Here is a 72,089-nt window from a genome sequence, read left to right on the forward strand (position 1 = left end):
ACCTTACCCTCCACAGTGGATTTGTGAACACATGGATCAGTCATTCCATGTAAAGTGAGTAGTCAGAGGAGATACTGTGATTCTTGAGTTTCTCCCGGCGCATTTGATAATCAAAATATCCACGGGTGCACTGCCGATCTACAGTGTCCAACGGGCACAATATTTCGGCGAGCATACATTTCGCCATCGTCAGGTGAACTGACGGGCAGAGCTCCTGTGAACGTGCCGGTACGGAGATCCGTACGCTATGACTGCTCAGGGGGAACTGGGTTCGGTCGCGGCGGCGGCCGATTTAAATACCCTCCGCCCGCGGCGCGCTCACTCCGCCGTCCGCGCCCCGCGCCGCGGTCGCGCGGTGGAACAGATTGCGACGGCGTCTGAGATGACGTCGGTGTGATGACTCTGTCCGCCGTGGTCGTCACAACTATACGTTTGCTCGATTTACTCTTCATTAACCCAATCGCTCGTTCCCAAAACTTGCTAAGATTATAGCCACAGTCACGGTTTATGAGGTCGTCATTGGTGCGAATTTCGATGGCCTCTCTAACAACGCTGTCCCTGTATCTCGACGTCTGTACCAGAATCCTCGTGCGTTCATACTCCACAGCGTGATTTTCCGACAAACAATGTTCAGCGACCGCCGACTTGCTCGGATACATCAGTCGAGTGTGCCTCTAGTGTTCACGGCATCGATCCTCGACGGTACGCATCGTCTGACCAATATACGACTTGCCACATTGGCATGGAATCTGGTACACGCCGGCCTTCCTCAAACCGAGGTCATTTTTGGCGCTCCCCACCAGTGCACGAGTTTTATTCGGAGGACAAAACACAGTTCCGACCCGGTGTTTCTTCAAAATGCGGGCGATATTCCCCGAGAGTGCGCCTTTATATGGAATAAACGCAGTGCCTTCCTCCTCCCTCGTGATTTTATCCATCTCCACAGGTTGTGCTGTAGTGGTTGGGCGGAAAGCACGTTGAATCTGCCACTCTGAGTACCCATATTTTTTCGAAATACTGTTCTCAGACGTTCCAATTCCTGGGGTAGACTCTCTGCGTCAGAGATAGTGCGCGCCCTATGTACTAGAGTTTTAAGTACCCCATTCCTCTGTAAAGGGTGGTGGCAGCTGTCTGCGTGCAAATAGAGATCAGTGTACGTTGTCTTCCGATACACCCCATGACCTAGGGTGCCGTCAGCCCTTCTCTTGACCAAGACGTAAAGGAAAGGTAATTTACCCTCCGTTTCAGTCTCCGTAGTGAATCTGATGTTGGGGTGTATGGAGTTTAGATGTGTAAGGAAGTCAAGGAGTTTATCCATACCATGTGGCCAGATGACGAACGTGTCGTCCACGTAACGGGAAAAGCAAGCAGTTTTTCATTCGGATGACGACAGGGATTCCTCCTCGAAGTTCTCCATGTACAAATTTGCTACCACCGGTGAGAGTGGGCTACCCATGGCGACTCCCTCCGTTTGTTCGTAGTATTCTCCATGGAGAATGCACACTGTTTGCGACACTGTTTAAACAACACAAGGGATACGGGAATGACAGAGCTTCGTTTGACGATGCCATTACTGCATAGAAACTTGGAGACGTCATTCTGAACACCTGTTGCAGATGTAGCAACTTGTGAAACTTGTGCAGCTAAATGGAATTCATTAGTACTGTACCACATACTTAGGATTCTCAGTCTCCCTGACATCAATTTAAGTAAGCTGTTACTAGTCTATCAACAGAGAAAATTTTCTGAGGGTGTTGGGGAGCTGTCAGCGGGGATACTGTACGTCATGATTAGCATTCGAAAGTTGGGGCTCCTAGTCTGAGTGCTGCGCGAGACTAAATCGGAACTTGAGTCGATTTTCCCCTGTTACTTTCATCTTGGCCGTTTCTGTAGTAGATCCCTAATCTCAAATTGAGACATTTACCCTTCCCCACCATCCACGAAAGTTTGTAACATCGTCACGGAATCTTACTGCACGTGTGGCGTAATATTAAAGAAACGGGGGACAAACTATGGGAGATGAAAGATGTACGGATTGGATAAAATTGTGGAAACAACCCAAGAAATGCATGTTTGAACTTAAATGCAGATGATGGCCAAGTCTTCAGGTGTCGCTGTTGTATCTGACCATGAAAGGCACCCGCGAAATGTATTCAGTAGTTTGAAAGTATCATTAGTGGCCAGAACGATGCTGCGTGTAGTTGTGTGGCAGCTAAGCGAGTTAGAAATTGGGTAAATTGTTGGCTCTCGTATTTTGAGTGCTTCCATCACCAACGGAAATGAAGTATTTGGTGTTTCAAGAGGCACCGTATCGAATATTTGAACCGTATATAGGGAAAGCGGAAAAATATCCGTTAACTCAGAACGCGGGCGAATATGTGCGTTCTGCGGTAGCGGCAGACGGTCATTGGAGGTGATTGTGATGAAAAATAAGAAGACAACAGCTGTGAATACTTTCTTCAATAAGCATTCAAGTCGCATATGGGCTTGGACGGGTCCTAATTTTAAAGTGAAAAATGAAATAGACTTCATCCTTAGCAACAGGCCTCAAAACGTTAACGACGTCTCCATGCTGAACAGGTTCGGTACGAACAGGGATCATCAATTAATAAGAGCAAGATTTGAATTAAATGTAAAAGATGGAAGACTGAAACTAATTACAGAAAAATGAAAAAAATTAAGTTTAAAAATTCTCGAATAAGGAATTTCGGGATGGAATTAAGAGAATATGAAAAGAATGTGAAGCAGAAGCAGTAACGAAGATACTGATCACAACAGCTGAAGAAGTGGGTGGCTTGTGAAAACCTGAAAACCAACCAAAGGAGCTGCAAATGTAACGATACGTTTGATGGACATGAGAATAAAAGTGAATGTAGAAACACACAAAGATAAGACAGAATATGCAGAACTGCGCAGTGCTCCGAGAAAGAGCACGAAAGATGACATCTAGAAGAATGAAGATACGTTAAAAGCCAACTTTGAAAATAAATCTAGTTTGAAGATACCCAAGAGGCAGCTTATGACTGAGATGAATCAGCTAATTCCGTTAGACACATACCAAGGTCGAACTACAGATAAGAAAGAAATACTCGAATATACTGAAAATTTTTATAGTAACCTATGCAGTAATGTCAATGATGATAAGACGACGTGGATGCCTCTGTTTCCCAAATACCAGAAATATTCCCCTCAGATGTCAAACATGCTACAGGCAAGATGAAAAAAGGAACAGCTCGTGGTAGTGATGAGCTCTCAGTCGATATTTTGAAGCTATGGATTGCGGTGGGGCGGCTTATGTACACTTTTTCGTTCTTCGTACTGCTCAACATTGAACGTCCACCTACCTCAGTACGGCGTCCGCTCTCTGCCCTTTTCTCTGCTTGTGTCGATACTAGACGACGAAAAAGTACCGTTGAAGAAAGACGTCGCCTAATATCTATCCTGAAAAGTCTGCGTAAGCTCTTGTAGTATTTCAGGTCCTGCAATCTCTCTTTCATCGGTATTTCGTGTGGTAATATGGTGCATTTGACTGAAATGAACGTCCTACAATTTTCAGGCTAGTAAAGTTTATTGCTGAATAACAAGAGTTTATGCGTTACCAAGTTCGCATTTAGTGAAAAAATGTCCTTTCATGTTTAATGCTCAGTCAAACAACAAACTTCACACGCAAAGCATCCAGAATTTTACACAAGTCTGGCCCGACTGAAGATGCGATCTCAGTCACAGATCCGCTACTATAAATGAGGTTCACTTTCGGTCCTTTCCAGTGGGTTTCTTTAAAAGAAATTGCTCGCCAAATACTCCATAAGTGATTACGGAATACGCCACGCGGAATGTTCACAAAGGCCGAAAGTTCACACGATCGTAACTTTCCAACAAAACAATCGAAAAACTCCAAAATTTCATCGAACTGTCCGTAATTGCAACAGCTTTCATTGCGACTCGTTTTAATTGCGCGGCTCTCGATAATTCTTCATCTTACGCTTAATAAACACTGAGACATTTAACATGACCTTTGCGCGTCAGAAGCAGGCGTGCGACTGTTTCGAGACTCTCTCACTCACCGCATAACTAAGTAGTTGTTCCCGGGAATTACTTAATTCTGATTGGCTGATCGGTCTGACGGACCGATCAGAATGATCTTTTGAGCTCATTCTCGTGGCAAAACTGGCCTAAGCCAATTACTATTCGGAAACGCATTTCCGTCTTCCAAAATGCAAATACTAACACAATGTTTAATATAACAAAACGAAAATAAAATTATTCTTGCAAATAATTTAGAAAACGATTGCACTTTAAACTGATATTCAGGCTGCCTTCTTACAAAAGCAATCACCCCTAGACATACGTCATCAGCAAAGTGAGTAAATTACATTTTTTTCCCACGTTCCAATTACGTAATGTTGTACATAACATAATATTGAATTTTTTGGTATGTCCCACATACACACTCTCACTCATTCTCATTTATTCACGCAACAACATAATAAACAGATACTATTTTTTTCTGTATTTTTATACCACAAAATGAAGAATAATTCTAGTTTGGAAAATAAAAATCCAAACTAATTGATTTGATACACTGAGAACTCTCTGAATGATTTCAAATGCTAACAAAAGACAAATTGTAATCGTTCCCTGAGTGCCGGTTTGGTTGGTTTTAGAAAATCTTCTGAATCTCCGAGACAGTTACATGTACAGCTTTGAAATTTGTAGGAGGTCTTCTTCTCAATGAGAAAAAATTGTGTATGAAGTTTGAAAATAATCGGTATCAATATATGTTCGTTCTAAGTGACACAAGGGTGTTCTCTCGCTGGCTAGTAGCGACAGACGTGCTTAAGAGTCACGGCTATGAGACGAGTTTGCAGTCTCCTGTACGTTCATCGGGCTCCACGTCAAGGTATCTTACTGCAATAAATGTTATCCCTTAATAACTTGCGACGTCACAGGATGACGAATCTTTAAAGCATTTTGCTAAAATGTTTTCAAATTTTTCGCACAGTGAAAAATTACAGAGGGACTGGAATAAGCCAAAATTCGCAAGAAACGTAGTATAAAATACACAAAGAACTATCGCCCTATCTGGCTCCTTTCCATAATGTACAAAGTTTTTATTAGAATTTCGACTACCAGATTGAGAACGAGACTTGACGCGACCCAACCGATTGAGCAAGGTGGATTCCGCGCAGGATTTAGTACAACTGTTCATATATTCATTTCACGTGAAAAAGTTATCAAAAAGAATGAGTATCATCTACCTATTTGTCTGGCCTTCATAGATTTCGAAAAGGCGTTCGATTCAATCAGTCACCCAGCTGTGTTTGAGGCTGTAACAGACCGAGAAAGCGAAGAGCCTATATTTGACTCTTATGCAACGTATACGAAACCTCCACAGCGTTTGCAAATGTAGTTGAAAATAGACAATGAATTTTCCATCGGAAAGGGCGTAAAAAAAGATAACTCCGTAACTCCAGAACTTTTCTCAGCAGTACTCGAAAAGGCCATGTCTAAATTGAAAGTTGAACGTTAATACTTCCTTCCAAAGCGGACCAATGATTCCGCTTTGGTGTACACACACAGAGTAAGAATCTGAGATATTTTTATCGCGAGTAGTAGCGAGCGGACATCTGTTGAGAGAAGTCGACAGTGATCCGACGTAGCCTGCGATGGGGAAAAGCCGCGCGATACGACAGCCTTCCGTGATCGTGCTAGTAGGGCTGGAGGAGACTTTGGTATTAATTAAGGGTTTTTTGTTAATTTGCCTTTCTGCTGCACGTACACTCCTGGCCATTAAAATTGCTACACCACGAAGATGACGTGCTACAGACGCGAAATTTAACCGACAGGAAGAAGATGCTGTGATATGGAATTGATTAGCTTTTCAGAACATTCACACAAGGTTGGCACCGGTGGTGACACCTACAACGTGCTGACATGAGGAAAGTATCCAACCGATTTCTCATACACAAGCAGCAGTTGACCGGCGTTGCCTGGTGAAACGTTGTTGTGATGCCTCGTGTAAGGAGGAGAAATGCGTACCATCATGTTTCCGACTTTGATAAAGGTCGGATTGTAGCCTATCGCGATTGAGGTTTATCGTATCGCGACATTGCTGCTCGCGTTGGTCGAGGTCCAATGACTGTTAGTAGAATATGGAATCGGTGGGTTCAGGAGGGTAATACGGGACGCCGTGCTGGATCCCAACGGCCTCGTATCACTAGCAGTGGAGATGACAGGCATCTTATCCGCATGGCTGTAACGGATCGTGCAGCCACGTCTCGATCCCTGAGTCAATACATGGGGACGTTTGCAAGACAACCACCATCTGCACGAACAATTCGACGCCGTTTGCAGCAGCATGGACTATCAGTTCGGAGACCATGGCTGCGGTTACCCTTGACGCTGTATCACACACAGGAGCGTTTGCTTTGGTGTACTCAACGACGAAGCTGGGTGCACGAATGGCAAAACGTCATTTTTTCGGATGAATCCAGGTTCTGTTTACAGCATCATGATGGTCGCATCCGTGTTTGGCGACATCGCGGTGAACGCACATTGGAAGGGTGTATTCGTCATCGTCATAATGGGGTATCACCCGGCGTGATTGTATGGGGTGCCATTGGTTACACGTCTCGGTCACCTCTTGTTCGCATTGACGGCACTTCCAACAGTGGACGTTACATTTCAGATGTCTTACGACCCGTGGCTCTACTCTTCATTCGATCCCTGCGAAACCCTACCTTTAAGCAGCATAATCCACGACCGCATGTTGTAGGTCCTGTACGGGCCTTTCTGGATACAGAAAATGTTCGACTGCTGCCCAGATCTTTCACCAATTGAAAACATCTGGTCAATGGTGGCCGAGCAACTGGCTCGTCACAATACGCCAGTCACTACCCTTGATGAACGGTGGTATCGTGTTGAAGCTGCATGGGCAGCTGTACCTGTACACGCCATCCAAGCTCTGTTTCACTCAATGCCCAGGCGTATCAAGGCCGTTTTACGGCCAGAGGTGGTTGTTCTAGGTACTGATTTCTCAGGATCTATGCACCCAAATTGCATGAAAATGTAATCACATGTCAGTTCTAGCATAATAATTTGTCCAGTGAATACCGGTTTATCATCTGAATTTCTTCTTGGTGTAGCAATTTTAATGGCCAGTAGTGTAGTTGTTGCTAGTTTGCGCACTGGAGTGATTTTGCCAGATTTGTGTACTTATATATTGAAAGTAACATTCTTATCTTTGTTGTGATCAGATACACGTTTATTGAGTATGGGTCATTGTGGAATGACCATCCACTGCGCTCTGCATGGATCGCAATATTGCCTTTGAAATATTTTTGACATGTTGCTGATCACGCATTTGCAGCGGCAAGACGACGTAAGCTATCCGCTGCGTACATGAGCACTGCAGAACAGTTTTCAGGAGTTGTTAGCGAATATTTTAAAACTCACAGTCAGATACTTGAGGACTGATTTCTTTACGATTTGTAGGAGCAGTAGGTAACGTATATTTCGTTTTGTTCTCAATCTGAAATGACCTATTACCAAAGATGCAAAATCATTTATATCCGGACGTCTTTCAGCAGAACAAACAAATATTAGAAACGTATACTTGTTTGAAAACAATCATGAACCCGTCTCAAAACTGGGTTGGAAAACAAAGGGAATCCAAATTCTGAGAAATAGATTAAACAACCTGAGATTCGCCAATTATTTTGTTACTTTCAAACACAACAGAAGAACTTCAAATACTGCTTAGCCTAAACTTACGTCCATTTACTCTGATGTGGCCTGAAAATTAGCTATGATAAAACTGACATCACGATAAATGAATGGACACCGGACTGAAATAATATCTGTTGTAAGTATTCGACTTCAAAGGATCACAAATCATATCTACCTGGATCAACTGGTAAATATGAAAGAAGACCTAAAACTAGAAATATTTCAACGGATTAAATTAGGCAGTTAAGCTTACGGAGACACTTCTCAGTTTTGAAGTCCAAGATGTCGGCCGTGCTGAAGAAAACAGACTTTGAGCAATGTATCCTGCAAGTAATAGCATATGGCTGTGAGTCATGGTCATTGAATGAGTTCATTGTCAGAAAACTAATTATAGTCCAAAAAGAAATGTAAAGATCGGTTTGGGCTGCACAGAGAAAGACAGAATGAAAGCTGCTGGTATCAAAGGTCGGAAGTCGGTCAAAACAGATACTAGATTGGAGCCCAGTTTACCAAAAAAGACCGAGACGAAGTAGGGACAGAGAAAGATGGAATAGAGACAGCACGATTCAATTGAAAAGCGGGAATCGCAAGGTAAGCACAAATGGAGGGACCTCCTGGGATCCTATATTGCTCGCCGACGAAACGATGCCAGATCACCAACTGACTGAATTTCCTGTTTATATGTGTGTGTTTGTTGTACAGAATTTCTTTTTCATCAGGACATTGATTTCCATACATGTCATCGATATATATATGGATCAAATGTGAAAAGGAAATCAAAGTCCTGATGAAAAAGAAACTCTCGACAACACGATATGCAATACCGTTCGTTCAGCTTCCGAGTATAAAGAATAAAGCGAATCGACTTCGATGCCAATGGAATTAATAAAAATAATACTGTATGAATCCTGATTATTCAGTCTACAGTATTACAGCATTTAGCGAATGTTTGCAAAAGAAGCTAATACAGGATTAACAACGTAATTATTCGCAACAGAAAGGACTTAAAAACTATAAAAACTAGACGCTTTTTAGCCACCTCTGCGTAATGTAGAACATATTCACTGATCGCATCACAAACCGAAAAGAGAAACGTTCGGATTTTGGGATTAATTGACGCAAAAGAATTAGTAGGCTCTAAAAGTGGACCGCTTTTGTGTCGCGGACTGAATTGAAAGTGCAGAGCATTGGGTGTGAATTACCACTCGGTCTGGGAATATTATATCCTGAGGCAGGTTTTAACTGGGCTCTAACATTGTCAGTACTAAGAAACAGGGCATCACTCTAACATACGTTAGTATTCTGATAACAACGTGTATGCAACATACTGCTGTCGTTTGACTTCATCAAGATTCCGAGAAAGTCAGAACTGAAAGAGGAGCCAGGCAAGCATATTCAGTATCTGCAAAATTATACTCAGAAGTGGCAAATCAGGTTTTCTGATGCTCTAACCGGAATACGAGGGGAGAGATATATGTGAATCCCCTCTGTTCTGCTATTTATAGTGAATTGTTTGCTTCAAGGGCGGACGAAGTTGAATAAGGAATGGATTTGCCTGATAAGGCAAGATGAATCAACACTAAAGCAATGTAAGATCAATTTATCGAAAAAAAGTGCTGGAAAGTAGCTGTAAAGTTCAAATAGAGTAATAAAAAAGTCCAGCAGCGCTCTTGGTAATTTGAATAACGTTCCATAATTAAAGAGTCAGATCTATCAAAAAGATGAAGTTGGTATTTATTGTTAGTTTTGACTTATGTCAATGACACATCATCATTCAGAACTGAAGCCATTTAATGTGGAAAGTTGCTGTATGTAGAAAGGTCCTTGTATGATTTCTGAGAAGCGCCGAGAAAACAAATAAATAGCTAGGGGAACAAACAGTAGCGGAGTACGTAATTATGACCGTCGTAAAAATGAATAATCTGTATAGGACAAGTAGGCAGACGAATGTACGTTAGCCGTCCGCGGTGGTCGTGCGGTTCTGGCGTTGCAGTCCGGAACCGCGGGACCGCTACGGTCGCAGGTTCGAATCCTGCCTCGGGCATGGGTGTGTGTGATGTCCTTAGGTTGGTTAGGTTTAAGTAGTTCTAAGTTCTAGGGGACTTATGACCTAAGATGTTGAGTCCCATAGTGCTCAGAGCCATTTTTTGAATGTACGTTAATCGAAGGAAAGAAGTTCTTTTTCTAAAGTCGAAGAGATAATAGAATGTCTAGAGGAAAACTTGATAAAAGGTGAGTAGCGACACTGAGAAACATGGAAGACCATCACGGAAGTCCATCACGGATATGTACAGCTGATTCAAAATACGAAGAAATTTCTACCGTTCCTTCTTGCCAGTAGCGGATGGCAGATGGCTCAGCACGAATTTTTAATTGAAATAATGCCCTGCAAAAGTGCATTGAAAGTAAACAGTTACGCTAGCATGTCAGTAATGAGCACTCTGTAGCCTTTGCTAGTACATATTCATTTTCCTTATGGAAAAAAAAGTCTCAACTATCAGTGATGTTTTGGTTAAGTTTTCAGACTCTACACATGTTCCTTTATCCCACCAGTGATAAAACACCTTCCGTCTGGTCAGTGTTATTTAATAGCACACCTTCCCAAGTCGTCTCATTACATGTCCATGATGGCGTTGTAGCACTCAGAGTTTGCTCAAAATATGCATACAGAGAGACAATATCCTCATCTGCGCTGCGTTCGGATACAAAATGTATATGTACATTAGCATGAGTCATTTGCGAAACACATACAACATTTGGACTTGCGTTAATTACATAGCGCCCTTGGGATAGGACGCCACGATGGGTCCTCAGGTCAAGGTCAGGACAGGGACGCCAATTGACTACGCAAGAGCCGTCGGCGCGACACCTCAGAGAGCAGATGGCTATCTCGCACGCCGAGACGTTATTGAAAGAGTTTTACAATTTTTTTTTTCATCAGTCTACTGACTGGTTTGATGCGGCCCGTCACGAATTCCTTTCCTGTGCTAACCTCTTCATCTCAGAGTAGAACTTGCAACCTACGTCCTCCATTATTTGCTTGACGTATTCCAATCTCTGTCTTCCTCTACAGTTTTTGCCCTCTACATCCCCCTTTAGTACCATGGAAGTCATTCCCTCATGTCTTAGCAGATGTCCTATCATCCTGTCCCTTCTCCTTATCAGTGTTTTCCACATTCTTTCCTCTCCGATTCTGCGTAGAACCTCCTCATTCCTTACCTTATCAGTCCACCTAGCACCACATCTCAAATGCTTCGATTCTCTTCTGTTCAGGTTTTCCCACAGTCCATGTTTCACTACCATACAATGCTGTACTCCAGACGTACATCCTCAGAAATTTCTTCCTCAAATTAAGGCCGGTATTTGATATTAGTAGACTTCTCTTGGCCAGAAATGCCTTTTTTGCCATAGCGAGTCTGCTTTTGATGTCCTCCTTGCTCCGTCCGTCATTGGTTATTTTACTGCCTAGGTAGCAGAATTCCTTAACTTCATTGACTTCGTGACCATCAATCCTGATGTTAAGTTTCTCGGTGTTCTCATTTCTACTACTTCTCATTACCTTCGTCTTTCTCCGGTTTACTCTCAAACCATACCGTGTACTCGTTAGACTTCATTCCATTCAGCAGATCATTTAATTCTTATTCACTTTCACTCAGGATAGCAATGTCATCAGCGAATCGTATCATTGATATCCATTCACCTTGTATTTTAATTCCACTCCTGAACCTTTCTTTTATTTCCATCATTGCTTCCTCGGTGCACAGATTGAAGAGTAGTGGCGAAAGGCTACAGCCTTGTCTTACACCCCTCTTAATACGAGCAGTTCGTTCTTGATCGTCCACTCTTATTATTCCCTCTTGGTTGTTCCACATATTGTATATGACCCGTCTCTCCCTATAGCTTACCCCTACTTTTTTCAATATTACAATATTAAATATTCACTGTGCACTAATTACAACAGTCGATGCTTCGACTTTCAGGCATACAACATAGACAGTAATGGAGTTATTGTAAAGCCATGGATTGTGCTGGTCAGCACTCGGCACGTAGTCAGTGTCTTACTGGAGTACGTAACAGATTGAGCGAGGTCCGTCACCCCGCCTGCGATAGTGCTCAAGCACGTCCGCACAAAGTGCAGCTGCACACAGGTTCTGGAAGACGATCAGGTGGGCTGTCATAGCCCCGTCATAGACTTCACACGGTGAAGGCCTCTTCTACCAGCTCTCCTCAGAGTATATGGCCTGCAGAGAAGTGGCATAGCGTCCCGTCAGGAGAGAGCAATTGGCACCATCGAGGTCCGCCGCAGGAACACAGGCAAGCTGGAGCAATGGCTCGACAAACAAAGGCTGATGACGATCTGCTCCCATGACCTGCTGCTTGGTCTCCAGAAGGACTGCTAGGCGGTGATGGGCGTAGCTCTCCATCAGTATTGACTCAGTGTGTGGCGCTGCAGCTTACAGCGAATAACTCCTTCCATACTGGAGTTGCTGCTCCACGGATGATTTAAGGTGACTGCATAAGCAAAGGCTCGACTGACATATGCTTCACCTCTCGACAGGACAGCTTCTAACTGAACAGAACTCCACTAGAACAGAATTAGTGTTTATGAAGAGCAAACTTGTGTGCACTCCTATGGAAGGGCAGCAATGACACATTCATCCTGGTTTTCACGTCTGGTCAGTTGTCTTGGTCGCTTCACGATTTGACAACTTAACCTTTCAGACGCTCTTTTCTGCCACGTTAGCAAAATGAAACTTTACTCTTGAGTCTGACTTAAGATTACTAGCAACACTCTACACAGTCACCATTATGACGATTTCCTTCCATCGTCATTGTTTCATTTTTCTGCGTTACTGGATCAGTCGCTTAGCTCGTTCAGGATATTTCGAAAATTATTTTTCTGTGTTTGTTGCTGAACCACTGGCGAAACTCTGCCTGTGGTATTGGCATTTCAGAGATTTGAAACTTTTTTGGCTCCACCAAGTACACTAATCAGCTGTGCAACAATTGTGTCATTTTTTGTATGCCTTGGAGTCATAAATACACAAGTAAAAGTTTTCCAGGAGTTTCTATCACACGTCTATGTATCTTACTTCTGTTGAATGTTTCATTGCAATAAACACTCAAGACATCATAAAACGGACCTGAGGCTACAGAAAGGGTCTCTCTCCACATATTTAGTACATGTGTGCTATATTAGCGTGGTATTCTTGCGTAATTCTGGAATGCAAAGGTGACTGTAGGGAAATGGTGCAAACGTGATACTGATTTGTGAATCGCGCCTAGCGACTACGTTTCGGGGTAACTATACCGCATCTACTGGTATGCTGCATATGCCACTTACACAGATACCACTTACACATACAATGATAAGCAAAAATATTATAACTACTGTCTGCCGCGACGTCAGATGCCGCCTTGTGGCGTTTCGGATACGTGACGCTGTAACGAAAGTATGTCAGCGGAGCACACACGGATGGGGGATCACCCAGCAGAGATTTGGGCTGCAAATGTGGAAATCCACTGAGATAAGTGATTATTATTACTCAGAGCTTGTGAACGAGTATCTAGAAAACGGTGAAGCTGGAAGAATCGTTCCCGTGCTACTGTCGTGAGCAACTACGAAAAAGAGGTAGAAGGACTCTGGTACCGCGCCGCGGAATTTGATTCCGCGCCAGACGTCATGGACATCGAAGACACCTAGAGGTCTCTGCATCATCGCGCCGTAAGCTGTGGCGGCGCGCGCTTCCTGTCACGCTTTTAGTGTGAGGGCGCCACAGTGAAACATGTGGTTCCAGCGGTCAATAGCGGCACCCCCGGTAGCGTACTTAAGCGCCTGCCTCTCAGTCAGCTGGTCAGTCTAATCTCGCGTACGTCTGTTGACACATCGCCTGGCGTTAGACGGCTTACTTTCTTGTTCTGTGTACGAGTGGACGTGTTTGTTAGGTTCCCTTGTGACTCCGCTGTTCGATCTTGTTGTTGCTCGTTCTGTCCTTTGTTGGTCATGTCCGTCCTCTCCCGTTGGGTTGTTGTTCGCAGGCCTCTCCGCGGGTCCCGCCGCGCTTTCCGTCATTTCAACCCGCGACCGTCCCGATCGTAGTTACAACAAGGACAGTGAAACTACTACTAGGCGCTAAGGGGCGGGAGCCGAAAACCCTTCACAGAACGTGGAGTTCGGAGGCTTGTCTGCTCTATAAAGTAGCATAGACGGTGTTCTTTGGCATCTCAGACGAAAGAGCACAATGGGGTTCACGCACATCGTTCGTAGTGCACTGTTGAACACGGAGTTTCGCAGCAGACCACCCTACGTGTTCACATGATGATCCAACGACATCGTCAATTACGACTACAGTGGACGCTGGACCATCGGGATTCGAGTGCCGATCAATGGAAAGGTGTCGGCTCATCCAGTGAATCACATTTGTGCTGTACTAACAAGGGGAGGCCGCCAATTGTGAAATTCAGATTCGATTCATACTGCGCATAATAACAGCTCATGGCGAGAGGTGTAATGTGGCAAAGCACCAAGATGCACTTCTCAGCCGTTGTCGAGAAAATAGACAGTTAAAAGATAAAAGAAACCGTTGCGGTGAAATACTCTCTACGATTAACAGTTTCCTACGACGTTGTGGCGCAACTGTAAGCGCTCGGGTTCGTAATCCGAAGGTCGCCGGATCGAATCTCGCGCCATCCAACTTTTTTTTATTGTTTGTTTTTTGTAATACAAATGTATACACACACACACACACACACACACACACACACACAGAGAGAGAGAGAGAGAGAGAGAGAGAGAGAGAGAAAGAGAGAGAGAGAGAAAGGCTGTCCTGGTAGCCCGACACGACATGAACAAGGTGACGCATTCGTATACGGCACAATATTCAATCACGATGTCTGGACGAGGCTTGCCACTTGTTTTCGTATGCCTCCAAGAGTCCACAGGTACGTTTGGACCCAGAGTACAGAAGACAGTCGACGAGTACGCCAAGAAGTATACCAACGTTGTTATTATATCCTCCAAATCCGGTAAACTAACAACGGGTTTGTTCATGGACTTCTTGCGTAATGCTTTGCAACCATACGTACAAAAGATAGAATTTCTCCTTCTGATCGACTCTTGGGGTGGGCAAACGAACCCCGCATTATACGATGAGATGTTCCAGGACGTTAAGAAATTACCAACGTGCACTATAAAACTCATTCCTCCAAAGTGCACTCCTCTCGTCCAACCGTGTGACGTGTATTTTCTACCGGCAGGTAAAAAATTCGATCAAGCGCCTTCAAAATTGTGCTTTTTTAATCGAGCGAAACCGTGACATCGACTCAAGAGACGATTGTATAAAAATCGAATCCATCGTCCACCACCAATTGTCTTCTCCAATTTTTGCCGATATGATACGATACGCGTGGTATGCATCAAACCTGACGAACGATGGAACAATTTTTCAGAATGTCAATCAGGTGTGTTTCCCAACAGATAATTTAAAAAACAATTGTTCTTGTAAAAACGCATCGTTTATCAGATGTGCTGGATGTCGTGCTGTTTTCTGCTTTCCATGTCTCTATGATAACTATCACTCTGGTTCGTGCGATACTCCAGCTACTTCTGGTCACTAATTGTTAATTATGTGCGAGTGTATACCGAACTTTTCAATAAATTGTATCCACTTGAATATTATTTGTGATATTGTGTTTTATTTCAAGTATTATTTTTCCACGACAAACGACTTTCAACAATTTATTATATGCATAATTGTTGCAACTGATTGCCGGGAATTATATATATATATATATATATATATATATATATATATATATATATATATATATACTCCTGGAAATGGAAAAAAGAACACATTGACACCGGTGTGTCAGACCCACCATACTTGCTCCGGACACTGCTAGAGGGCTGTACAAGCAATGATCACACGCACGGCACAGCAGACACACCAGGAACCGCGGTGTTGGCCGTCGAATGGCGCTAGCTGCGCAGCATTTGTGACCGCCGCCGTCAGTGTCAGCCAGTTTGCCGTGGCATACGGAGCTCCATCGCAGTCTTTAACACTGGTAGCATGCCGCGACAGCGTGGACGTGAACCGTATGTGCAGTTGACGGACTTTGAGCGAGGGCGTATAGTGGGCATGCGGGAGGCCGGGTGGACGTACCGCCGAATTGCTCAACACGTGGGGCGTGAGGTCTCCACAGTACATCGATGTTGTCGCCAGTGGTCGGCGGAAGGTGCACGTGCCCGTCGACCTGGGACCGGACCGCAGCGACGCACGGATGCACGCCAAGACCGTAGGATCCTACGCAGTGCCGTAGGGGACCGCACCGCCACTTCCCAGCAAATTAGGGACACTGTTGCTCCTGGGGTATCGGCGAGGACCATTCGCAACCGTCTCCATGAAGCTGGGCTACGGTCCCGCACACCGTTAGGCCGTCTTCCGCTCACGCCCCAACATCGGGCAGCCCGCCTCCAGTGGTATCGCGACAGACGTGAATGGAGGGACGAATGGAGACGTGTCGTCTTCAGCGATGAGAGCCGCTTCTGACTTGTTGCCAATGATGGTCGTATGCGTGTTTGGCGCCGTGCAGGTGAGCGCCACAATCAGGACTGCATACGACCGAGGCACACAGGGCCAACACCCGGCCACATGGTGTGGGGAGCGATCTCCTACACTGGCCGTACACCACTGGTGATCGTCGAGGGGTCACTGAATAGTGCACGGTACATCCAAACCGTCATCGAACCCATCGTTCTACCATTCCTAGACCGGCACGGGAACTTGCTGTTCCAACAGGACAATGCACGTCCGCATGTATCCCGTGCCACCCAACGTGCTCTACAAGGTGTAAGTCAACTACCCTGGCCAGCAAGATCTCCGGATCTGTCCCCCATGGAGCATGTTTGGGACTGGATGAAGCGTCGTCTCACGCGGTCTGCACGTCCAGCACGAACGCTGGTCCAACTGAGGCGCCAGGTGGAAATGGCATGGCAAGCCGTTCCATAGGACTACATCCAGCATCTCTACGATCGTCTCCATGGGAGAATAGCAGCCAGCATTGCTGCGAAAGGTGGATATACACTGTACTAGTGCCGACATTGTGCATGCTCTGTTGCCTGTGTCTATGTGCCTGTGGTTCTGTCAGTGTGATCATGTGATGTATCTGACCCCAGGAATGTGTCAATAAAGTTTCCCCTTCCTGGGACAATGAATTCACGGTGTTCTTATTTCAATTTCCAGGAGTGTAGTTCCATAGGTTTATGAGAAGATGTGTAACGTTCAGACATACAGATATGTCTAGATCCTTTTTTATAAGATGTATGGATTCCTTGAACATTACAAGTATGGTTTTAAATTCTAGTTATTTTCTGATTGTGGTAGTCTCGACCATATCAGCTACTTTTGTTAAAAACTACATTCATTAAACTTGTATTCTTCATCGATTTCCAGGTGTTATATTACATGCCTTACTGTGCTGTTGCCCACGTTTTGTATAACTTTATTAAAGTTCATGACCTCGTCTTTTTGTTTTGTGATTATTATATGGTCCCAGTAATATAAATGGAATTATCAATTTTTTGCAGTACGTCTGTGTACAGGAGAGATGGCATTTCCCCAGAGTTCCATTCATTCTTATGTTGATATTTGCCCCGTCATGCCCGCGAGTGTGCAACTTAATAATACCAATTTTATCATGCAATACACATTTCTAGCTCATTTTTTGAAAGGCAACATCACTCTCCTGAAATGTATATATGAATATGTAGATGAGCAGGATTACTGAGCTGACTCCTGCCTACTTTGTTCGCAATTGAAAAAGTTTTGATTTGTGTCACATCTGTGACGACAAACGGCACTCTCTGTTATCTATGACTTCATCATCAAGACGTCAGAAGACACATTTTTTCAGTGATGTCACGTTGGCGGACAATTTAAACTAATCTTAGATGCCTGTGGTAGAAAAAAATTTCATTACATTGGAAAAACCTATCACAGCGCAGCAGATATTTCTGCCAAAGGCCATTTTCAAAAGTATTCAATTATAAATCAATCTTTCCACAAATTTCTTTGGGCATCACGTTGAAAAGTATTAAACTATCTATCAATAAATTTCATAAGGGCAGTGTCACACTCACATAACCCACGCGCACACACACTCAAATTTTTTTGTCAAACACAGTTGCCACATCGGTAAATTTCTAAGTTTTCATGCTTAATTCTCTGAGACCGTTAAGTGTATGTGGTACATTTTTACACAGGTTAGCTCAAGTGTTTCAGGGCTAATGATTTCTTATTAATATAATAATGGTTCATGCAGTATTCAACCTAAGGAAGTTACCGAGTAAATAAGTAAAACTGATTTGTTATGTTGTAAGCGGTCCATGTCTAAGGAATTTATTGCTAGCACACTCGAGCAGATGTAATTTCGATGGATTGCTCACGCGCTGCCTGCGATATATAAGCTATAATAGAATCGCAGACCAGAGAGCAGTGTCGGCTGCAGTAGGAGCTGTGTGGTCAGTACTGGTGGTAGCTTGCAGTTGGGCCAGTCGTGCCTGAGCGATGTAGTATAAGGTAAAAGCAGCCACGCGCTTGTCTAATTTGTTACAACTCAATTTGCACTATTGTCATACCAAGTCCCATGTAAATGGTTTTAAAAAATCTTTTAATAATAATCTCTCTTATAAAATTAACCTTTGGCAATCATTCATCTGAATTTAAGGAATACACTGATTTCTCCAGTCCATAGTCATCTCGTTTATCGCAAAGAAAAATCATTTGTTTCGTTTTATACATGACAAATCTAGCGGCCAGCATTGCACTGGGCTGTGCCAGAAAAATTTCTTATAGGAGCAGATATATACGCGTTATCCGGCGACTTATTTAAGATAAGAAGTTTCAATTTATTCAGAATGATCTATCAGTGCCATGACGCAGCACTGCTGACGTCCAAATTTACCAGTTTGTATTCACATCAGTTAATTATTGAAAGGTTATATATGACTCACATTTTTTACTGGGAGGTTAGTCACGTTTTTATTGCGAGGTTATGGAATAATAAACTGTTGGTAGGTTGCACTAAATGTGAATATTATAAGTATTATATATAAATTTTTACTGTTGTATATATATATATATATATATATATATATATATATATATATATTCACATTTAGTGTAACCTCCTACTTCCAGTAAAGTATGCACATTCCATACTTAGTCTCAAATATTTCAAATTAGTACTCATAAAATCAAACTCCCTACAAAATTGAGTAACGCTCAATTCACAATTGTCAGAAACATTTCGAAGCCTCAGCTTTTATGGAATATATCTCAATATTTCACAACCTTGCAGACATGTAGAATGCTTCCAAATCCTCAGACCTGCTCGTTGCACATTTCAATCCCTGACACTTGCAATCTTCAATGTCAGCATACTTTACTAGCAAAAGACTTCCTGCCCAACCACCCTTATAATTGTCCATGGTAGAAGGAGTTATGTTCTGATAACTGCAAAGTATCGATACACATTCAATAGTGTAGTACTCCAGTAAACCTGCAGTACTACTTCTATGAGTACTCCAGAAGTCTTGATACCTATTCATATCGATGCTTTTTTCATCTTCCTGTGCAAATGAAGAAATCATGAGTACTTACGATATCTTTCAACGTTGGTTACCTTAAACAGTCAAATAACCCATTAAAAATTTCTATTTCTTAATTAATGATAATCCTCACAAAAAAGTAACATTTAGGAAATTTTGCCAAAAAGAACAATTGCTGTGAATATTGAGGGGACAACTTACTTCTATTTTGATCCAATTTTGCACCACTTTTGAACATAAACTTTCACTAGGCACCATTTCCTCCCTTTCTGTAAATGAGCTGCTTTTTAAAGACATTACAGAATAGGACAAGTGGCTTTGCACTAGTTGTTAACGATTTTTTCGTAAAGTCGTGTTGCTGTTTTATGGTAGATGGAGCAGCATCTACCTCCGATTCACCTGGTCTGCTTTTTTCCTCATAAACCATACTTCTGAACATGGCTTGTTCACATGCTGCTGGATCTTGAAAGTGATCCATTACATTATCGACTCGAGCATGGTCATTGAATACAGTCAACAAATATCTTTTCTTCATCTTTCTTAATAAAACGTCCTTGCATTCTTTGACAACTGGTTGAGACTAGCGTGGTAATGCTAAGATCCACTGATAAACAATTAATCATTGGTCTAATTTAGGATTTTATAACATACTTTTCTGGTGTTTCTCTAGTGACTTATTCGAAGGGCATTAATAAAATCGTAAGTCATTTTCTTTCTACCTCTCTAGTACTTGGCACCTTAAGCGCTGAAACTCTATCAATTACATTTGAAACATCACTTTTTTTCCAAATATAAGAAGCGCTGCAAATTGTAGAGGTCCCAATTCCACTATGCCTTGACATCAGCAACAAGTTAGAAAAGCGTGGTTCACACTTAAATTATTTTTTTCAATATTTCTGACTGCACAACACTCCATTTATTCCAAGACATTATTTACTGAAATTTAGATATAGTTGTTTTAATGCTAATTAATATCAAATCCTCTTCAACAACAATATTTATTATAGGGGCAAAACGTTACGTATGTTTTCCTTTACCTATAGATATTCTTATGGGTGCTAACTTAGAAATGGCATTACCTGCCACCATGGCATGAGTTTTACTTTGATATGTATTCCAAATATCAAAAACATCCAGAAGTGATTTTCATATACATTCAGATGTATAATACTCATTTAGCGCATTAGCAGCTACGCGTAACCAAAGAATTTCGCAAGTTTGTAGAAAATGGTCTGTCGCACCTAAAAACTTCATTCATTCACTGTTTCAGTCCATATACCCAGGATGAGACGAATATTATCTATTTGTGACAGTCAAGATCTAGCTGTAGCCAAACAAGTATCAATTTATCGTATTGACTTTTTTGAATATTTTGCCCCAGGCACTTTAAAATGAGGCTCCAGCTCCTTCATAACACATAAAAAGGCGTCTCCTTTATAATGTTAAAAGAGTGCATACCCTTGGAGATAAAAAGATTACAAGTGCCTTAACTATTTTGTAATAATTTGTAACTCCCCCTGATATGAATACGAACATAAATGATAAAGAACTAAAAATACTTTGCTTACACTTATTGGACGACCCACACGAATGAACCTAATTTAAAGTATTCTGCAGTGTCGCATTTGTCCAGTCTGCACTATATTTGACATTGTAGTCAATACAAGATATTTTTCCGATTTCAGATAGTTATCCGTGGATGCCTGTGACAGGGCGAAACAACTTAGACGTCGTTTCTAGTCATTTTTGATTAATTTCATTACAATGCAGTGTTTTTACTCTGTAACTGACAAACACTCGAACACAATAAACGGAATAAACAGCCAGTGTTTCGTGCAGGTCTCTCTGCTTAACCACCAAGTGGCATGCTCTCTAATTTGGTTAAAGATTGTAAAAACATTAATGTGCAGGCTGGGCTGGGTGTTGCGTAACGTAACAAGTTGCTTGCCGATGACAGGTTACTCGCCGGACATAGCCAACCATTTCCTGATTGCGGTCGAACAGATTGTTTGAAGTCATTGCTTGAATTAAAAACTTTGAGTCTCGATATTCCTGCTGCATACACAGAAACTAAAGCAAAAGGACGAGACATCTAACTGGCTTATACAATGAGGAAAATGCAATAGAACGAAAGCAGTACAACAAGATATATGTCAAGTAAGAACGTGCAGTTAAGAGAAACATCGTCAGGAAGAAACGTAAATTCAGGAACGTGCAGTTAAGAGAAACATCGTCAGGAAGAAACGTAAATTGAGGAACGTCGTAGCACTGTTCTTAGGCGTTTTATGTAGTTATTACGAATTTGTGTCGTAAAATCGGAACTAATAATAATAGTAGTTTATTTGTCGCAGATGCGCTTCCATGAACTATACGCCTTCATTTTATTTTCAACATTTTTTTTCAAAGCGCCTTGTAACTTCTAAGTTCATAATTATAGTTACTCTTAAGTATACAGCAACGCCACCATGTTGAATAATGCTTTTCGTGCAGCCAAAGGACGTCGTGTTACGACTCTGACTACGCGCAATAGGCTGTGTGATACGCAACTTCACTCCAGACGCCCATGACGAAGTTTATCTTTCCAAACACTACACAATGCAGCGCGGTACAGTTGGGCTCAACAACATGCCGAACGGACCGCACAGGATTGGCACCACGTTATCTTCATCGATGAGTGTCGCATACGTCTTCAACCAGACAACGGTCGGAGACGTATTTGGAGGCCACTCGGTCAGGCTGAATGCCTTAGACACAGTGTCCAGCGAGTGTAGCAAGGTGGAGGTTCACTGCCGTTTTGGGGTGGCATTAAGTGGGGCTGACGTACACCACTGGTGGTTATGGAAGCCACCGTAACGGCTGTACGATACATGAATGTTATCATCCGACCGATAGTGCAACCATACCGGCAGCATATTGGCGAGGCATTCGTCTTCATGGATGACAATCTTGTGAATGGCTTCCTACAGGGTAACGGCATCGCTCGACGAGAATGGCCTGCATGTTCTCCAGATATGAACTCTGTCGAACATGCCTGGGTTAGATAGAAGAGGGCTGTTTATGGACGACGTGACCCACCAACTACTATGAGGGATCTACGCCGAATCGCCGTTGAGAAGTGGGACAATCTGGACCAACAGTGCCTTGATGAACTTGTGGATAGTATGCCACGACGATTACAGGCATGCATCAATGCAAGGGGACGTGCTACTGGGTTTTAGAGGTACTGGTGTGTACAGCAGTCTGGACCACCACCTCTGAAGGTCTCAGTGTACAATATCCAATGTGTGGTTTTCACGAGCGATAAAAAGGGAGGAAATGAAGTTTGTGATGATCTCTATTCCAATTTTCTATACATGTTCCGGAACTCTCGGAACCTAGATGATGCAAAACTTTTTTTGATATGTGTAAGTTGTGTTATTGCTCAATCTATATAATGCTCTTTGTAAATTATCTTCTATTTGCTGTATGATTGTCTGGTCATCAGCATGGAGCTATTTAAATTTGACGCTAGAGCCTATTTTAATTCTCAAGTGTATTTCATATTTTCCATTCATAACTAGGTTGTCAATACATAAATTAAATAAAGTATGTGACAGAGTGCGCCCATTCGAACACCATGATTTAATAAAATTTCATCTTACATTTTAGAACCTGAGCTTATAACTATTTACGTATTTACATATATACTCTTTATGGCATTCCTAAGATGTTTAGGTATACATTTATTTCCAATATTTTCCATAAGAGATGTCTTTCTACTTTATCAAAGGCTTTCTGAAAATCAATAAATGCTAAATGCATTTCTAAGCCTAATTCCTGATGTTTTTCAATATCTTATTACAAATATATTATTATTACATGAATGTCCGTATCTGAAGCCTGACCTTTCTTCTGAAACTATTGCACCAGCGATAGTTGGTAGCCTATGATTAAGAATTTCCCCATAGATTTAGTATCCTGCATTTAGGAAACCTATTCCTACATAACTTCTGGTGTCTTTCCTATTGCCTTTTTTAAAAACGGAAATTAATGTAGCTGTGAACCATTCTTCAGGAACAGTACAGTATCTCCAACACATATTTAAAAAATGGGAGCAACAAAATTCTAAAATGGTTCCTCCAAATTTGATAAATTCAGCATTAATGAATTGTAGGTCAGTAGCTTTTCTGAATTTTGCTGCATTTTGGATGCTTTTGATTCTTTTATGTCTGTATGATCTACAGATGATGAGTTAGCTTCAACTTTTGTAGAATAACATTCTTCACTATAATCATATTATAATTTTCTGTAATGGTATATCCAATGATTTTCTGTTATTAGATTAATATTTCCAGCATTTTTAAGCAATAAATTCTGACTTGTGCCAATGTAGAACATTAACAATGAATCTTTCTGAGAGCTCACCATGTGATCTTTTCATTAAATTAATTGTGTACTTCTTTCTTCTCATGAATTTCCCTGAGTTCATTTATTCTTTTTGTAAGTAGATGTTATAAGTATTTTTTATTTCTTTAATATTATCAGCTATTTCTGTATGCCATATTTTCTTGGCCCTTTTTATAGCTTGATATTTTACTTTTCCCTTGCACCTCATTTCCTATTTCAAACATTACAGCTTTTAATCTTTCCCATTTTTCTTCAGTACTGTTTTCAGTTTCAACCATTTGCTATTTTTGTGCGAGTCTCTGATGATAAAATTTCCTCATGTTTCCTTCCTGTAGAAGTAGACCTTTATATTTCAAGTTTTGGCTAGGAGTTTTCTTCATGTTTGTTTCTTTCCTCCATCTTTTCCATAGTTCAATCCACAAAGTAAGCAGAAAATGATTAGAGCATCTCGACTTTGAGAGTTTATTTTTGTATTAGCTGTTACATGGTCAGTTACTGAGCATGAACTTCTTGTGTTCCAGATGTATTGATTTATGCCTTTCTTTTTGAAGAATATATTTGTAATTCTTAGCTGATTAAATGTAACGAAGTCTCTTAATGTCTTATTTTACCAGAGGTGCACCTACTATCGCTACCTTTTCAATTACTGGCTTTATGTGTCCTAATATTAATAGATGATTAGTTTCACCATATTTATTTACTTGTTTTGACATAAAATATTTATGAATCTGCGCGTTTCCCTTCTTCAGGTGCATATTTTCCTATGACACTTAAATGTCCTGTAACAGTTCTGAATCCAGTAGTTAATATCCTTGCATTTATGTACTCGTAAAAATCTACTTTTCTTTTCCATTTCTCATGTATAAGAATACCTACTTCATTCGTTGCTCCTTTCGTTTATTCGACTGCACTGTAAATTGATGTGTAATTATTTTGATCCTCTGTCCTCCTCAGTTTCTTCTTTGTTTCTGTTATTATAGCAATAGCTATCGATATATCTGTGTTTCAAGTTTTCTTGAAGCTCTGATTTTTTTGCATTAATTCCTTCTCTTATATTCCAGGTACGAACACAGAATATGTCTTTAATACCAGCTCGTTTTCCTTCATCATGGCCAAGGTAGAATGCTGACCAGGAATTAGGACATCCACCTCCCCTTTTCCTCCCTGTTAATTAATCGTGGCGTGCTAGACTTGGTAGATATGCTATGTGTTCGCGCGTAACTGATACAAGCGAGAAAAAATTAGTTAAAATTTCGGCCACCATGTGCAAGTATATCGTTATAGAGCATCCTGTCAACGTCTCTGGTGTTCATTTTGAAGAAATTATGTAAGCAACGGTTAACAATGAAATCAGTATTATGCCTTTCTCATTTGTTTGACCATTCGGACCCCTGCCCATTTCCTTATCTATTACATATGGAAACATCTGTTTATGTCTTTCTTGCATTCGCAGCGTCAGATTTGCACTTGATGGCAAAAATGGAAACTACGTTTTATTTTTTCAGCATAAATCGCTTTGTCATTAACGCATTATAACATCGACCAAGTTTTACTGACATGCTGTAATTGTTCTAAAGCGGTTTGAGGAGTATTCACGCAGATGTCTTAACCACTAAATGCATCAGTTCTGAATGTATCTGGAACGTTAGTGGGAGTCAGCTCTGCACCAAATATTTAGGAGAACTGTGAAAACATGTGACGGCGGGTACTTCTGGAAACGTGGAAGAATCTTAGTAGCACTCTTCGCGTGTATGCTAGATCTGCCGACAGTCCTAAGCCGACATGCCGAGTGCTTTATTATTCATAACAGCAGATCATCGCTGACATGACCGTCAACAACCTGGGCCAACAAAAGGAGCCCCCCACAAACAAACTTTTGAAAGAGTCATACCTATATTCGTCATAAAATTATTTCTAAGTCCTGTGGAAATATCACATGTCTATATCACTCTTATAGACGCGTCCCCAGCGGACCAATGCAGCTATCCCTTTCAATCCGAGTTGTATCCGCCCGAAATCCTATGGAAATATCTGCTGTCACATGTACAACGCAAAATACATAGTAAGGCGAGAACCCTCAGAAGTTCATATTCTGTTACGTTTTGCTGCCAGATGTTGTTTGCAGAGCTTAAAACTGAGTGAACAACTACATTTGATTCTTTGATGTACTGTTTCGAATGTGTTGCAGTAGATTTGACACAGAATTCGTTGATGTATGAATATGTTGATTTCAGCGTGAAATTTGTTGATTTCAAAACAAAAGGCAATAATTTCGACGAATAATTCACTAAATGTTACGTAAAAAATATAATAATGTGCTGCTTTTTCACACATAATTTATTGATCTTGGTGAAATATTCGCAGACTACAACACAAAATTCAATGATTTTACTGATTCGTAGCATGTATACTGCATACTGTGAATGTTCGTTCCTTCTCCTTCGTTCCTTTCGTTCCTCCTTTCGTCTGATGTGCATCCTAATTTTATCAAACCTTCTTTACGAATCTTCCTGCTTCACCTATAGTTGTTCTTTTTCCGATCACTGTGTGCTCGTTATGTAAGGACTAATGGATTGGTCTTTGACCTCGCAAATTACAGCTCTTGTCAGGAAATACTATGCAATACAAAATGGATTCTACATTTTGTGCCACATTTGAGACGTCGCAATGTCATCAACAGTGACTTCACAGCAAAATTTTTGTCTTGTGAAACACACAATCAAAAGACATCATCAAGCGTTTCCGCTCACGTGAAAAGTCAGTTGGCCATTCAACATCAAGCATCACTGGTCCCTTTGATCATTAACTGAGATACACACTTGTTAAGGGAACCACACCCGTATTCGTCAGAAAAGATTTTGAAATCCAGCTGAAACTTCCGATGATCGAGTCGTTCATTGCATTTTACAGCAGTTTATACGGGGGATCACTTAAAAAAGTATAGATAGCCAGAACAGTAGATCGATTTCATCTTATAAGTATTAGGAACGGAATGTAATGTACCGTCTGCATCTTTATCGTCAGGGACACAACAGTAGGTCTCGCTCAGGAATGCATAAATCTGTAGTGGTATTATTGAACAAATAATACCAGTGGTTGTCAGATATGATTCAGATATCTCAAAGAAACTTACAATGTCCACGTAGTGACGGACGAGAAACCCAGAATTGAGTACTTCCAGATATTTTGTATTGGGCGTAATATTTTATAATTTTCTGAGAACTTTCACTGCCAGATGTTGTAACATAATGTTATATCACAGGACTCCGTTTCAGATTCATTAAAAAAAAAGTTAAATATGTTACACTTCTGATCCACCTTACTCCCTGATAGAAATCATGCACCATCATCTTCACCAGGTATGGAAGACTCTATGTGAGACAGCACAACAACTCTAACAATATACCATAAAATGTCAATATTGTATTTTACCTATTTTCTAAATAAATTCATTTTAGATCACAAAATGCATGTAATTTTAAAAATTTCAAATAATTTAAAAGTTTTTTAAGGTCAAAAATTTATTCTTGAGTACCATGTATAAGTGTGCTTAATGACTATCTCCCATGCATGTTGGATGACGGGCATAAGGTTACGACAGAGAGAGAAAAATTATAATGTGAAACACATATGAAGACTGGAAACAGTAGATCAGTCTGGCATTAGACAGGCTTGACCTTTCTCCTGCGTTACAATTCATAAAGTGGCAACTCTGTTTCACCTTGAATCACCACTGTCACCTTCCACAGCCGATACCTTCTGCCACTGGTAAATAAAATTGTGATGTTATACCACTGTTGTAGACCCATCACTAAAGTCGGATTTGTCTTAATCCTTGTCACAACGTTAATAGTCAACGTCATTCTACTCCTTAATTCCAGTTTCTGTATCAGAACTTCTTACTACCAGCTGTCTACATAAACTGAAAGACATATCCTCGCCTTTTATACATTACCATTTATTTTTCTCCGAACTTTCCCAATCTGCTCTGCTGCTGAGTTGGTTCCCATCGTTTTTCATCTTACATTAAACGTACCAGCTCACTGAGTAGCTCTAGAATGAGCGCTACCTCTACTTCTTCAATCGTCACGACTAGAGAAACAAATGCTAAAAGCTGTAACAACATCGTCTGTATGAATCACAGTGAGATCACTCATGTGTAGCACTTTCTACTTCAACACGCAGAAAAGCATGAGTCACACCTGTTGGCATGAAGCCTGCCACTGGTGATGGAATAGTAATGGTAGTACACTGTGGCTCTGCATACTTGCTCCTCTTATGGTCTGTAATCTTGAGCTGATGGTGGTACCTCCAGTAGAAAGAAAATTAATTGCAATTTGAACTGTTACTTTTTGTTTTATGCAGCCTGCTGATTCACTGTTCTACAAAAAAAAACTTTTGTTCTATTTCTGATAAAAATATTGTGATCCTAGTTGTATTTTGAGTGCTGAATTGAAAACTGTTTTTGGTTTTTTTCTGTCATGGATAGTTTATGAGTAATCACAATTTTATTTCTCTTTTCAGTTTCTGATATAGTGCAGCAAACGTGAGGTGAAATTCGACAAACAAATGCACATCTTTATGATGTTATAAGCTCATCACATTAATGGAGGGTGGGATCTAAGATATAACACAGTAACCTTTGTGTATACACTTTGAAGCATTTATTTGACATGAGAAATTACAGAAAATTGACAATGAACCACTGCCTTGTATTGCACATCACTTTTTTTCTCTTGTATTGTGAATCTTTCTTCTCTCGAATGATATTCCAGCAATAATCTGCTAACATAGAAGGTACCCACTTCCCTTCATAGTGCCTTTCTATGGTAGAAATGTCTTTATGGAATCTTTCCCCATGTTCATCCGATACGTCACTACAACTCTCTGTGATGTAGTCCAGATGAGAGTCCATCATATGTACTTTCAAAGACATATTGCACCCCAAATCCTGATATGCTTTGATCATATCCTTCACCATTGCTTTGTCGTTAGTGGCTCTTCTTCTTCTGAGGAAGTTTTCCGACACCATCTTGAAAAGTCCCATGCGGTTTTTTCTTTATCAGTTAAACATGCTTCAAAATTTGCATCTTTCTGCAGCTCCCTGATTTGTGGGCCCACAAATACACCATCCTTTATTTTTGCAGCTGAAAGTCGGGGGAATTTGGTAGCTAGATATGCAAATCCACAGCCTGTTGGATCCATGGCCTTCACGAATTGTTTCATCAGGCCAAGTTTGATGTGAAGCGGTGGAAGTAGTATATATTCAGGAGGTACCAGACTTTCACGTTGCACATTCTTTTTGCCAACTTTCCATCTTCGCCTAGGCCATTTCTTTTTCATGTATTGTGAATTTCAGTCTCGACTATCCCACTCGCAAAGAAAACAGGCATACTTTGTGTAGCCTTGTTGCATTCCCAGTACCATAGCAATTACCTTGAAATCTGCACATATTTTCCATTTGTGTTCATTGTATTTTAATGAATTTAGCATCCTTTGTACAAATTCGTAATTCTCTTTTGTCAAACTAGTGTAAGCTACTGGAACAGAGGGTATTTTATTTCCGTTATGGAGCAAAACACCCTTCAGACTTGTTTTTGATGCATCTATGAAAAGTCCCCACTCCTGTGAAATATAAGTTCAGCACTTTCATCAGCCCAGCAACGTCATTGCAAATTGTCAGTGCTTCGTCAATTGAAAAATAAGAAATAAAGGCATGTTCTATGTGCCTGAACACACTGATTTTAGTACTTTGGTTCAGTAGATTATGCTCTTGTAATCTTGAACCAAGCAGCTGCGCCTTTTGTTTACTTAGTCGTAGATCACGTACTAAATCATTTAAATCTGCCTGTGTTAACAAATGTGGTGATGACTCACTTGTGCAGTGATATAAAGAATCATCATCTGTGATTTCTTCGGTACTACTTATTTCAGTGTCACTTGAAATTTGACCTCGAGCTCTTGAAGGTACTGGAACGTTGTCGGAATGCTGCAATGGCATTCTCGCTGAAGGCAGATCTGGGTAAACAATGTGCCTCTTCGACTTTTTGTTTGTAAAACTCTGAATTTTTGTTAGACAGAAATAACAATCAGTAACATGGTCCTTAGCCTCCCTCCACACCATGGGAACAGCAAACAATGCCACATTCTCTTTACCTTTCCACCACTGAATTAGTTTGCAGTAACATGTAGCACAGCAGAACTGTGGTGCCCATTCTTTATCTTGGTCTCCTACCCCTACTCCAAAGTAATGTTTGTATGCTTTCTTTATGACTGAAGAAATTTTCTTTCTATTTCTGGCAAAAGTGAACTTCCCACAGATGTAGCAGAAGTTGTCCGGCTTATATCGACATCCACGACGACGTGGCATTTCTGCAAATTTAAAAATACCACTTTGGTAATACACCTGTATTAAATTAGTAGTAGGGAACTAGAGGAACGCTGATGTGTAAAAACAAGCAGTCGTTTTACCTTCAGCACCAGGCTCAATCAGTTTACACACAGGAACTAAAAAATTCAACCGTGCTCGGAAATATGACAGACAGTTACTTGTCAGCCAAAACACCCACTCGTTAAGACTGACACAAATTGTGGCTAACACCACTGTTGTAAACTCGATGCACCTGCCCCTAGGAGGCGTGTAGCTTTACTGCCTAGGCAGCGACCGGCTGTCGCTGTTCGAGTTAATGAGATGTTTCAGGTGGTCTTAATGACATAGATGTGGCAGGGGATAACCTAATGATGTCTGATTCTTCCCACCTGCTGTTGCACAAGAAATTATCATGTTCTATCACTACTGGATGCGGCAACATACCCGTATTTCTCTATAACATCTCTGTGTTTGCCATGAATTGTGTGAATATACATATATATACATATTACATAAAAAGTATCCCTGACAACGATATTTTGTTTACATATTTGAATTTCCCACGGTAAAATGGTCTAGAAGCACATACTTTAATATCAGAAATAGAACCCATGTCGAACAGTGTTATCTATTATCTTCAGAATTCCCATGTCACAAGACGCCAATCCAAACGTGATGCCATTATACTGGAAGAAAACCTCACTGAACCAATGGTTTCCACCCCAAAACTACGTAAACTCCCCTATTCATTTAGTCGTCCTAATCAGGTCTTAAATCATGAAACTCTAAAACTCGATTATTTGAAATCAAAAAGTATGTACCATGGCATATCTTGGAAAAATTCCTCGCCATTAAATTCTGTGTTCCTGCTTTCCACTAACCTTGTTGTATAAATTTATTTGTTTCAAATACATTTTGGCACCCTATTCGCATTCCATGTTTCAGTCAGTCCTAAACTTATATCAGTTGCCAGCTGTCAACGTTCTGATGAAGGGCATTAAGCAGAACATCACATCACAGAAATTACGGTGGGATTTAAATTACAAACATGATTCTCAGATTAATGATAAACCCACATATGCAGCAACTTTGGCCCAACATTCATTGTTTTCAATACCTCTCAATCATCTTCAACGACTGGTCACCTCATCAACGTGAGAGTCCTCACATACTGGTGTATGTTTTTGTTTCCACCATCAGGCTACAGCTGTGATAAACATTATTTCTAGAAATGCCTTGACTACACAGACCATCTGACCTAAAACAGTATAGTCCCTCGAAGTTCCTCAGTTTTAAGCTTAGCGCCTCCCAAAGCGAAGTCCATTGTATAGTTACCGCAAATCCGAAATATACGCACCAGAGGCATATCTCGCCAAACATTAAATAACTGTTCGAAGGTACTAAGGACGAGTACAGACTGGGATGATCTGCAATGTGGTCAGGTCTCCCTCAATGTCCAGGTCTGTTTTACCCATCTCCAAATCACTCTTCCCTACAGTTCCAACACATCGCTCGAGCAACTGGGTGTGTTGTAAGTGGAAGGAATTTAAAAGAGGTGTTATCCTACTGGATGGCGTACCTCATTAAGCTTGCATAGTTGCCATATTTCTCAAGTATATTTAAGATCTATTTCAATACCGAATTATCTTAATTTTAATAATTTACGACTGGCTTCATTTTAATTATTATAATTTATGAACCAAGGATGGCCTCCTGTGTATCTTCCCTTACCTTTATCGATAAAATTTAAGACTTTTCTTATCTCAATTAATATAATTTATGACCCAAAAAATATATAAGAGATGCTTTTCCTACATATCCTTATTTCAATGGTTATAATTTATGACTCACTATGAAAATATAGTTTCCTCAATATTAATGCCACCCTGATCTTTATTACTATAATTTGTGACACACTATACGTGGCACTTTCATTGCATGGTTTGCGTTATATTTCTGTCAGCACACTAGACTCACATTCTGGAGGACGACGGTTCAAACCCGCATGTGGCCATCCTGATTTAGGATTCCCTGATTTGGGATTCAGCTAAACGAGAGGATGGTTCATGTGAAAGGGCATGGCCGACTTCCTTTCCCATCCTTCCCCAATCCGACGTATATCACCCTTATCTTTCTAATAATAATTTATGACTCAAGGTAGCAGCCAGATTTTTTTGGAGCCATTCATATCCTAGTTAGTATAGTATATGACACTCTATGACGTCGCAATCAACATGGCTGCGTAAGACTAGCCTGACACCATGACACAGATGTGGACATGTAAAAGCAGCGCGAAATTTAAAGAAATCCAAGTTTGTTTTATTGATGTATTTTATAAAACGCACATCGCAGGTAATAAACAAGACATTGCTAAATTACACCCATATCTATCGGTTCCATATTTAAACTGTTTCGCCTCCCCGTTGTCAGCACACTTGTTCTGATACCATCAGCAGTGGTATTGAAGAAGAGCAGTTTACTTATTTAAAATAAGCAAAATGCAGAAAGATCTCTTCTGCAGTCTGCCGCGTAACTGGCCATCTCCTCGTCGCGGCAACGTCGGCTGTATAAGAAACTGTGGGCCATGGCTAGCTGCCACTACCATCCTCCTCTACAAGCACAGCTAAGGTACTGCCAGTGCGAGTTAGTGAACGCCAGGGGGCTACTGTAGGACACCTGGATAAACATTTAGCAATTGTCGCCACATCCAGCAGCATGAGGAATATATTGGCTTTGTGTTGGAGCTGCCTGCAGCATTCATCTCCGTCCACCACAGCATGCGCGTCCTCCTATTATGTTGCAGCGCTATGCGGTGGTACAATATGAAAAGTGGAAAATTTTCCTGCACAATACAAGCATTTTTTTACATCTCTGTACTTTATACTAAATCTCCTCATTCTGTCTTTCTGCTAATGTAAATAGTTGTATCCAAGAGGTGTGTAGTTAGTAAAGCGAGAGAAGTAATGTGAAACTTGTGTTTGGCTCGGGTAGATGGTAATCGTCCATCCAACACTGTTATTTAGACAACGATCGTGATATGTGAAATGTGTAGTTGTTGGCTGGACATAAAGGGTGAACGTTCCTAAAATCGACAAACTTCAGGGACGGATCACTGACTGTAAATTCAGGAAAAATGTCCTATTAGTAATTGTACAGAAATGCGTCGTTGCTGTGGTAGGTGGCACTGAGGAATGACAGTCCCTCTGAGCACGTGCCGTGTGTTCCTCGGGCTTAGCGGGCTGTGTGGTCACCGCAGCGCACTACAAAGAACATAAAGGTCCGGTATTTATGTCTGAAACAAGGCGAGATGGAGTTTGTGTTGGGTCAAGCAGATGGAAACGTTCGAGAGACAGCACGGCCATAGCAAACCAAGTACCCTCACAGACACCAACCGCATCACAACACATTTCAAGCCTATTTTGTGCTCTGTGTGATCATTAGTCTTTCAGGTAGACGAACATGCAGAAGGGCTGCGCACTACGCACACACCAGATTTGAAGGACTGGACTCTATAGAATATTGAGACAAACCCTAGTATATGCTCGAGGCGAATAGCCAGCCAACATGGTGTGAGCAACAGTACGATTATTTGTATCCTGCATGGCAAACGTTACTATCCCTATCACCTGCCATCCCATGGAGGCATCTTTCAGCATCTGTTATGATGTGAATCCGATGCAGCTTTCTACTGTGTTCCGGAACGATTTGTTGCTGACGCACACCATCCATTTCCAGACTCATGTTCATGGGAACTTTTTCCTCTATTTACAGTCAGGAATACGTTCCTGTAGTTCATAGGTTTTATTAATGTTCACCCTGTGTATTAGTGATTAACATGTAAATTACTGCAACACAGAGCAAAGATCAAAGCATTTTGTCGATAAAAGTTTGGGTTCAATATTTCATTTCAGTTACCATCACACCAGTATAAGCGGATGACGAAGGATGACAAATCACTTTCTCTTTATACATGATTTTCTGTTTATTTTGTTTTATTATTATTATTATTATTATTATTTGCGTAACAACGCATATACGAAAAGAGCTTCGAAATACCTTTTAGTAATGCTGTGCCATGAAGTTCTGTATAATCATTAATTCTCAACAAAACAGAATATATGGTATTCTTATTGTTCTGTATCTGGCTTTCTATTAAAGGAACATTTTTTATTACTGTAACTCACTATAAAACTCAACATCTCTTCCCTACTTTATAGTTATTGAAATTGTTAATGAAAATTACTTTGTTATGAATACTGATGTTACAGTTCGTAATGATTGTTCAACAACAAAATTTTGCAGTGGATTTTTGTTATCAGTAAAACACCAATAAGTACAACGACTAGCACAAGAACATGAGACTATTATCGGAGAAAAATACGTTTTTTACTATAAGTTTAGCCAGACCAGAACTAAGCACAGCAAGATTCCTATTATATCACGATGGTAAATTATCTTTTTTTGTACTGTTAGTAATATATTATCAGCAGCCCGCGTCAACCTGCAAAACACATCATAAAATCTGCTGCTCTGCAAGTCCGGAAGCTGAAAGAAATAATTTTATTTCACTATTACCTTCCCGCTTCTTTGCAGTATGATAGATTTCATTTAATGCAGTTTGAATACGCCGCGGCAGCGGCTCGTTCGTTCGTAGCGCAACTCTGCACCACGGATAATATTTAAATAACTGAAAATGTCTTAAAGGGATGGGATAATATGCCAAGCAAGCTACTACAAATAATAATGCAAGGTTTCATTAAATAACTCTATTCAAAACATTTAAATATGTTGATTATTACACACCTTTAAAATGAGTACGTAGTGGCGTACATCTCTCAGTCTCGACAAAAGAATGCTACGTTAGCATACAATACAACGTCACAGGCTATCCTGCTCACGTAACTCCAAGAAGAAGACAGAGAAATTAATGTTCGTTCTGTATTATTTATACTAGTTGCATATTCTCATCTTTGTTTGATATTTATCGTCTGTGGCGGTTTCAGTACTCGCCGACACAGATATTATCTAAAATAAATAATAAAAAAAATACATAATTCCATACAATAACAAAACATGATACACAATGTTTTCTCTTTATCACATAATATGTCTTTTGCTAAGAGACGTTACAATGCCCCCTGGCAGCAATTGACTAACGTTAAGAATGTTCGGCAATATGCTGCCACTAACGTCCGTTTTGTAATTGTCTGTCACCTTATTTGGAATATTCACTGTTCACTTCTTTGCTCTTTTGCACTATAGTTTTAATTACACTCTTTGTAGTTTTCTCACACTTTGCAAGGTGACCGTAAACCTAGTCCCAGGGTCATTACAGTTTTCTGGCTCCCCCATTCGGGCTACGTGCGGTCAGAAAACCTGGGAAAACTGCGCCGGAGCCATGGTCATCTCGCCTGGTTTGTCTTAATACATAGTTTGATTGTTCATCAAAAAAGGTTGGACTTTATCCAATGTTCACAGATAACAAAAGTTATTTATGACAAAATGTTAAACCTTTAGTCTCCTTGTTAAAAATGTACCTTCTACACTCTTTCACATTTGTGTTCTGTGTCACACTGAAAGTCAATCATTAAACAGTTTTACAGTAATGTAATGGATTGTCTCTACACTTACTCACGACAAATGTTCTACCGTGGTATGGCATTCGTGTCAGTTTGCTTCACTAATGTGGCGAAAACATATAACATATGTCACTGAACCAATGAATATTTTGAGTCTATACACAGTAACTAAAGAAAAAAAGTGTTTGTCACGTAATTTCGTGTCCAATAAATCATTTTCATATCAGTAGATTAACAACGTAGTTGGTAATGTTTGGTTGAATGTCAATAATGTACGGAGCGGGCGGCGCGAAGCAATTGTTGCGTAGCGTCGCCTGGAACGCGGCGTGCCAACGACCGCTGGGGTCGACGACCTGCTCGCAGTAACAGCGACGGCGTGCTGGGGTGGTGCCCGAGTAGTCGCGGACCGCGCCGAACCATTCACCAATGTCGGCGTGTTGCAGTGGTTTCCCGCGACCGGCTGGCTGGCGGCACGGCACCCGTCTCTGCTTCTCCGCATGGCTCCCCGTCACAATGCATGAAACAAATATTCCACAACGGTGTACTGTCTTTAAGGATACAGATTATTAGCTGTGGAAGAAAATGCGACTTGGTTAAAAGCGTTTATTGTTCAGTAAGCCGTCGTTTCGCTGGTATGCACAGGATGTTTTGGCGTGATAACGGGTTTCTTGTGGCTTCACAAGTGAATCGCATTGTGACACTGGTATTCAGGGTTCGCACACGCACGTTGTACTACACACTTTCACTTGTTCTCACGGTTGATATGCTGCCAGAGCGTCTCTCAACACGCGAAAATGTTTCGGTTCACACACACTAAATGTTTCCGTCGAGCGATGTTTGTTTGCATCGTCTCCGAACGGATCCCTAACTACCGTTTTTACACACAGTATATTGTTCGTTGAGCACTGCACTATGACAGTTAGTCACTCAACACTTGACTTATACCGACGTATATATTGGTGCAGATACAACAGTCATTTTCTGTCCCTACTACACACAATATTCCGTCCTTTCCGAGATTGTTTACGCACACAGTTTATTTTAAATGCATATCAAATGTTCTTAGCATAATCACTCTCATCTACATTGAGTCCATTGTGTTTACCTTGTCATTACACACTTTTAATACTATTACTAGGCATATATGGCTTTTTGTAATTATTTAAAGGTGTGTGATTTTTGGTACATAGCTTTCTTTTCCTTTTTCAGTGTAGCTTGCCAGGTTATCACCCATCTAGCAAACAGATTTTACCATGTGCATGACAGCTTGACTTGGGCATATTGCTCAATAAATACTTCATTTAGTACTAGTATTATTTTTAATGATCTGTCCTACAGGACTACAGTGTAGTTTCCGCGTTGATTGACTTGATTCGCGTACCGCGTAATGAATATTCAAGGATGTGTACCAAGTACACAGGCTTCAATTGAAGTATCGATACATACAAAGCGTAGGTTACACGGAACGGGTTTGTTTTTGATTGAATTCTGCTCCAGTGTCGTTCTCAGATCACTATTGGCAGTAACATTACATCACATAATTGTTTCGTACTACAAAGTCAATTTTTGGCCAGTAGAGACTCTCTCTCAGGGTTCCTTAATTCTAACACAATTACATCTGTTACATTACTATATGAGATTTCATCATTAATTGCACTTACTTACTACAAATGAAAAATGATTCAAGAAATTAATCCTTATTTTATCAACAAAAAGATTGTTCATTGCTTGAAGAGCATATAGTATTTTAATGACACTAATTGTCTGTAAACAAAGTCTTCCATTTGCATGTTGTTACTCAGTTTACTGATTCTACTTCCTCAAGGTTTAATTACACACAAATTCTTTCTTACAACTAATATACTTATCCTCTAAAACACAATTGAAATCTTCTCATAACTACTACTATTTACATCTGACACGTCACTGAATAAATAATGTTACATCTTTACGTGGATATAGTCCTTTTATTTTACCCGTCTGGGGATGTGCTAACAAATAGCTACATTCGTGTGGCACCTTTGTTACTTCAAAGGGCCCTGAATATACCAATTGCCACTTACTATTTTGCTTTAGGTGGCTGAGGATTTGGGGTGGTTACGAATAAGCACCATGTCCCCTACATTGTATTTCTGTTTGTTAGTTACACCTCGGTCGTACTTCTTTTTTCTCTTTAGTCACTACTTCCCTCCTCGACCAAGGGATGGAGTAAGATGCGCGACAGTATGTTTTGTGGGGCATCACCTCTATGTGATAGTGGTACCCTTTGACTATTCCTGGTCGGTCGGTAAATACCATTTTATATTCCGATAGCAGCTGCGTCAACTGTTGCTTTTGTATGTTGCTTAAACTTTCAGATTCCTGTACTTTGGTCTGAAATGCATGAACATTTGTTTCAAAATTTCTATCTTCTATACTCGGGTAATAGAGATCTGTCACAGGTGAATAATCATTGATGTGTAGTACCCAGGGGTTCCTACATTTGATATTAATTCGGTTGCAACATGGCACAAGTACCTATTTCGATTTCATCATAGACAACTCAATCCTCCTACCTTTATTAACTATGCTTAGTTTTCCCGAGGAGAGGTCGATCACTGCGTCCCTCTCACAGAGAAAACCTACTCCCAGAATGCAGGCCACCTTTAACCCTTTAACAATGAGGAAGGAGCTCACTATGGCTTCGCCCTCCTTACAAATCTCCACCTGCACCTGGTACTTAACTAATTGGCTCTGTGCACTTATAGCTCCAGACACCTTGCAATTATTAACTGGGAAAGTCGGTATGCTACGTCCCTTCCCCAGCGCATTAAACAATTCTGTACTCATTACACTCACTGAGGCACCTGTGTCGATGATTATATTCACGGCAACATCATTGATTTTCGCTTCTATTATGGCTTGCACATTTTCGTTGCTATCTTTCTTACATTCATGCGGTTCGGTCAGTAGATCTCTATCCATACTGATACCGTCGTTGTATCGCAGCATATGTATTCCAGGGATACTATTGTCATTCGTGTTGCTCTCACACCACCCCTCGGCCAGCGATGGAGAGCATATCGAGGCCGATTCTAGTTTATTGGATTGCTTACTTGCGAGGTACTTGGACGTCTATTGTCCGCGACCTCTACTATGTGTACGTTTTGATTTGTAGGCCGCCACGACTGTGCAATAGGCGCGTTTTGCAGTGGTGGTCTGTTGTTGTCGTACCGGTCATTACCCTGCCGCTCTGGGCTTGGTCGCTGATTCTGATTCCAATTGCGATTACTGTCACTGTAATTGCTATGCCACTGACCTCGCGCATTTTTCCAGCGGTTGGTCCCTGGCAGTCCGGAATCGTACCAGTCGTCAAATCGACGTTTTTTATTATGGGACGGTTGACCATACCCGTTCTGACTTCTCCAATTATTACAATTTTGCGAATGCTCTTACCGCTTATTACCACCCCCACCATTTCCATGGTTGTGGTTTTGTGCACTATTATTTCTGTCATGTTTACACCCTGATCCATTATTCCGCGAGTGATCACACGCTGCTTTCGCGTCTTCCTGGATTAAGTCTATTGAATCTAGAACAGACAGGAAATGTTCCATGTCGCTTTCTGGTACGTGTATTAATTTCTCTTTGATATGAATGGGTAAATGTGATTTTAGGAGTCTTATTATGTCTCTTGGTGAGATAGGCTCGTCCCAGTAGCGCGTTTTGTTTATATATTTCTCGAAATACCGTCTCAGATTCCCAAGACGGGGTGAGTACTGTAACGACAACTGTACATATAAAAATTTTTTTTCTTTATGAATTTAGATAAATTAATGTAAGCAAAGTTTTGAACTTCTTTTTCGGTTCGTATCGTGATGTTAAAGAAACTGTGAGCAACTTTTGAAATGAATATTATTATTTATGTTAGATTTCAAATAATGTGATAATCAAAAGAAAGTGTACTTAATGTTAAAACTATTGTAAGATGTGAAAATTGTAATTTAAACACTTGGTCCATACGTAGGTAATGCATTAGGATATGTGAAGTAGAAAACCTGTGGTGAATACCCTACCTGTAGGGGAGCGGGAAAAGGTGGAGGCAGGCGAGCGCGGGAAGACGCACACTGGCGCGGTTCGGCACAACGGGCTCAGTATAACAGTCGGAGCTGGGAATCGGTCAGAGGAACACGTACTGTACCGAGGCGGCTACCCAGGAAAAGTGGATTCCATTGAGCCTCGGATGCACCGATTCCGACGACTACTTGGTATGGCTATATTCTGAGGCACAAAATTGGAAAGATTACGACGCTAAGAAGAAGGAAAGTGCCTATGTAATGTGAGCCTTAGCCGTGCTTGTATGTGTGCCGTGCTGCCCGCTATCTCGCTGCCCGCCAACCGCCGCACCGACTTGCACAGGTCAAGCATTTATTTCATCTTTAGAAGTGTATCTGTGTGGACCAGTGTCGAAACTGTTTCTAACTGTTCAATAATAACGTGACTTTTACCAGAATTGCTTTAGCCTTGACTTATCCTGATCACTGACCTAGACAGGATCCTTACCTCGTATTGTGCAACCCGAGTATCCTGAACTGAAAGTTTAAAATTAGTGTTAATAAGAATTATTAGCAGACAAACCTATGCTATAAAGAAGTTTAAAGTTCTATGTGTTATTGCAAATGTTGGTAAAGAACAAAAGTATGACTAACTTGAAAGAGAGTTTTTTGAATTGAATTAGCGATGTTACTTAATTAATCTGAGACAGAAATAATGACAGTTAAATTATTCAGAAGTAAGACAAAAGAGTAGTTATCCATAGATTGATGATTTTGAGTGTTAATTTGCTTTCAATACTTAATAATTTCAGTATAACGACCATAACAGTTTCAGCCCCCCCCCCCCCTTCTCTTGTCCATTCTTTCAAACCTTGAAGTGTACTGATTAGATCAGTCCAGTAAAGCTAAGTTCTATATTAACCCTAAGTGTATTAGTGTTGTTTTCCAATTTTAATAGTGACATTGTATGTGTGCTTTCAAAACTGCTCATTCTAGGACAATCTATGCCCGATTTCAGTCTGATCAATATACAAAATGCAGTTCGTAGTAATCATTGCTGTGTGGTGTTGTGTGAATTTATCTCGTCCAAATTAGTACAAAGAGAGAAAACTTTGGTTCAGTGGATTTTTCTGGTTCCAAACATTGCCATATAACGCATCATTACTACGTGTTACTATGCTTGTACATGTACCCACTTGTACTAGGAAAAACTCACTCATTGCCTAAGTAGGCTGGGCGACCGAATTATTAATTATAGGTAGCATCTACTGTGTATACTTCTTGTCCATGCGAACGAGCAATTATACTTTACATTTGCTTGATGCATCACTGTTGTTATTGACTGAGTACAAGTCCGATCTTGCTTCTATTAGGTACACGCGGTCAACCTATGTACTAAAATCCTTGTTTATAAGGTGAAGCCCGTGAACTTATTACAGTACAGGCTTTATACAGCTAACGTACGTCCGAGCAGGGCGGTAGCGTTACAGTACGGTTCGGGATTGTATACTTCTTTCTTAGCCGCTCTTGTATACAAGGCGACCAGTATTTCGACAAAAACGCTCTTTCAAACTGTTCATACGTCATGCAGCTGTCTGCTACTTCCGTAGCCCACAACGCTGCATCGCCCTGAATGTATGACATTACGTATTGAATTTTCTGTGCTTCGTTCCACACACTAGGCAAGATATTTTTAAAGCTTTTTATGAATACTACTGGGTGTACTGACTTTCGTTCAGTAGTAAACGTTTGAAACTGCCTATTTTTGATCAAACTTTCTTCAACTAATATTTTTGGACTATACTGGTTTGCTCCTGGGACATAGGCTGTGTGCTCCGAACCAAATCTACAGCTCTTCGCATTATCGCCTAAAGATTCACCATTGTTGCGTCGCGTATAAGTTTGTGCGTTGCCAAAAACATTGGCTGTCGGCGACATAGTTTCATGTTCAAGATGTTTGCTGCTCTGTGCTAAACCCTTTTCCAAGTCGGATATCCGTTTGTTAATATTCACTTGCCACTGCGGAATATCCTCACTGAGTATTTGTTTGATGGTTTGCACGTCGTTCTGTACCTGACTATTTACTGCGGTACTGAACGATTCGGAATCTCTATCTGCCATGGCTGCTTGTACCTTAGAATTAATATTTTTGTCGATCTCACTCTCCTTCGCTTCTAGCCATGAGTTGAATTCGGTTTCAATTCTAGTCGCTTGTTCGTTCCACTTCTGCTCTACAAGCTGGGTGGAATCTATTTCTAGCTTTTCTAATCGGTTGGCTAAGACACCTATTCGTCTACCCTGTTAGTGTTTGCTACTTGCAGGTTGTTGACCTGTACAGTCAACTCCTGCACGGCCTTAGGTATCGACTCATAATTCTGTTTCATACAGGCAATCTCTTTTTTCATGTTTTCTAACGATTGCACAAGTTGCTGGTCCCGCTCAGCTTGCTGGCGATCCCGCTCAGCCTGCTGGGCAAGAAACTTTTCCTCTAACCGGCGATCTCGCTCAGCTTGCTGGGCAAGGAAATTTTCTGTTAACTGGCGATCTCGCTCAGCTTGCTGTGCGAGAAAGATCTCAATTTTTTCGTCCTTTTCAGCTTGTTGTTGCGCAAATTTTGCCTGGTAATCCAGCACGCGCTCTAATATCGCCTGAAGTGAATATCCACCAGGCAGATTACCACTCTCTGGTTCCTGCTTTTCTGTAGGTGGTGCAATTTCTTTATCTACCTCTCCTTGAGCACTGGTGGGCGGTGGCATCACTTCCTGTGTTCCTGCCCCCACATTTTCGCATGGTATATCCTCAAAGAGAGTACTTGTACTGCTTAATGCACCCGTTTCTACATTTCCTGCACTACCTAATGGCTGTTCCTCAGTATCCATATTGCTCGGACGTTGACTACGCAATTTAACCATATTCATAAATTACCTACTCGAGCACAAGCTCTGACAATTTTTCCACTTGCACACAAAATATGTTAATTTATCTACAATACACTGCACACTAAAAATTACTATCTAAAATCAACTTTGCCCTATCATAAACACTAACGCCAAACTACGCACACCACTAGCGATATGAGATCACTTCACTGGAGTTAAGCTTCTACAAACAGGACAACTACACTGTAGTCTTACCTTTAGTTTATCTGATTTCGGGGTTCGGCTGCCCCCGGATTATGTAGTCGTTACTGTTTCTCAGTACTCTCAGGATCGTTTCCACTGACTCGCTTGCAGTAGTGCGTTTTTTCATGAAAGAATGTTTGTACATTCATTAATACATGGCATTAATCATGATACACATACATACATTTATCACTAAATACATACATATATATAACAATAGACACTGAAAGAAAATACATAAAACAATTATTTTCGTGGCCACTGCAAATTCTGGCCCCGCGTTTTTGGGCGACAGTTTCGCTTCGTAAGCTCTTTTCTGTTTATTTTGTTTTATTATTATTATTATTATTATTATTTGCGTAACAACGCATATACGAAAATAGCCGCGAAATACCTTTTAGTAATGCTGTGCCATGAAGTTCTGTATAATCATTAATTCTCAACAAAACAGAATATATGGTATTCTTATTGTCCTGTATCTGGCTTTCTATTAAAGGAACAATTTTATTACTGTAACTCACTATAAAACTATACATCTCTTCCCTACTTTATAGTTATTGAAAATGTTAATGAAAATTACTTTGTTATGAATACTGATGTTACAGTTCGTAATGATTGTTCAACAACAAAATTTTGCAGTGGATTTTTGTTATCAGTAAAACACCAATAAGTACCACGACTAGCACAAGAACATGAGACTATTATTGGAGAAAAATACGTTTTTTACTATAAGTTTAACCAGACCAGAAATAAGCACAGCAAGATTCCTATTATATTACGAAGGTAAATTATATTTTTTTGTACTGTTAGTAATATATTATCAGCAGCCCGCGTCAACCTGCAAAACACATCATAAAATCTGCTGCTCTGCAAGTCCGGAAGCTGAAAGAAATAATTTTATTTCACTATTACCTTCCCGCTTCTTTGCAGTATGATAGATTTCATTTAATGCAGTTTGAATACGCCGCGGCAGCGGCTCGTTCGTTCGTAGCGCAACTCTGCACCACGAATAATATTTAAATAACTGAAAATGTCTTAAAGGGATGGGATAATATGCCAAGCAAGCTACTACAAATAATAATGCAAGGTTTCCTTACATAACTCTATTCAAAACATTTAAATATGTTAATTATTACACACCTTTAAAATGAGTACTTAATGGCGTACATCTCTCAGTCTCGACAAAAGAATGCTACGTTAGCATACAATACAACGTCACAGGCTATCCTGCTCACGTAACTCCAAGAAGAAGACAGGGAAATTAATGTTCGTTCTGTATTATTTATACTAGTTGCATATTCTCATCTTTGTTTGATATTTATCGTCTGTGGCGGTTTCAGTACTCGCCGACACAGATATTATCTAAAATAAATAATAAAAAAAATACATAATTCCATACAATAACAAAACATGATACACAATGTTTTCTCTTTATCACATAATACGTCTTTTGCTAAGAGACGTTACATCCTCTATTTACAGTCAGGAATACGTTCCTGTAGTTCATAGGTTTTATTAATGTTCAGCCTGTGTATTAGTGATTAACATGTAAATTACTGCAACACAGAGCAAAGAACAAAGCATTTTGTCGATAAAAGTTTGGGTTCAGTATTTCATTTCAGTTAGCATCACACCAGTATAATCGGATGACGAAGGATGACAAATCACTTTCTCTTTAAACATGATTTTCGCTACACTGACCAGGAAGACCATGTTGGTATCGTCTCAAAATGAAATGCTTCCATTTTCACGCAGTAGTCATGGGAACATGCCAATTTTGTAGCCGGTCTGTGGCCGAGCGGTTCTAGGCGCTAGAGTCTATAACCGCGCGACCGCTACGGTCGCAGGTTCGAATCCTGCCTCGGGCATGGATGTGTGTGATGTCATTAGGTTAGTTAGGTTAAAGTAGTTCTAAGTTCTAGGGGACTGATGACCTCAGCAGTTAAGTCCCATAGTGCTCAGAGCCATTTGAACCATTTGAACCGCCGACCGAAGTGGCCGTGGGGTTAGAAGCGCTGCAGTCTGGAACAGCAAGACCGCTACGGTCGCAGGTTCGAATCCTGCCTCGGGCATGGATGTTTGTGATGTCCTTAGGTTAGTTAGGTTTAACTAGTTCTAAGTTCTAGGGGACTAATGACCTCAGCAGTTGAGTCCCATAGTGCTCAGAGCCATTTGAACCATTTTTGAACCATTTGAACCAACTTTGTAGTTGTGAAACTAGAGGACCATTATAGAAATAACGAAGAATCAGTAAAAATTTCAGATGGCTCCCAAATTATGTAATGGTTACAGGAAGATATGTTCAAACCGAACAGCTGACGATAATAAGCAAACTAAATTTCCGTGTCGGGTTGGAACACTGTACTGCATAATTACACATTTGGTGGCAACAGTAATTCCCGTGAAATACCTGTCCGAAGCTGCCTGACGTAGAATCGCGACAAAAGACCAATAATAGGAAAATAGGTTGCCAGGCTGACATGAAACTTAACCAAATGTAATTCACCCATGACAGAAGTAATTTACTAAACACTTATGTTACTGATTGCATCTGAGAATTGTTCGTGATCCTGGGACGCTTCCAAGGGTGGATTAATGGAACAGTCAGAATGATACAATTAAGGTCGGCATGTACGTAATCGATTAGTCGGTGCTAGGACGTTACAGGGAGGCTAAACAACGAACTCTAATGGCATTCGCTATAGCAGATACATTGTGTTTCTAGGGAACGTTATTGTTGAAGTTTCGAGTTTGTACATTCTAAGAACGATTAGGAAACATATTAAGGGGCCGTTATAATTAATGTGCAGTTACTAACGGACGTCCTGTTTGGGCTGTAATCATCGTAAGGCAGCGAATCGTGGTACGTATGCTAATGCGTTAATGGGGAATCGACTTACGCTGGATTACTTCCAGTTTCGGCCACCAGATGAATGCAATAAAGACGTTTACAAATATTTTGTTATGTAATGGAGTAGGAATCGAAAGTGACCATAGAGCGTAAAAAGTTTGTTCCTGTAGGTATCCCCAGAGTCAAAAGACAGGTGAATTCAAATCTGGTAATCTTGCAGGACATGCATATGGAAACATGTAGAGATAACACGGTCGTGGGAGGTTGCATTAAGCAGATCTGTCACTGGGTAAGCGACATGAGATGTGTCCCCATCTTACATGAAAGCATTGGTTTCCACGCAGTTGCCCTCTTCCAAAGCAGCAATCACATGCTGTACATGGGTACCTCGATAACGTGCGGAATGTTGCGGAGCACCTGACAGACCCTCTGGGAGTGTTCAAAGAACAGCAGGCTGAAAATAAAGGTGCTTGTGAATCCATAGCACATAGTCACATACGACGAGTAGAATGATTTTCTGAGCACAATGTGCAGTTTAACAGTACCCCAAATTCGACAGTTCTGGATATTCACTGCACCCTGTAATGTAAAATGTGCCTCCCCACGGAATATTGCTTGGCAACATGTCATCAGCCGATCCATGTCAGAAACCGAAGAGGAACTTGAGAACACTGCAGCGGATCATGAGGATTCAGTAGCAGCACCATCTGAATCGTGTTTGGATGTCAGTGTAAACTGACGGCAAAACTTTCCGTAATGCTGACTATGAGATGCACAGTTCTTGTGACACTGCACGAGCACTAGCTCTAACTGTGGCACGGACTTCATGGTCAGTTACAGCAACAGTAATCTTGTCAATAACCTCCACTATGATAGGACACTTTACTCAGACCTTCCACTCGGCAATACCCTCTCAATGCTGCACTGTAATCGCTGCCGTTCACATAAAATGGCTTCACTAACAATACAATGCCTCTATTTTCTATAGCCATACTGTTCACTTACGTTATGACCTGTCAAATGGCAGCGTGGATAAAGCGTTGTCATAAAAAGTGTGTACAGTGCCAGATTTTCACCTGGCGGCCACAACGTGAACGAATGCTTTTTTATAGTCTAACTCGGTCTGCATTATCACGTTGGGCATATCGACCAAGTTCTGCATGCCATATGACATCTGAAGCCCATGCTGGACCTCCGTGAGTATCACCACCTGGTACAAATACTTCCTCCGACAATTATCTCGCTAATTCACCACAGCGAGAAAATCGGAGATATTTGAGCTGCTGTGGAAATTTACCGACAACCATTCTGTAGGTCCAGCCTTCGGATGCTAAGTATGGTGCTGTATACAAACATGTAGATAGAAATGCAGTAATTTCTTTGTTCTGTGTATAATGTTGTCAAGCCATACAGACTATGAAGTATTGAATCCACATTTGTCGATCTATACAGTGTGTGTGTGTGTGTGTGTGTGTGTGTGTGTGTGTTTGTGTGTGTGTGTGTGCATGTCACTGTACATGACGGAGGGTACTCCATAGGGGTTTTAGTGGTTTTCCTGCCCTTCATATATATTGAACAACGATCTTTTTTTCTACCACCATATGCTTGTGCGTTGCCCATGTGAGAGGAGATATACGCTTCCCTGGCCGAAATTCGATTTTAATGTCACACATATTGAATTCTAATCTCGAATATCATGCTGTCAAAATCGACAATATTTGCATTAAACGTGTAAGTCCTTACTTTCTCTTAAAGTAACTCTGCATTGTGTGTGTTATCACCTCTCTGGTAAATTCTGTTCTGTGAAATAATGCTGGTCTGCTGATTCTCTACTAAAGAATATATAATTAAGTGTGCTGCAACTAGTCGTATTTGATAACTGCGCTACAGGACTTCATTCTGCCTGTCCTGATATTCTCGCCATTAAGACAGAATATGAACCGGCAACTGCCATCTTCCTGATTTTTAAATGCTATTGGTTTATTGATACTAACTTCTTTTTAATGTTAGCTTTCTGTAATTGTTACATCGCAATTTGGCGAACATGCGAGAGTGTACTCATCCTTCGTCATTTCTATAGTGGTAAACTGTTTCCATAACTTCTGCATTACAAAGCAGCGGTTTATTGTGAGATGAGAACATGTGGCTGTTTTGGGATTGTACAGTAAAAACTGATTTCCTAACACATTCATCATCTCTAACGTATATTACACTTTGCGTTTACATTACGTACAGTGGTGTAATGAAATGTTACTGAACTCGAAATTTTACAAACACGGTGACTTAGTTGTCAGAAGGCCAGACAAACAAAGGGAAATAACTGTTAGTCGTTATCTATGATTTACACAACTTAGCCAGTGACATAACAGAACCAGACATTGAAGACCGAAAACGGTAATATACGGGAAATACACTCCTGGAAATGGAAAAAAGAACACATTGACACCGGTGTGTCAGACCCACCATACTTGCTCCGGACACTGCGAGAGGGCTGTACAAGCAATGATCACACGCGCGGCACAGCGGACACACCAGGAACCGCGGTGTTGGCCGTCGAATGGCGCTAGCTGCGCAGCATTTGTGCACCGCCGCCGTCAGTGTCAGCCAGTTTGCCGTGGCATACGGAGCTCCATCGCAGTCTTTAACACTGGTAGCATGCCGCGACAGCGTGGACGTGAACCGTATGTGCAGTTGACGGACTTTGAGCGAGGGCGTATAGTGGGCATGCGGGAGGCCGGGTGGACGTACCGCCGAATTGCTCAACACGTGGGGCGTGAGGTCTCCACAGTACATCGATGTTGTCGCCAGTGGTCGGCGGAAGGTGCACGTGCCCGTCGACCTGGGACCGGACCGCAGCGACGCACGGATGCACGCCAAGACCGTAGGATCCTACGCAGTGCCGTAGGGGACCGCACCGCCACTTCCCAGCAAATTAGGGACACTGTTGCTGCTGGGGTATCGGCGAGGACCATTCGCAACCGTCTCCATGAAGCTGGGCTACGGTCCCGCACACCGTTAGGCCGTCTTCCGCTCACGCCCCAACATCGTGCAGCCCGCCTCCAGTGGTGTCGCGACAGGCGTGAATGGAGGGACGAATGGAGACGTGTCGTCTTCAGCGATGAGAGTCGCTTCTGCCTTGGTGCCAATGATGGTCGTATGCGTGTTTGGCGCCGTGCAGGTGAGCGCCACAATCAGGACTGCATACGACCGAGGCACACAGGGCCAACACCCGGCATCATGGTGTGGGGAGCGATCTCCTACACTGGCCGTACACCACTGGTGATCGTCGAGGGGACACTGAATAGTGCACGGTACATCCAAACCGTCATCGAACCCATCGTTCTACCATTCCTAGACCGGCAAGGGAACTTGCTGTTCCAACAGGACAATGCACGTCCGCTTGTATCCCGTGCCACCCAACGTGCTCTAGAAGGTGTAAGTCAACTACCCTGGCCAGCAAGATCTCCGGATCTGTCCCCCATTGAGCATATTTGGGACTGGATGAAGCGTCGTCTCACGCGGTCTGCACGTCCAGCACGAACGCTGGTCCAACTGAGGCGCCAGGTGGAAATGGCATGGCAAGCCGTTCCACAGGACTACATCCAGCATCTCTACGATCGTCTCCATGGGAGAATAGCAGCCTGCATTGCTGCGAAAGGTGGATATACACTGTACTAGTGCCGACATTGTGCATGCTCTGTTGCCTGTGTCTATGTGCCTGTGGTTCTGTCAGTGTGATCATGTGATGTATCTGACCCCAGGAATGTGGCAATAAAGTTTCCCCTTCCTGGGACAATGAATTCACGGTGTTCTTATTTCAATTTCCAGGAGTGTAATTGCTGTACTCTAAAACTTCCATAGAGTGGTAAAACGTTACTTCAGTAAGTTTATAAGTTAATAACACCAAAACTATGTCCTCTAGCGAAAACGTATCACAGTCTGAAATTAAACTACATTACATTTTTTCCCCTGTGACTAATAAACTACACACAGAGAGCGAGAGAGTATTCAAATATCGCACAGCGTGCAACCGCAGAAACTTAGCGGTCTTTATATGCCAACTAAGAGTTTTTTCTCGACGTCATAGACTACAAGTATCTCATATTGATTGTATCTTATATAAGGTAGTAGCTACATACATTCGAGTCTGGTATGTAGGAAAACACATTCTAGCTCAAGACAGAGTATCGTTAGAAGCGTTCATTATCGTCGACGTTTATGATTAGAGTGAAAAAATACTACCATGACTACAATTAGTAAAAATTTACGTCATTCCGGCGCTTGGGAATTCATTTTATCACATAAGACCTTCACTGGATGCAGTGCCACACACGACTTTTTTTAACGGTGCGGTAGGGATATTCAAAATTTATCTCATTTAGCAATCGTAGTTTTCCTGTTTTGTAGAAAGTGTGACGCGCTGTGACGTTTAGTTAATATTCTCTAATTAACTATGCTCATTCATCCGAAAATACTGCCCAGCAGAAAAAAATATGCCGTTGAAATAAATTTATAGAAGTAAAACTTACTTAAAAGTGATTCATTTTTGCTACTTCACAACAGTTTTCATACTCTAACTCAACAATAGCGATTAAATTCCATCAGTTTTAGTAAAGCCAGTACCTTCTTCAGTAGAAAGTTAGTTATAATTAAGTGATGCTAAACACATTAACGTGAGTGCATATGTCCGATGGAAGTAGAACGGGGATATTTTGGTCTCGTATCCAGTTCTGAGAGAAGCAATTATGCAAATGCATGGAATCAGGTGACATACGCCGCTCCGCCAGAGGCAAACACACACCCACTCTGTTGGCGCAATTCTGACGAAAAGGAGGCGTTCCCCGACTGGCGGAATGTCGTTAATTGCAATAACTAATCATAAAAGTCACAGGAGAAAACGTAAGTTTTCTTGTACTCTTCAAGGAAATTGCGTGAAGGAAAAATATTAAACAACATTTGACGCCAATGTCAGTAGATGAGAATAGAGTCTTTAGTAGGTATAAGTGTTGGCGAAGGAACTGTCGTTAAGAAGTGATCAACGAAAAGCCCAGGCGGACAATCGTAGGCTATGCTGGCAGGTCCGGATCGGTAAAGAAATGCTAGGATAATGTCCAGTGGAATTACTTTTTGTGGAGGAAGTTTCTATGTCCTAATATAAAATTTCCAAGTGTTACGCTGAGAGGAGATAACAGTTGCAACTGATCAGGTGAGCTAAGGGTTACACCTCATTCAGGAAATGAAATCAGTGTGGTAAAGATTACGAAGACATTGACCTTTCTGAAAGTAGACTGTGCAATATGTGGTATCATTCTAACTAGAAAAGCAACGGATACAGGACCTATCTAACAAAAACAACAAAACGTTTCTCAGTTGAAACTACAACTTTGTTGGTACCAGTCACATTCTTCTTCATTTCTACTATGCGTGTCAGAGCTTGAAACATATGTCCTCAGGTGCATCTACATGCACGACTTTGCTGTAACCTGTGCCCTGTCCAGTGATCGCAGTCTCTGTTCTGCATTGTATTATATCACACAAATCACATGCAGTTTATGAACACTGAATTGATGAAAGATGACGTCTATAACCTAGTAAGTGAATATGTCAAGTTATTCGATTGTAGACGCCATCTCCGATTACTTCAGACAGCTAAAATATGAATTTCTTGTGTGTTAAGTAATCGGAGATGGCGTCTACAATCTAATAACTTGACATATAGATCAGTTAATCTGTTGTGAAACCTCAACTATTGTGACATCTCTTCATTTATTTGCGGGTTGTTGCCCCTTGGCCGTTTCGGCCTAGCAGCGCCGTATGATGTGTTGGAGTAAGCCGTCTTCCTATGCTGTGATTCATTATTAGACTGACTGTTACTTATCAGTGAAGTGCACCAGCGATATTTTCTGCCCTGTGGTCGTTAATGCGCCATGTACATGTCCTGGTCGTCAGCGTAATTTGTAGGCACTATGCATTTTCCTCGTCGTTTTGTTGCTGTCCAGCATGGGGTGTACTTCGACAGCAGGAGTTTGTTGTTTGGTTTACACTTGCTTAGAGTCGTTATTGCTCCCCTGGCTGTTTTTAGACGCCAATATCTGGAGGCGTAGTGCTGTTCGTATTCTCGTCCTCGGCGATATTCTCCATCGTTGTGCCTTTGGTCGGACGGAAGGGAATTGGTTAAATTGTTGGTCGGTCCTTGGCCCGTCCCTAGTTTGGGTTGTCATCCGATTACCTAACTTCAACTCTTGGCTGCCTGTCTCACCTCACCTTACGTTTGAGCTACCTTCCCAGGCCGACCCTTAGAAAGCTTCTGAGCACTACTTGTTCTGTTTGTTTTAAATTGTGATCTTTCATTTTAATTGTAGTATCTTGTGAGATCTTTGTCCATGTATTAATTAAGTTTTTTTTTTAATTTTACATAAAGGCCTTCAGCCGTGTTATATTAAAATTTTGAGCATTGATATTTTTTTTAAAAAAAAGTTTATTCTTAGAAATTGTTCTATCTGAAATTGTTTATAAAATCCAGGCCCTGAGCCTTTACTTGTTCCATGTGTTATGTGTGGCCTTCAGCCGAGAATCTGCGGGAACTCCTTAATAAGGACTTCATTGGTGTGTATTCTTTAAAGCAATTTTTTTTAATAATTCAAAGTTATTTATCTCACCTGTTGTCCAGGCCTTCAGCCTTTGTTTTTTAATTTGTTTGTGGCCTTTACCCGTGCAATAAGTTAATATTTTCTTCATAAGGCTCCGGCCGTTCTGTGTCAGTTCAAAAGGCAATTTTTTTTAGGAAAAATCGTTTATTGATGTGTTTAATTATAGTTGTCCTTCAGACGTGTAGTGTAGGCCTACAGGTGCTAATTGTTTTCATTGCATGTTTTTATTTAAATTTCTACCTTCTATTTTTAATTGCTTTTGATTTCTAAGCCAGGCCTTCAGCCATTCTTGTGTTTGCTGTGGTTTTGGGGCCTTTAGCCCGGAAAGCAGCGCAAGTTTTATTTAACTACCCCTTCTGCCGTATTCTTTAGTTTTGATCTTTTAAGCCAATGTGTAAATAAGTAGTTCTTAGGAAATAAAGTTGTGTGTTTGATTGTACAACCCACAGTAACGGTTTACGGACCCATCCACAACCTTAACCTTATCCTCTACGCTCTCTGACTACCTACCAATCAGGTTTCAGTGTTTACATTGAGTCTGATGGCCGTCAGTTTCAGTATATTTTAGAAGATACAGTACAAACGGTACATTCATCGTGCCTATGAAGACATTTGTAGTTAACTGTAACTAAAGTAAATAAAAAAAATACAGAGTATTGTGTTTGTATTCCTATTATCTCCTTAAGCTGGCTTCTCCGAACCCAACTTATCTACCTCAAATTGTTGAGTGGAGCATCCTGTATGTCCTGTTGAATTTTTGCACAAACTGTATACGAGTGACCTCATCCCCACATACGACTATGTTAGGCACTCACCTCCCCCCTCCCCCCCCCCCCCCCCAGTCAGGCCTCACTCATCCGCAAAATTTGAACCGCTAATCTGAGTTCCGCCCCCCCCCCCCGTACCCCGCCCCCCGATCACTCACATCTCCGCTCAATATTGAAGACAATTTGCACTCACTCATACTAACCCAACCACACTCACATACACACACACACACAAATTATACATTTTAAAAAATCAGAACCAATACGAAAAAAAGGGGGAAAGTGAACACTGCTGAACAGAGCTGAATGCGAAACACATATAATTTCAGTTCTGTTTCTAAAGTGCGGTGAAGTCCAAATAAAGCCAATGTAGAGCAGGAAAAATTGATTTTAAAGAAGGAAATACACTCCAGAGTTCCTTTCGACATCAGCCTCCGCTAACAGCGAAGAAAAATGCATTAATTTCCACAATATGTGAACAGTAAGCAGAAACACAATAAGTAAATTGCACGCTAACTGTTTTTGATCTACAACAACCAGAACGTACGGACATACTTGTCCATACTTCCAGAATGACCACAGGAGATATTGGTAAACAAAAATGAAACGCGTCTCGTGTAAAATTTTCTTTAATTAATCGTAGTAAGCGTAAGTCGGAGAAACCACTAATAATTGATTATAACAACGGCAGCAGTAGATAGTCGTACAAACAAACAATTTAAGGTTGCTTTCTAAGAATCAGGCTTCGTATTTGGCGGGGGATGGGATGGCGCGGTGGGGAGGGGGGAGAGGGGGTGTTGCCTACCTACCGTTGCTTAAAAGGCAAATCAGTATTAAAGAAACGTCAGCGTGAAGTTAATTGAAAACAAACAAGTAAAAGTTAAAATGTCAGTACCGCCGCAGTTGTTAATGAGCTACACCCTCCCTTGAAGTGACATTCTCCTGAATGTACACATCGGCAGGTCTGGGCACACTATTTACTCTTATCTTCTTTCAGCGTCATTACTCATGCCGTCGTCCTCTGCACACCCACGTTCTCGACCCTTCATCTTGCGGTCTTGGAATCAGCAAAACGTCTGGAGTGGCATCTGTCTCCTCTTTCATTTACTGTCTATGGACACAAGAGTAGGATTTCACTAGCCAACGGCTACCTCTGGATGAAGATAACAAGACGAACTCTGGAAATTCCATAATGTCACTCGTACATATTTTTATTATAAAACGAGCTCTACGTTTTGTATCGTGTAAAATCTTGGACTCAGTGTAAGGACTCTCAGCACTGGCTCTGACACACGCGTGGCCATCGCCAACTCCCAGCCACCCCTGCCACGAAGGAAACCTTCATAGCGTTGCACTCACCCACTGCTGCTAGGTGGTATTCTCCAACTGACCAGTTCAACATTTTGAGAACGTTTTGGGTCCCGAATTATTCTCCATTCACAGAAACGTGTGATACGTCAACAATATATTCCTTTAGTTAACACATATATGAAATCTGAAAACATAATTAGTGTTATGCTAAGTTCAAAGTCGCCCTTCGCAAGGTTCCTCTAGCTAATGGCCAGCACTGCTTTCCTGGTGTTAGGGCTTGAGAGGGTATTTCATTACCTTATCAGGTAACGGAACTCCTGCTCTCTGGCATAGTCTAGTTAGAACCAAGTACTGCTGGTGCTGTCAGAAATGTAACACACACTTTGACACGAGGAATATGTGCTGACTCACTTCGCTTGAAGGCACCACACACGCTGTAATAGCAACCGAGAGATGTACAGGATGATTCAGAAGTAACTGTATACACTTCGTAGGTGTAACGTATGCTTCAAAATAACAGTATAATTTTAAATAAAGTTTTGGTTGAAATTGCTTTACTTCAGAATTTAGCAGTAGGGCAGGAGTCACAAGCGCAAAGCAAATAACACAAAATTAAGTCTTCTAAGAAAGCAACGACACGAAGGGTTACGAAATTCTGCACAAGTAAATACTGCACATTTACCCCTGAACACGTTCAAAATGATGGACGAACATGGTGACGTGCTTGATGTCGTAGCGCTCTCACAATTTTGCAGGCTTCGTTCATATCATTCTGCACATTTGCACAGCCATTTTCATTTCGCTGTTGTAGTTTTCTACATTATAACATCATAGCGAACTCATTGAGACGCTCACAAAGGCAGACGTCCAGAGGGTTAAGATCCGGAGATCTGGCTGGACAAGCAACTGGTCCTTCACGACCTGTCCACTAATGAGAATAAACCAACACTAAGATACTCTCTTGCCTCCCGACTGAAAAGTGGACGGGCCCCGTTGTGCATAAATCATAACTTGGTTCGTGTAGCGAATAGGACATCATAAAGCAGACGACCTAATTCATCTTCCAAAAACGGCCGATACGGTCTGCCAGTCACACACTTTGGGACAACATGTGGTCTGAGTAATTGGATATCCAATGAACGAAGTCAAGTGTTCACTGCAAAACGATGTCTGTATCCTCGTACTGTAGTTAAGCGAAGATTCTCATACGCCAACATCTACACATTAAGAGCGTTCACGATACCCACAAGTGTTAACAGGGTATCATCCGCAAGCAGTACCCAAAGACCAAGCAGTGGGTCAACAGCGTGGTGCCGGTATAGTGGTCGAGCGGTTCTAGGCGCTACAGTCTGGAACCGCGCGACAGCAACGCTCGCAGGTTCGAATCCTGCTTCGGGCTTGGATGTGTGTGATGTCCTTAGGTTAGTTAGGTTTAAGTAGTTCTAAGTTCTAGAGGACTGATGACCTCAGAGGTTAAGTCCCATAGTGCTCAGAGCCAACAGCGTGGTGCTCTAGTAACCACTGATAGAAATTCTGACGTCTAGAATATATTACAGATGTCTGATACTGTACCTTCAACAACTAAAATCGGTGGAATTACTGTCTCCGAAGCAGGAATTATACAGTTCACTGACGAACTCTTACAGAGACACTTAAATGGCATGTACTTATCGTCGGATCTTCACTGCAATTTCCAGGATGTTCTCATGACTCTCTCGTTGAGGCCGACAGAACCGTGGTGCACCGCGAATGACAATGAAATGATAATTAAATCAAGACCCTAATCTGTCGACAGGCGTTGATATACATCAATGGGGACAATTGAAAATGTGTGCCCTGACTGGGATTCCAACCCGGGATCTCCTGCTTACATGGCAGATGCTCTATCCATCTGAGCCACCGAGGGCACAGAGGATAGTGCGACTGCGGGGATTTATCCCTTGCACGTTCCCCGTGAGACCCAAATTCCCAACTTAGTATCCACACACTACATTCGTAGTGCCTCTGCCCATTACACTCATTACTCGCAAAAGGCAATCTTACCGAGTCCTGTAAGAGTTCGGGCAATGCATGTGCATCCGGCACAGATGAAGAAATGTTTGCATTATTCCAACATTTGGATAACAATGATTTTTATTTCCTGCTAATTTTTCACCATGAATTACTGCTAATCTGTTAATTAAATCTCTAACATCATTCATCCAAATATATCCAACTGGTTCTTCTATGTATTTCTCTATCAAGCCTTCACTGAAACTTGATTCTATTATCTGCTTTTAATTTTGAGAAACAGATGTCAAGAACTTCCTTGACCAAATTTTTGTATTTTTCACCTTAACTGGTTTTTTTGGTTTGGATTATTATCACAAATAATGGTACAAAATGTCTGCATAATTTGATAAATCAACAGCATCAAATTTTGTTTTCTATCTTCCATATTATTCTGTTTTTTAGTTAAAAACTTATTCATCCCATTTGTACCTTCATATGTCCTACTACCAACTGTTAATTTATCTCCATCAAATTTTACTGGTAATCCACCAACAAATTTAAATGTGCCAACAGTTCTTAATCCAAAAAACTTCATCTTCAGATTCGTTGATGTATTGTAGCTTCTTTCATTTATAGATTTTTTAACACCACCTTCATTATTTTAATACCACCCCTAGCTTTTCTATCTTTGACGTCCTCTTCATATTTCGCTAATACAACTATTTCTGATTCACTTAGCCTGGAGTCATGCTGTGGACTTTCATATTGTTTAATTGGAGTATGTCGTCAAAACCATCTGCTTTTCAATCTCTGTTTTTTCAACACATTTTAAAACATCATATATTTCTGCCCCTCTGTCAGTAATGTGTTGATCCTCTTTTTTATATTTTACGTACACTCCTGGAAATTGAAATAAGAACACCGTGAATTCATTGTCCCAGGAAGGGGAAACTTTATTGACACATTCCTGCGGTCAGATACATCACATGATCACACTGACAGACCCACAGGCACATAGACACAGGCAACAGAGCATGCACAATGTCGGCACTAGTACAGTGTACAGGTATATCCACCTTTCGCAGCAATTCAGGCTGCTATTCTCCCATGGAGACGATCGTAGAGATGCTGGATGTAGTCCTGTGGAACGGCTTGCCATGCCATTTCCACCTGGCGCCTCAGTTGGACCAGCGTTCGTGCTGGACGTGCAGACCGCGTGAGACGACGCTTCATCCAGTCCCAAACATGCTCAATGGGGGACAGATCCGGAGATCTTGCTGGCCAGGGTAGTTGACTTACACCTTCTAGAGCACGTTGGGTGGCACGGGATACATGCGGACGTGCATTGTCCTGTTGGAACAGCAAGTTCCCTTGCCGGTCTAGGAATGGTAGAACGATGGGTTCGATGACGGTTTGGATGTACCGTGCACTATTCAGTGTCCCCTCGACGATCACCAGTGGTGTACGGCCAGTGTAGGAGATCGCTCCCCACACCATGATGCCGGGTGTTGGCCCTGTGTGCCTCGGTCGTATGCAGTCCTGATTGTGGCGCTCACCTGCACGGCGCCAAACACGCATACGACCATCATTGGCACCAAGGCAGAAGCGACTCTCATCGCTGAAGACGACACGTCTCCATTCGTCCTTCCATTCACGCCTGTCGCGACACCACTGGAGGCGGGCTGCACGATGTTGGGGCGTGAGCGGAAGACGGCCTAACGGTGTGCGGGACCGTAGCCCAGCTTCATGGAGACGGTTGCGAATGGTCCTCGCCGATACCCCAGCAGCAACAGTGTCCCTAATTTGCTGGGAAGTGGCGGTGCGGTCCCCTACGGCACTGCGTAGGATCCTACGGTCTTGGCGTGCATCCGTGCGTCGCTGCGGTCCGGTCCCAGGTCGACGGGCACGTGCACCTTCCGCCGACCACTGGCGACAACATCGATGTACTGTGGAGACCTCACGCCCCACGTGTTGAGCAATTCGGCGGTACGTCCACCCGGCCTCCCGCATGCCCACTATACGCCCTCGCTCAAAGTCCGTCAACTGCACATACGGTTCACGTCCACGCTGTCGCGGCATGCTACCAGTGTTAAAGACTGCGATGGAGCTCCGTATGCCACGGCAAACTGGCTGACACTGACGGCGGCGGTTCACAAATGCTGCGCAGCTAGCGCCATTCGACGGCCAACACCGCGGGTCCTGGTGTGTCCGCTGTGCCGTGCGTGTGATCATTGCTTGTACAGCCCTCTCGCAGTGTCCGGAGCAAGTATGGTGGGTCTGACACACCCGTGTCAATGTGTTCTTTTTTCCATTTCCAGGAGTGTACTTTGTTCTATGTTGTTTCTTTCGTTTCTATAAGTCTTCTTTAAATTTTTTCATTTACCTTTCTATTTTGTCTACCTTTTTTGTGCGATAAGTCTCGCACTTATAGGCCTTTTCAGTCTTCGTAATTGTGTGGATGATATTTTCCGAAAGTCAGACAGTATATCACGAGATTCATACATTGTGCACACCCACTTAAAAAGTCGTATTGTTGCCACTTCCCTCAATGATTTTTCTAATTCTGTAGGAATCTTATCGATCCCTTCTGCCTCATTTCATCTTAAGTTCTCCTAAGTTCTCTTAAATTCTAATGTAAGCATAGGAAGACAGCTGCAAGATTTAGCCCACTCCAACACATCATACGACGCTGCTAGCCTAAAACGGCCAAGGGGCAACACCCTGCAAATAAATGAAGAGATGTCACAATAGTTGAGGTTTCATAACAGATTAACTGATCACTCAACTTGCTCGTCCAGGGTCGGTGGGCAACGAACCTGTCGCTGTCGCAGCTAGCACCTCACGATCCGATAGCGCGTGCACGCCGCTAGCGGCCCCGGCCTGGCCTCACACCGCGGACACTTGCTTGCTGCTCTGTTCCAACTGGCTCACTACCTGCAGCTCGCAGACATCATTAAAATAGCTGCTCAGTCAAAACCACATAAGCTACACATGGTTCCATGAAACACTTCCACCAACAACGCTAACAATGCTAAAACCAGTGACTGTGGAACAACAAGGCCGAATCAGAAGTCGACACACGGAGAACCCAGAAGCTGTCAACGAACAAATACACGTCGTCCGATAACACGACCGACCAAACGATCAACCAAGTCATGGGCGTTGGCAACGATCGGGCAAGTCACGACTGCCCGGGTCCCATTGCTGCTCCGTCCTGACTCCTTTCGGAAGCATGATGACCCGGAGACACTGGTTCGGACCCAACCTTGCAGAGGGACCACTTGCCCATTGGCCATCAGACATCTCTGCACAAGGAAGGAACCGACCCTAGTTCCGCAAGATGATCAATTGAAGGGGCCCGGAAGCGATCGGAAGAACAAATACACGTCCCCCGATGAGACGACCGACAGGACAACCAACCAACGGACGTCGCCACTTAAGTCTCCTTCCTTTGGACAGTGCGTGTGTGTGTCCCCAGCGGTCGGGCGAGTACTGGCTGTCCAGACGTCCCTGGAGCTCCATCCCGACCGAACTCTCCGCACACCACGACCCGGAGGACTCTGACCACAATCTATTGGTTATGACCTGTAGATTAAAACTGAAGAAACTGCAAAAAAGGTGGGAATTTAAGGAGATGGGACCTGGATAAACTGAAAGAACCAGAGGTTGTACAGAGTTTCAGGGAGAGCATAAGGGAACTATTGACAGGAATGGAAGAAAGAAATACAGTAGAAGAAGAATGGGTAGCTTTGAGGGATGAAGTAGTGAAGGCAGCAGAGGATCAAGTAGGTAAAAAGACGAGGGCTAGTAGAAATCCTTGGGTAACTGAAGAAATATTGAATTTAATTGATGAAAGGAGAAAATATAAAAATGCAGTAAATGAAGCAGGCAAAAAGGAATACACATGTCTCAAAAATGAGATCGACAGGAAGTGCAAAATGGCTAAGCAGGGATGGCTAGAGGACAAATGTAAGGATGTAGAGGCTTATCTCACTAGGGGTAAGATAGATACTGCCTACAGGAAAATTAAAGAGACCTTTGGAGATAAGAGAACCACTTGTATGAACATCAAGAGTTCAGATGGAAACCCAGTTCTAAGCAAAGAATGGAAAGCAGAAAGGTGGAAGGAGTATATAGAGGGTCTATACAAGGGCGATGTACTTGAGGACAATATTATGGAAATGGAAGAGGATGTAGATGAAGATGAAATGGGAGATACGATACTGCGTGAAGAGTTTGACAGAGCACTGAAAGACCTGAGTCGAAACAAGGCCCCCGGAGTAGACAACATTCCATTGGAACTACTGACGGCCTTGGGAGAGCCAGTCCTGACAAAACTCTACCATCTGGTGAGCAAGATGTATGAAACAGGCGATATACCCTCAGACTTCAAGAAGAATATAATAATTCCAATCCCAAAGAAAGCAGGTGTTGACACATGTGAGAATTACCGAACAATCAGTTTAATAAGCCACAGCTGCAAAATACTAACACGAATTCTTTACAGACGAATGGAAAAACTAGTAGAAGCCGACCTCGGGGAAGATCAGTTTGGATTCCGTAGAAATACTGGAACACGTGAGGCAATACTGACCTTACGACTTATCTTAGAAGAAAGATTAAGGAAAGGCAAACCTACGTTTCTAGCATTTGTGGACTTAGAGAAAGCTTTTGACAATGTTGACTGGAATACTCTCATTCAAATTCTAAAGGTGGCATAGGTAAAATACAGGGAGCGAAAGGCTATTTACAATTTGTACAGAAACCAGATGGCAGTTGTAAGAGTCGAGGGACATTAAAGGGAAGCAGTGGTTTGGAAGGGAGTAAGACAGGGTTGTAGCCCCTCCCCGATGTTATTCAATCTGTATATTGAGCAAGCAGTAAAGGAAACAAAAGAAAAATTCGGAGTGGGTATTAAAATCCATGGAGAAGAAATAAAAACTTTGAGGTTCGCCGATGACATTGTAATTCTGTCAGAGACATTAAAGGACTTGGAAGAGCAGTTGAACGGAATGGATGGTGTCTTGAAGGGAGGATATAAGATGAACATCAACAAAAGCAAAACGAGGATAATGGAATGTAGTCGAATTAAGTCGGGTGATGTTGAGGGTATTAGATTAGGAAATGAGACACTTAAAGTAGTAAAGGAGTTTTGCTATTTGGGGAGCAAAATATCTGATGATGGTAGAAGTAGAGAGGGTATAAAATGTAGACTGGCAATGGCAAGGAAATCGTTTCTGAAGAAGAGAAATTTGTTAACATCGAGTATAGATTGAAGTGTCAGGAAGTCATTTCTGAAAGTATTTGTATGGAGTGTAGCCATGTATGGAAGTGAAACATGGACGGTAAATATTTTGGAAAAGAAGAGAATAGAAACTTCCGAAATGTGGTGCTACAGAAGAATGCTGAAGATTAGATGGGTAGATCACAAAACTAATGAGGAGGTACTGAATAGGATTGGGGAGAAGAGGAGTTTGTGGCACAACTTGACCAGAAGGAGGGATCGGTTGGTAGGACATGTTCTGAGGCATCAAGGGATCACCAATTTAGTATTGGAGGGCAGCGTGGAGGGTAAAAATCGTAGGGGGAGACCAAGAGATGAATACTCTAAGCAGATTCAGAAGGATGTAGGTTGCAGTAGGTACTGGGAGATGAAGCTTGCACAGGATAGAGTAGCATGGAGAGCTGCATCAAACCAGTCTCAGGACTGAAGACCACAACAACAACAACATCCACTGGAGTCTCATACACAAGTGACTTTAGAACGAGGCCCACGAGAAAGAGATGCCGTGGTGTGTAGCTCACAGCACGCGACACTGCAGGCGTTGCGCGTGCCACCAGGCGTCTCCGACGGGGAGCAAGTAACCATTTCAGACGAGTTTAATAACTCTTGACCGCACGTTTAAATGCATGCAAGCTCTAGATAGCACACAACAAAGTCTTCAATGGGTACCTTTCCAATTACGTATTGCACAGAGCCTAGAGTTCGCGAAGTATGGCGGCCAGGCCGACTAGTGTGACGCCACAAGGTCGTTGCGAGGCCCGTATTTCTCGTGGGCCCCGCTTTATATATCCCCGTACGTAATAATCAAAGGAATTCAGGTTACGTGACCACACAGGCCATGGAATAGGACTCCCCTTTCGAATCCAGCCAACAAGAAATACAGATTTGTGATTGTTGCGGACATCCACACATAAGTGAGGCGGTGCATCGTCATGTAGTGTCCAGATCCTCTCACGAACAGCCAAGTGTACCTTCTCCAAAATCCCTGGTAGAACTCTTCGCACGAACCTCAGATGATCATTCAGATGGCCTACTTCATCATGACTTCCTAGTAATCAAGCTCATCCTCCTTGTTTCCTTTCAGGAAATAAATAATGTGCATCTAAATAAGCAGCACAGTACGTGTAAACTTGCACGCATTTTAGATGTAAATTAGCTCGAAAACAGTAATTCTAAACAAAGCAGTAGAAACGTTTACTTCCATGTCTCATTAAGCTGGCTTCTCCGACCCCAGGTTCCTTATCTCAAATTGTTCAGTGGAACATTCTCTATGTCCTGTTATAATTTTGCACGCTCTTACGTAAACATCCGCTATATTTAATGTTATACTAAATGTTCAGTTACTGTAGAGAGTGTGTGTTTTGCTAGGTGGTTTGCTCATTTACGAGATGTTTCTTTTCTGTTACGGTTGTACCTCAATGTGATAATTTTCTTGTGGGGTGAGGAGGTGATTTTCGTTGTTGTTCACCCTTATAATTTTTCACATCTGTGTCTGTGATGGTAATTTATGTTGGTAAGGTGTTGAAAGGCTTGTCCTACACCTCCATGCTCTTACATGTTCTTTGTATCTGGTGTCAAATTTTTCTAGTTTGAATTATATGAATTCCTTGTATTACATTTCAGATGATATATTACTAAATTATGATAGATGTCTGTCTTCTCTATTGATTTTGGGAAGTGCCTCATATTCGAATTTTTGATTTGATGAACACGTTTTGTACACAACCGCAACGCGGTCGAGTTGCTGGTTAGTGCTCAGTTACCTACCGAAGCTAAGGACACTTAATCATGTGGTGTACATTCTGTTAGCGCAGGAACACAACACCAGTCCCACTTTTGCGAGTTTAAATACTAGCGACCCCACCATCGGCTATGTAAGTCAGCAATCTGGCTTCTGTCGTAGTCTCAACTTTGAACGTGAGGGCATACTGAGTGGACCACCTGTCAGTTGGTCCAACCACCGGTGGTTATCCTGAGAGTCGAAGTGATGCCTTCGTAGCCCTAAAACCTTTGGGATAGCTGCAACCTCAGTAGGGCGCCGAGGTTTGATCTGCGGCTGTTACTCACTACAGAGATGTAGATCCAGGCCACCAAGCTACCAGAGTAACAACTCAAGACTCCAGATACCATCTCCTGACATAGCACTTCCCATATATGCTGACTACGGCACCACTGGCCCGCGCTGTGTTTTGTAGCCACTGGAATCTTCACAACATGTTGCTACCAAGGTCAAAAAGACTGACAACTGGCAGTACTCACAGAATAAGCACGCCGTTGGTCGATCCCAGACTGTTCCACCAGACAAGAGCGCATATTTGTAGTTGCTCTAGCTTGCTAGAAGCGCAAAGAACTTTAATAACTGCCGTATGTCATGCTCCAGCTTCTATATTACTATGCCTTGCTTTTATATCTGTCATTATTTTCAATAGCTTACTTACAATAAAACTATCGTGTGTATCTGCTGTCAGGACTGTTTCCGCAGGTGTATTTGCTACAGGTGATTGAGATGCACTGTCAGATGGTCCACTGGCTCCTATTTCTTCTTGAACAGTATTATAGCCAGTTACTCCTTGTATTATGTCTTCTACTGATGACCTCTTGCTTTCTGTTTATTTTTCTCGTACCATGACAAGCGTAAACTTTTGTCAAATTGCTACTTCTACGTCGAAGGTTATAAAACTGGTCTAAGACAACTAGCTTTTAATGTTATTATGATATCAGTGTCGCACCCCACTTTCGCCTGATATCATGTTGTGAATATCTTTCTATTACCGTGCTCATTCACTTTCGTCATCCTTAAAGAACCTCCACACGGTTGCTTCAGTAAGGTGTTTCTTCGTATCCTAAATTGGGGTTGAATTTAATGGCAAGAAATTTCTACTACCCTTCTATATGCAGAAAGAAAGCAAATTCAATACAGATGAGATAACCAGCTGTCTGTAAAATAACTGTCTCCATTTTCAAAATAATATGTACACAGGTATACACACTCATTAATTCAAATAAACAACAGATACATTAGGCAAATGGGATATATAGACCAGAATTAATTATATAATATGCTGTAGAAAGAAGAGTAAGTTAGAAGCAAGGCCTGTGTAAGATATTAATTGTAAGTAAACAAGAAATGTAACCTTCTAAGAGTATTTTACTCATTTCCATCGGTAAACTAGCCTTCATTTATTATGATGAATCCTGTTTCGAAAAATTAAGCAACAAAGAAGAAACGATAGTAATAATTTCTAGTTATGTCGTATTAAATAACTGATGTCAGAGAATCCGTATTAAAATTGTCCTGGACTAAAGTTTACCTAAAGTGTATACTGCATTAATAAAGTTCTAAGTACGAGAATTTTTTCATGCATATACTGTGTCTGGATAAGCGTGCCAAACTTGCCACAACACACAATTGTTCTCACAACATCATCTTCTAATGAGATTAAGAACTCAGATTAATTCATTTAAATGCTTCGTCTTATACATTTTCGTCTCTTTTAATAACTCAGTAGTAGCGTTCAGTGTGGTAATTAACGGCAATGATTGAGATGCAAATCATGAAATTTAAGTCACGTACTCAGCTGTTTTTTATTGTTTTCTTCCATAGCACGCGATGTATTGATCGTTGCACTCTAACTTCCTCACCTCACCGGCTGCTGTAGATAAATGTTGCGTGATCTCTGGACTTCTCTCATCGTTGCTGATAATCATTAGTTGTTACTAATGGCAGTTCTCGGCAACTATGTTGAACAAATTTCATTGCAAATTATTGTATCCAAAATCCTCTTCCTGAGCTTCGTCAGCTGTTGAACGATGTTTTGAAATAACCCAAGAAACACCTGTGGACAGGATTTGATAAGATTTTCTACGAAAACATAATATCGTTGTAACAAAGTGTACGTACCTGCATGAAATTACTTGATGGAGAACGTGCATATTTATTTACCAATTCACTTCGAAGTCCATATTATTTCATTAAAACTGTTAATGGTTCCAGTTAAATTGTCAAATTAGACTGTTCGCATATAACTTTAATTAACTGCATAGCAGTCTGTCCAACAGTCACAGTCCGCACAAAAATTAGCTCTTGTTCTAACCAGATAAAGCTTGACTGTAATCATCTTGACACTCCCTCTCGTACGTAGTGATTCAGTGCTCTTCGTTTACAGTACGCCTGAGACTTAGATCTTACACCTTCTGCCATTAAAGATTCCAAAATATCGTCGACTTTTTTCCTATTGCTCGTGAATATTTACCGTGATAGAATTTCCATTCATTCTTTACCCTTCCAGGCTTCTTCTCTGACTTTCTTCTGTTTATCTACAATTTGTGTCAGCTTTAAATAAACGACAGTTCAAAATTAAATTCATCAAACAGCTCTCGCCATTACGCGATGATACCACAATAGTATTCAAAACGCAAGGGTATGTTTCAGAACTGACTCTATCTTTTACTATACAGTTAAGCACCCCTTTTAAAACTCCGTTTCATAAGCAGTAGTTCAAATGACCATTCCATCACTGTTTCCTTTTACCGAATTTCATAAACCGCACTTACTAATGTACTTCCATTCTAACCAGTTTTCTGCTCTCAACCATCTTCGTCCTTCTCCTTCATTAAAATCGCAGATTACATTTTGTTACTATATTAAAAATTAAAAAAGGGAAAAGTACGAAAAGAATTTGCATTAAAATAAAGCAAATACAGACCAGAAAATTGTATTCAATCAGGCTAGGTCAGTCCACAAAAATAATAACCGTTTCAGTGGTATGATGGATATTTGGGCAAAGAGTATGCCAGGCAGTGCTAGGTGATTGTGTGGGTGAGACGTGATACAACATGAGTATCTGGGAAGTTCAGGCAAATACAGACAGCAGCCAACTGAAGGCATACCTAGATAGTGGGGTCATGTAAGTTATGTGATTAGGAGTAGTTCTAGTGTTTAAACTGAAACTCACTTAATTTGACGTCCACAGAGAGTCTGAGTCATGTGCAGTGTGGGCAAAAATCAAAGTTTGACAACACATTTCAATTTTCCTGGTAATAGTTTGCAGGGCTAGTGCTCGATCTCATGGCCAGCCACTGAGTGGAACCTTACAATATTTGGAAAGATTTTAAATGTTCTGGATATCTGGTTTAGCAATATTTGGAAAGATTCTAAATGTTCTGGATATCTGGTTTAGCAATTTAAATTGCACAGAAGGACAGATATATGTTTTGTGCTGAAGACTAATCCAACGTGTCCATAATGAACAGTAAAGAATTAACTATTTCCATGTTCAGCAGTTAGAGTGCTCAGAGTTTCACGTCTATGGAGAGAAGTAGATAAGAGAGCTTGGTGACATCGAAGGAATCCTTGCTGCAATACTCTAGCACAGCGTTTCACCACAGCACCCACTGGGCACCATCACCAAGTGTCAGTGACTTACTCGCTACCTACTGAAACCAGGGACACTTCAGCACGTGGCTTAACTGACATTAGTCGGAGCAACACCACAATAACCCTATTTCAGAGGTAGTACATGCTGGCTGTCAGGCCACGGAGGTCACTGTATCATTCAGTCAGTGAGTTGTGACCATCGTAGTGACGCCCTCGGTCATGTCGTCGTTACTGATCCACAGTCATCATGACAGGACCGTCTGCCGGGAAATCCACCGGCCACTGGATGGTCCAAGTCTCGAACTGAGGTGCTCTTAGTCACTGAGCCTATGGGGCACCCGACAATGCCAGCCACCACAGCAGGCTTCACGCCCAAGATGTGTAATACTCTGTCACTGACCATGAATGGACAGGTCGCGTATGCCTTGCTACCAGCACGTCAAGACCTAAAACAGCATTGACGATCTATTCTTACCATGCAAGGTTTCAGCACCGCTAGACTATTCTGAGAGTAGCAGCTACTGATAAGTTAACGGCAACACTTTGGTGCCTTGGCCTGCAGGATCGACGCCTGAGAAAGGTCGTGGAAGTGGTCATCGTGGGTCGATGAGAGGTTGCGCCACAGGACGAGTACGTGCGCCTGTAGTTTCTCTAAGTTGCTGAACTATGAAGAGTTTAATGAACGCCATCTATCATGCTTCTGCCATTCTTGCTCCTTCCACGGACCCATGCAGCCTTTGAACTCACAGTGCCCAAGTGGGAGAGCAGAGTTCCTTCCTGTACCTACATTTACCTCTACATCTACACCCAAGGCTAAATCTACATTTATAAATGGCAAACCACGGTGAATAGCATGACAGATGGTACTCGTATATCCCATCGTACCAGCTATTATGGTTTCTTCCCGTTTCATTCACGTATGGAGCACAGGAGGAAAGATTATTTAAAAGCCCCTGTGCATGTTGTAATTAACCTAATTGTGTTCTCACTGTACCTACACGAATCATGCACTGAGGGTTGTAGTATAATCCTGCGGTCATCATTTAAAGGCAGTTGTTGAACCTCTTTAAGTGTGTATTCTTAGTATATTTTACGTCTGGCTTCAAGAGTCTGCCTACTCAGTTTCATCAGCATCCCTGTAACACTCACCCACTGGTGAAACTAACCTGTGTGCATTCGTGGTGCTTTTCCATGTGTATGTTCAATATCCCCTGTTATTCCTATTTGGTACTGGTCTCACACGCTACTGCAATATACTTGGATTGGTCGCAAGAATGATTTGTAAGCTATCTCCTTTGTAGACTGATTGCATATCCCAGTACCTTAAAAACGAACCGAGGTCTGCCACCTTCTTCATCCACTGCAGAGCCTATGCAATCATTCCAATTCGAGTTGATGGTTGGAGTGCTGACAAATTATCTGTGTATCCAGTTATGCTGGGACGTGATGTGATATATATAGGGGTCATATCAACCCATACAGCCTGAAGATAGCGCACTGATGCGTTGAAACTGGTTGCAACAAAATAAAATAAAATCATAAGGATGGCTGTAGGTGATTTACACTCCTGGAAATGGAAAAAAGAACACATTGACACCGGTGTGTCAGACCCAACATACTTGCTCCGGACACTGCGAGAGGGCTGTACAAGCAATGATCACACGCACGGCACAGCGGACACACCAGGAACCGCGGTGTTGGCCGTCGAATGGCGCTAGCTGCGCAGCATTTGTGCACCGCCGCCGTCAGTGTCAGCCAGTTTGCCGTGGCATACGGAGCTCCATCGCAGTCTTTAACACTGGTAGCATGCCGCGACAGCGTGGACGTGAACCGTATGTGCAGTTGACGGACTTTGAGCGAGGGCGTATAGTAGGCATGCGGGAGGCCGGGTGGACGTACCGCCGAATTGCTCAACACGTGGGGCGTGAGGTCTCCACAGTACATCGATGTTGTCGCCAGTGGTCGGCGGAAGGTGCACGTGCCCGTCGACCTGGGACCGGACCGCAGCGACGCACGGATGCACGCCAAGACCGTAGGATCCTACGCAGTGCCGTAGGGGACCGCACCGCCACTTCCCAGCAAATTAGGGACACTGTTGCTCCTGGGCTATCGGCGAGAACCATTCGCAACCGTCTCCATGAAGCTGGGCTACGGTCCCGCACACCGTTAGGCCGTCTTCCGCTCACGCCCCAACATCGTGCAGCCCGCCTCCAGTGGTGTCGCGACAGGCGTGAATGGAGGGACGAATGGAGACGTGTCGTCTTCAGCGATGAGAGTCGCTTCTGCCTTGGTGCCAATGATGGTCGTATGCGTGTTTGGCGCCGTGCAGGTGAGCGCCACAATCAGGACTGCATACGACCGAGGCACACAAGGCCAACACCCGGCATCATGGTGTGGGGAGCGATCTCCTACACTGGCCGTACACCACTGGTGATCGTCGAGGGGACACTGAATAGTGCACGGTACATCCAAACCGTCATCGAACCCATCGTTCTACCATTCCTAGACCGGCAAGGGAACTTGCTGTTCCAACAGGACAATGCACGTCCGCATGTATCCCGTGCCACCCAACGTGCTCTAGAAGGTGTAAGTCAACTACCCTGGCCAGCAAGATCTCCGGATCTGTCCCCCATTGAGCATGTTTGGGACTGGATGAAGCGTCGTCTCACGCGGTCTGCACGTCCAGCACGAACGCTGGTCCAACTGAGGCGCCAGGTGGAAATGGCATGGCAAGCCGTTCCACAGGACTACATCCAGCATCTCTACGATCGTCTCCATGGGAGAATAGCAGCCTGCATTGCTGCGAAAGGTGGATATACACTGTACTAGTGCCGACATTGTCCATGCTCTGTTGCCTGTGTCTATGTGCCTGTGGTTCTGTCAGTGTGATCATGTGATGTATCTGACCCCAGGAATGTGTCAATAAAGTTTCCCCTTCCTGGGACAATGAATTCACGGTGTTCTTATTTCAATTTCCAGGAGTGTATTTTGTCAAAATATGAAAACGATCGCTGATAATGACTATATGGCAACTTTTACTATTTTATGATAACTAAAATCGAACAAACCATAATAGCAACACAATAATAATAATTTTTAAAATAATAATAATAATAATGATAATAATAACTGGTATTGTTATTATTACTATTATTGCTACTAGAATTTTTGTATTATTTAAATTTTTAAGTGGCTTATTTGTAAGCAAATAAATTTCCTTCACATTATCAATACCATAGAGTTAGAAATTACATATTTGGGAAGTGCGTGACCAGTAGCGTATCACAAAAAACTCATATTATGCTGTTACCACTCTGCCAAAGGAACTAGTTTGTTAAGAAAATAGACACGTACATTAATAGCTCATGTTTTTGAGTAATTTGTGATTTCTGTTTCTTATTGGTTGTATTTACGTGAATAACAAAGAATAACTATCGAGGAATTTTAAACATAACTCCGTGTAATAAAGTGCATTTTGTTGGATTTGCCGTACTGGTATTATGAGTTAACTGTATGAGTACCTACTATTTATGAAATGACGAAAGTTGGTTTTCGGGTTGGCATAACGAGTCAACTGAACTCTTCAATTGCCACCCACCAAACGCCAATTATTCTGTTATAGGCAACACGGCAACACGACTTGGAGAGCTTCAATGATTCCCAATGTTTTAACGGTACACATGCACGCGTTCTGAGAAAGCTAGTATGATAATTGTATCTTGAGATTAGGAGAAAAAAATGGCAATGTTCACCTCCTGATCAGATATTTGCAAACTGAAAATGAATTTTTAATCGAACATATGTCCTCTAATGCACATATGAGAAGTTATAAAACTAGGCTTCTACGTCTGGATGAAACCCCAATTCGGGTCTCGCGGCCATCCGAGTCGAAGAAAAGCACACTATCGATCTCTGACAGTATACATAAATAAACCAAACGTGAATGCTTAGGAACGTAAAGCGTTGTTGTAAGTGTAGAAAATAATATTTCGATTGCTAACCGTAAAGTATATTTCTGAGAAGAAGCTTCGTTATGCTCAAACAGCATCATTTAATTGCCGTATTTTAGTTACGTTGTTAAGGACTTTCATCAGTCACAAAGTGACGATTGCTCGTTTTAAACGTCTTCTTGGAAAAAAGTTGTTTGATGCACTCCGCGGAAGACTTTAATTATTCCAAGAGCAGGGTCCATTACTCATACATTTCGTGGTACTGTCCCCAAGCAGTGAACTGTTTTCATGCAAATTTCAAGTCGGCAATAATGCCTCCTCTAAAAAGCGGGACAATTAACCCGGCAGAGTCAGTTCAAATCATGTTGCTCGGATAACAAGCAAAGTATTATATCTACGACCTAACGTAAGTGCCTTCTGACGAAGAAATGGGCACCATTCCCATCACTTCTTCCTGGAACTGAATCTGCAAACAGGAAATTAGTTACTTCGTTGTTCATTCGCCCAAAATCATTTGCAAAATGACATCTGATGCATCACTTTATTTCGAAATGGAAACAATTTATTTAAAAATAGCTGATTCAAGCATGCAGTAACATTACTTATCACACACACACACACACACAACAGAACACTATACCGTGCATACAAATGCGAGCGCACACATACACACACACACACACACACACACACACACACGCAAGTGCGCACGCGGTTCCGTCTGCTAGCAGGATCTGCACGATATTTCCAACTTTCTATTGAATTCCGTATGCTGTTCCCTTGGCCCCTCCGAAAAAGTATAGTCAGCTTCTCACCAGAATGAACGAGATTCAGAGCAAAAGATAATGGAAAGGGATAAGAATATCACAGATAATGGACGCAGTGTTTAACAGTAACAATGATTAAACAATGACTGCTTGCTGTAGAATAACAATTATTTATATCTAAATAAAGTTACTTTTTACGCCCCCCCATCCCGCCCCCAACCCTCAGGTATCTAAACAATCCTTGACATTATAGTGTGAATTGTTTGAGTTATTTGAGAGGTATAATTACACTGAAGTTTTGAATGTTAGG

Source organism: Schistocerca nitens, chromosome 6 (genome assembly GCF_023898315.1).
Source record: "Schistocerca nitens isolate TAMUIC-IGC-003100 chromosome 6, iqSchNite1.1, whole genome shotgun sequence".
NCBI classification, from domain to species: Eukaryota; Metazoa; Arthropoda; class Insecta; order Orthoptera; family Acrididae; genus Schistocerca; species Schistocerca nitens.